Source organism: Nelumbo nucifera, chromosome 6 (genome assembly GCF_055504915.1).
Source record: "Nelumbo nucifera cultivar China Antique chromosome 6, China Antique-T2T, whole genome shotgun sequence".
In the NCBI taxonomy this organism is placed as follows: Eukaryota; Viridiplantae; Streptophyta; class Magnoliopsida; order Proteales; family Nelumbonaceae; genus Nelumbo; species Nelumbo nucifera.
Window position 1 is genome coordinate 7,729,305 of NC_142654.1, and position 71,187 is coordinate 7,800,491.

Consider the following 71,187-nt stretch of genomic DNA (forward strand, 5'->3'; position numbering starts at 1 on the left):
ATTGGAATGGGAATGGATTATTGTTAGAGTCTGTTTGGTTCAGACAGGAATGGAATAGGAATTGGAATTAGAATTAGCTGGAATGGGATTTCATTCCTAGGGGAGGGGAGTTGGGAAGCGAATGACCATTCTCTTAAATGGGGAAATGTCATTCCACCAGAAATGAGAATGGGATTTTGATTCTGACCAACCAAACAGTTGGAATCAAATGATGCATTCTAATTTCAATTCCAAATCCCCTATTCCTGTAAATGAAACGGACCCTAAATTATGGTTAGGCCTTAACTTTACAACTTAAGGCAAAGAGATGGAAGATTGGTTATCAACCCAAATTGGAATCATGGAAATCACGATTACTTTCTAAGCTGGTAAAGCAACCCTAATTATAATTATGCAGTTGATCAAGCTATTCATTTATACTCTATGTCAACAAAATTGTTTCCCAAATAACCTGTTCCTGAAGTTTGATAGAATGAATAAGAACTTTTAGACTGTGTTTCGTTGCTGTGCAAATTTATTTGCATTAGTACAAATGCATGGGAGTGCAAATGTAAAAAATGCAAATTTTTGTTTAATTTTATTTTGGGTTTTATTTTATTATGTTTCATGTTTTAATTTATTTTATTTGTACTGTAATCAAACAAAATAAGCTAAAATTTGAAACAAAAATAGGTCAGAATTTACACTCAAATCATTTGCACTGTCATGGTTTTGCATCAGTGCAAATTTATTTGCATTGCAACCAAACACAACCTTCGTGACATGAAAGCAATGACCCAAAGCCAAAAGAATAGCAACGGGGCAGGGTGGGGCCGGGTTTTGCCTGCCCCGTACCCAACCCTAAATTCAAATTCCCTGCCCCATCCCTGCTTCGAACCCTGACAGGGCTAAAAATCCTAACCCCATCCCCAACTTTGCCCCACCCCACCCTGACCATTCTTACTTATATTTTATATAATGAATAAATACCATCCCAAACCCCGATTGGTGGTCAAAAAACCCCACGGGGACGGATGAAATTGCTATCTCTACAAAGTCATTACATACTATAGCTTGGGCCAAGTTTTGCATGCCAAAAGCTAAGGGTGGACTGGGTTTTAGTGATAGTCATTTGATAAACAAAGTAATGTTTGCTAAACAAATCTAGAGGTTTCTACCTCAACCAACTTCTCTTTTGGCCAGTCCTACAAGACAAATATTTTCCCATATCTAGTCCTTTCATTTATAAACCCAAGAAGAGTGATTCTTTATGGTGAAAAAAGACTCTCAAATGGATGGTCATATGGAATACCAAAATACCCTACAGATATCAAGTTTTTACTTAGAAAGCTTTGTAGGGTAGTATTGTCTATGCAAGGCAAATTTAAACCATGGAGAAGTGCTCTAGAAATGTATCATATGCAGTCATGTTAAAAAATGAAAATCTATTCAGAGACCTCATTTAACCGCTTGAGTTTTTAGGTTGAGTGGTTTTTTGAGATGGTATCGGAGCCTATTTGATCAAGTGGTCTGGTTTTGGATCCTCACCATCTCAATTATAATTAAGGGTAAATTTTTTAAACTATCTGTATGGTTTAGTTAATTGACTAAGTGTACCTTTACTGTTTTAAAATTGATTAACACTATCCCTACTATTTCTGACAATTGACTAATACTTCCCGTCATAAACCATTCAAATATGTATCACATGACTGTTATAACTTCTAAAATTACCCAATTTACCCTTATTATAACTACCAACAAAAAATCTCAAACAAGCTTCCACAAAATACAATTTCGTATTTCCTATTATTTTTCCTTCTCTCTCCCTCTGAAACCTCTTATTCTCGGTCGATGAAGTTGCCCTCTGAAACCTCCTATTCTCGGTCGATGAAGTTGCCAGCAACTGATTATACAAAAGCTTTTTCAGTAAGTGATGAAGACGAGTAAAGTTCCTGGTTTCTGAAGCATGAAGCTCTTTAAGCACAAGACTCCATTATCGAACAAGATTGCAACCTAAACCTTAAGAAAAATAGTCCTTAAATTAAAGCTCATTGTCAACCTCGGTTCCAACAAATAAACTCACGCTTGTAACGGCACGAAATCTCTTTAGCGATATATACAAAATGCAAGAAGCTTTAATTATGCTCAACAAACTTCGGCTTAAATATTAAAAGACTAAATATAATGGAAAACACAGAGGGAGTGTGTGCCCTCAGAGCTCTGCCTCCGAGTTTGAAACAAGAATGGCGGATCCGAAATGACTTATTAATCATATTTAAAGACCAAAGATTCAAATCGAAGGGAGTGCGTGCTCCCTGTGAGTGGAAAATAAATAGGCCTGTAGTTACAAAAATGTCTCTCGTCTTTCAATAAATTGATGAAGAAAGTATCATCTTTGAGGCTTTGATGAGTAGAGAGGGACTTTGGTTTTCTGAACACCGAGATAAGGTAGGGATTCTTGAGCCATTAAATAGTAATCCTTTTCGATTCACCACAGATGGAGCTTCTGGGTTCGAAAGGTTAGGGTTTTGACGAACCAACACTTTTTTCCCCCTTTTTCTGTCTTTTTCGTCTTTCTGTTAACTAACGCGAACGGTAAGGAAAGTACTAGTCAATTGTTAGAAACAGTAGAGGTAGTGTTAGTCAATTTTCAAACAGTAAGGATACACTTAGTCAATTACCTAAACCAGAATGATAGTTTAAGAAATTTATCCTATAATTAATTAAATTTCAGCTCAAGGTATAAGAGGGTCTTTGCTTGTCCACACTTTCAAGTCCAATGGGCTTTTAGGTTAAACAGTTATTTAAGAGGTCAAGACATGAAAACCTTTTACCATCTGTTCTTTAGGCTCAGTTTAGAAGGAGTACAAATACAAATATATATAATACAAATACATACAAAATAATACAAAATATAAGGTTTTGCAATCTACATTGTATTTGTACTCCTTCCAAACTGAGCCTTAATTGTCTATTTGCAAGAACAGTATGTATCATTGTATCAAGCCCAGATGTAGTAAATGTTGATATCATTCAAGGTAAGCATATCCAACAAGTCATTACAAAATGGCTCAGTTCAGTAAACTCTCTCTCCACAATAAGGAAGAGCGTTGTCTTTCTTCTCCAAGCTTCAGATCTTACTATATTTAAACTATACTTCTCAACCCTTCGTATGAATGCAACTGTTGCAGATGAAAATATATGTTTATACTCAGATGGCTCATTTGATCCAAAGGCCGATCTCAGGTTTATCTTCAAACTAGTTCTAACCGCATATTGCAGAAGGAGGTTTATCGTTTATGTACTCCAGAAATTGGAAGCTACGATGCCTAAATCCTTGCAGTAATAAGGGTCTTGAGACAGTGGCGGTTATGACACCCGAACTGGCAACTATCTGAGATTATGACACCCGAACTGGCAACTGGCAGAGGTTATGACACCTGAACTGGCGTCTGGCAGAGATAATGACACCCGATCTGGCGGAGGTGATGATGCCCGATCTGGTAGAGGTATGGGAGTGAGTGTACTAGGGTGATTATAAAAGGCCCCCTTCCCCCAAAGAATGAGATATGTGATTTTCGTGCTTTCTGGTCTTGAAGTCCCTTATTTCCCTTGCCTTCTCTAGAGCACTAACTTGAGCTTCGGAGTGTTCCAACCGGGTTCCTCCCCGGAAATCTCCAACTTCTTTCATGTTTCAGGCACCTTCAACTTAGTCAGAGGCGAGGTAACCGACAACTAGGACCGACCAGATTGCACATCATCATATGCTTTCTCGCTTAGAGAGCATTAACTGATGGATCGGCATTGGGAACAAGTAGCTTAACTAGTTGCCCACTTCCAAAGTTTGAATTTCATCTATATATCAAGAAGCTTGATGGTGCACGATCTGAATGCTCCTAGCTGGAGGGCAGTTCGGATGATGGTCCGCTTTGTTGACCGGTCGAACTGCAAGAGAAGAACACTCAGAGGACCCGATGTGGGTGCTCCGATGCTTAAGTTAGTAACTTGTATGCGAGCTGAAAGCTTGTATGCTAAAAGGCTAGTGAGCAAATAATTGTGCGTACCTTGTAACATTGGGGTTGGTGCCCTTATATAGGTGAGTTGTCATAAGTCTTACGAAACACCTCCGAGATCCTCGGTCCATGCTGCTAGGAATCTGTTCTACACTCGGAGGTGGACTTCGTGGGAGCTGATAAGGCTTATCAAGTCCGTCCGATCCAGGTGGGATAAGGATAAGGCTAACAGATGTGCAGTATGATCCCGGAGGGGTCGAAAACAACTGGCTATCTTTTAGAAGTTGACTACGTGTCACCTCGGCAGGTCGGGCCACCACAAGCTGCTCGGACCTCGGTGTTGGCCGAGGTACCTGAGGTACCCGAGCTGACCTGACTTGCTAAGGTGGCAGGGAATGTTGAATTGTCATCCAGCCAGCAGACCACTTCCACATGTTCGCATCTTAGCATGTTGGGCCAAATTACCCCTCATCAAAGCTTAAATGTAAATGTCCATAAGTTGTTCTTTTTTTGCTTGCAATTCAAGATGAACATATATCTCTAGACATGTTGAAATGTGCCCATGTAATGCGTAAATTTCTATTAATATGAATAAAACTCTAATGTTCTGATTTGTCAAAAAAAACAAAGAAGCATAATGTTATGTTTTTATTATTTTATTTGTAAAGTGAAAATTCAGTATATTTTATATATAAATATGTGTATGATAATATTAAATTTATTCCTGTATAAAAATATAAATATATTTTAAAACTTTGATATATAATTAAAAAGTCTCAAATTTTTCGTTCCATATTTTTGTAAATTATTCGCATTTTTTAACACCAAACATTACTCTTGGTGGAGGGGTGGTCACTGAAAATTTTATTTATATCAATCACAACAAACCTAAGAGGGAGGACATAAAAACCTTGCTCTCAAGAAAAATTATACAATATGCTTTTAAATTATTGCATATTTTATATATTTTTAAATATGCAAAAATTCAGGATTTTTTTTTTCAAAATGCATACAATACACTAATTATACTTTAATTATACCATGAGATGCAAATATGCAACAATATTGTATAGTATATGATGAGAGGTGACATCACAACACGTGGCATCCCTAAATAACTAGATGACATCTCAACACCGAGTAAGTAGATCACCTCGACAGAGCGACTAGTAGCACGTATCTCATCCAGGACTGACCTATAGTACCTCGGCCCTGCCGGCCTAAAGGACCTCAATGTGAGGAGTGACCTCCTTCGAGGACCTGTCAAGCTAACTGAGGTATAAGTAGCGACCTACGAGACGTGCTCTCCGACGTATTCCTTAAACCCATTATCAAGACTGGATTCTCCAGGGTAACAATGCTCAACCGTTAAGCCCGCCTACATGCATCATCTGCATCAGAGTTGATCAAACAGACATTAACCCTTTGCACGGATCACGTATTTGACAAAGATATTCTCTCTGAACTTAGCGGGAACTGCTCCCTGGGAATCTCGAATCTGTTATAAAGGGCCTCCAGGCCCTTACACCTATATAAAGGCATCACTTTTTTTAGGGAAGGTACGCACAATTCAACTCTCGCATACTCTAATCTTCTAGCATTCTAATTCTCTCTAAAACTTCCAACTCGCTGATTTAAACATTGGATTGCCCACCCCGAGTAAAACAACATAAGCACTCTAATATTGTTTCCCTGCAAGTTTCCTAAAAAAACTATACAGTTCGCCGTTAATTTAGCTGGACATCTGAGTTACCTTCTAACTCAGCAACCAAATCACCTTACAGCAAGGAATTCTCTAACTCGACTTCTAAGTGCTAACTACCAGATCGCACATCATCATTATACGTTAAAGGTAGTGCGCATTATTTTAAGTTGGAGCTCGATTGGATTGGGCTAGGGTGGCAAATTTTCAATCCAACCCACCCATTAATTAATTGGTTGGATTGAATCCATTTAATACTGGGTTATTAGCAGGATGATGAACCCAATAAATAGGTATTTAATGGGTTGGGTGAGCCAGATCACGGTTATCCAACCAGAAACCTATTAAATATTAACTTTTGCTATTTAAAGTTTTCTACTTTCCTCTGTCTTCCTTTTTCTCTCTCTGATTCAAAGCCCTAATCTGTCTCAGAATTTGAACATGCAGTCCGAGCTCCTACCATCAGCTCCTTATCTAGAGCTTGCTTTCTATTTGCCCTCTAGGACAGAATTTTCACTCTTCCTTTTTCTTCTATTTCTATTCCTTTTTGCTTGACTTCCGATGGAAGAGTGATCAATGGCAGCCTCTTCATCAAGAGGACAGAGTAGCTTTCTTTTTGATTACCGGAAACCTCAAGCCCAGTAGATTCATCTTGCTCATGCACTTCTTCGACTTGTCATTTTATGGTTATGCAATTATTATTATGTTTTTCATTTCGTATGTATGTTTACAATGTTTGTAATATTTTCTCATAATTTTTGTTATTTTTTGTTTTCTATGTTTGCTTATAATCTTTGTTATATTTTTTTATAATTTTTGTTTTTAAATTTTTTTATGTTTTTATAGTTTTTATATCTTCCTATAATTTTTTTACGTTTTGAATTTTCTATAATTTAAGTTATATTTTTATTTAACTTATGTAATGTATTGGGTAGGTTGGGTTAGGTCAAGGCAGATATGAGTTGAACTCAACTCATTTAATTTTCTCTAAACGGGTTATTAACAGGTTGGTGGGTTAGACGGATTGAGTTGAAACTCAACCCAAACCTGCCTAATTGCCACCCTAGATTGGGTTTGGCTTGGCTTGGGCTACCCTTAGGCATAACCCAAAGCAAACCAGGACCCAAAGTTCAAGGCCAATGGCTAGTTTGAAATTAATTTATGCTTATGCAAAATTATGACTGGCTGCAAGTCAAGCCGGGTTAGGTCAGATTGAGGCCAACCCTAGCTCAACCCTAAGTTATAAACCACCAACCCTAAGCCTAACCCTATCTAAATTCCTCAACCCTAACCCAACCCAACCCAACCTTATTGGCATCCCTTAAAATCTCATAAACTATTTGATATCAAATCTCATATATATTGAGTTAAGACTATAGTTTATTATGAGTTATGACTTATGATAGATTTTTTATGGCCTATAAATATTAGAGAGGAGATAAAGAATAACATATTCAAAAAACATAAAATATGTTTTTAAGGTTTCAGTCTTTTCATTTGGGATTAAGTGAAGTGATTATCTTAAATGAAAGACATGATAGTATATAGTGAGGGCTATACAACTATCATACATCTAAACAAATCAAATGATATATAATATATATAACATATATTTATATATGACATATACTATAGAGACGGATTTGGGTTGGGTTGGATTGACCCCTAACCAACCCGAAATAAAGTTGGATTCATGAATTTCAACCCTAACCTGAGCATCAACTCGACCTAGCCCAACCCGACTTTTTCGGGTTGGGTTTGGGCCAACCCGACCCAAGTTGCAGCCTTAGACAGTGCAAATGATTTGAGTGAAAAATCTGGCTCATTTTTGTTTTAAATTTAAGCTTATACAAATGAAGTAAATTAAGACATGAAGCAAAATAAAGTAAAAGAAAGTCAAACCAAAATTAAGGCATGCACTCCCATGCATTTGTACTAGTGCAAATGAAATAGCACTGCAACCAAACACAGCCTAAGGATTAGTTTGGAAAGAGTACAAATACAAGTATGTGCATTACATACAATACATACAAAATAATATAAAGTACAAGGATTTAGGCTCTTTTGGAAATTGTGCAAATAGATATATATTCACTGCAAAATCTTTCTAAACCTTGTATTTGTATTGTACATATTTGTATTTGCACTCTTTTTGAAGGAAAAAAAAAACTTCGTATTCTAAACTTGGATATGCTATTAAATTGCATTTTTTGAATAAATTTTCAAAATTACACAAATGTAATAAAATTTCTAAAATTTTCATAAAATTACATTTTGGAAAATCAAAGATGATTTAATGTACTTTTAGAAATTTACCATGTGTATATCATTTTGATCAATTTTGTCATCAAATTTAATATTGGACTGATGGGGCTTGGGTGCCTTGCCTTGAACTGGCCTAACACTAGAGATGGGGTGGGGAAAATTCAAGGATTCCCTATCCTTGATGAAGAGTGGGTGCCTTGCCCTGAACTTGTCCGACACTGAGGACAAGGCGGGAAAAATCGAGGATTCCCCACCCCTAACGGGGAGTGGGTGCCTTTCCCTAAACCCGCTTGACCCCGTGGGATGAGGACAAGATGGGGTAGAGTGTATTGACTATGGAGTGGGGACAAGGATGGGGTGCCCCACCCCATTGTCATTCCTATATAATTGTTAATTATTATTGAAATAAATAAAAATGTTAGCTTTTGTAATTATTTTTATTTTTTTAAAGTCAATCAAAATTTCATTTAAAAATAATGAAAATAATAACAGTCATACTACAAATGATTAATAAAATTAAATTTATTAAAAATATTTATTCATATTAAATTAAAAATAATTATTTTTAATTTAAAATGAAAATGTAATTATTAAAATGTTAAATATTAACAATAACCTGGATACTTTTAATTAATTAACAACAAATTTTGATTATTAATTTATCAATTAATCAACAGTATATAAAATTATTCAGTCATCCAAAATTTCCCATACATCACACGGGTTCCCGCTAGTTCAATATATAGTCTTACAATCACATAATCATATTAATCATTTTTTATAAAATTGTTACTGGGGCCAGCTCCAGTCTATTGAAGTTGTGATAGGGTCTATGAGACATTGAGACTATAACAAAATTAATGAATTTGTTCATTCATCTTGAACTTCTTACCAAGCATTCTTCTTGCATTCACAAGACTGTCTCTCCCTTTTATCATGGACCATTCTTCTGTTGATGCAGAGCTTCTCAATGAACCAGGGGCCGCTTCATAACTCCTGATGGCTTGGCTGATGCAGACCTATATTAATGAGTTTAATTTTTAAGGAGGTATAGAGATTCTTTAATGGTTGAATTTGAAATTGAGTTGATTATTATAGTTCTGAATATTTTATTTATTTAATTCTTTTAATAGTTTATAATATCACCTATTTATCTGTGCAGATACTTTTTTTAGTAGAGGTCATAAAAATTAAATTTAATAATATAATATTAACTTTTATCTTTATTGTTTAAGTATGTTAGTACTATATAAAATGAATATTAGTCCTAGATTCCACAGAAATCATAAAATAAAAATTAAATTCAAATACTATAGTTAATACTTACACATATGTGCTCCTACACTAGTAGATAAGAAGACAAAGCATTGTTTAGCCACTTCAGCTGTTATCAAACCACTTCCAAGAGCAAGGCTAACAAATAACGATCAATGCAAACACAAGTAAGTGGGACCCATGAAAAAGAAATAAAAACCCTTTCTGTTTCAGGATCCATTGTTTGGTTTATGCTTTCAGGAATAGTATTATTATTTGTCAAATGAAATATTTAATCTATTAAATTCCTTAATTACTGAGGTGTTAGGAGTGATCATCTTTTAACTGTTTAATCCACCAAAAAATCTTCTAAAAAAGATTTATCAAACAGCACCTTAATTTGGATGTAGGTCATTGGTGAAGCCTCCGCCTCCCCCAGGCCCACTGGCCCGGCCCAAACTAGGGAAAGTCAGGGAACGGGGGTAGTGTGTTGAGGATAGACGTGGATGTAGGTCATTGGTGATTACCTTGGTCCATGTTTTCACAATTGTGCATAAAAAAGGGTACTGATATAGCAAGAGGATGCCCTGTTTTTGACTTGATCACATCCTCCTCTTATCCAGCCGGATTATTAGAAACTGAACCCCCCCCCCCCCCCCACCCCACCCCACCCACCCTCTTCCACTGACATGTTCTCCTCGTAACCTTTCCATGATTCTATCCGAAAGAAAGACGAATGTTTGAAAATCTAATCCACTTTTGTTTCTTTACATGGATTGCCAGGTGTATATTTTTTCTGCCTTCAGATCGGAATCCAAGAGGATGTCATTTTTTCACATTTGAAAACCTAATCCACTGTTGAAGTGCTCCCCTCAGTCTTTAGTGGCAGGGCCTACTCCTGGAAGTGCGTACCTCTCCTTTAAATCCTATTCACTGATCACTATATTTTGCCACATGGGTTGGCACTTTTCAGCCTTGAGATTGGTATCTTATTCATATGCTCCCTTCACCGGTAAAATGCTGCCCATCATGATCATCTGATTGCAATCCATTATGGGCCAATTAAATTAATTGGTGGAACTGAATACTCAGTAGTCAAATTGAGTTTCAGACCGTAAGGAATTCACCAAAGTCGTTATCCAAACACAAAGAACTGAAGTACACTACTTATCCGATTAATCCATTTACAATTGTGTGTTTAATGAACTTCCTCTTTACAAAAAAAAAAAAAAAAGTCTAACCCATCTCATTAAGAGGAGTCTCTACTCTCTACTCTCTACTCTCCGATATTTCCCTTTCTTCAAAGTTTTATCTTCTCTTTTGTGCTATAAATAGCTTTCCCACCCTCAACTCTAACAGAAAAAGAACAAACCCCATAGCTGTTCCTGTAAGGGTTCTAATCTTATAACGACCCCACCGTCTACTGAAAACCCCTTCAATTCCTTGCGATTCTTCGGAGAGAAAGAAAAGAAATGGCATCGGCAGAGATGATCACTGTTAGAGGCCAAGGTGGTGGTTTTCTGCTACATTTGATCCGGGGCCGATGGTTCATGGTGTTCGCCTCCTTCTGGATCATGGCCGGTGCTGGAGCTACTTACCTCTTCGGTATCTACTCCAAAGATATTAAAGCATCTCTTGGGTACGACCAGTCCACCCTTAATTTGCTGGGCTTCTGCAAGGACCTTGGCGCTAATGTTGGCGTCCTCTCTGGCTTGATTGCGGAGGTGACGCCCACATGGTTCGTGCTATTAGTCGGTTCAGCCATGAATTTTGCTGGCTACTTCATGATATGGCTCGCTGTCACCGGCAGGATCGCCAAGCCGCAAGTGTGGCAGATGTGCCTGTACATCTGCATCGGTGCCAATTCACAGAATTTCGCAAACACTGGTTCGCTTGTTACCTGTGTCAAGAACTTCCCTGAGAGCCGAGGCATCATGTTAGGTCTGATGAAGGGGTTCGTCGGCCTCAGCGGAGCCGTCATGACGCAGCTTTACCTTGCCATTTACGGGAACGACTCCAAATCTCTTATCCTCCTCATTGGGTGGCTGCCGGCCCTGATATCATTCATCTTCGTTTACTCGATCCGGGTGATTAAGGTTGTCAGACAGCCCAATGAGGTTAAGGTCTTCTACCACTTCCTCTATGTATCGATCGCACTGGCTTTGTTTCTCATGGTCATGACGATCCTTCAGAAACAATTTGTTTTCTCCCACGCCTTGTACTGTGTGAGTGCTACTATTGTTTGTGTACTGCTTTTTGTGCCCCTTGCCATTGCAGCTAGAGAAGAGTTCGCCCTAAGGAAGCTAAAGAATCAACCTCCAACAGAGGTCACCGTCGAGAAACCTCCGGTCGTGGAGGAATCAAAGCCGGCGGCATTGCCGTCAAATTCTTCCACCCAGTTAGAAGAAAAGCCCAAGGGTTCTTTCCTCTCAAGCATTTTCAAGAGGCCAGAAAGAGGTGAAGATTACACCATCTTGCAAGCGCTCCTGAGCATTGATATGTTGATTCTGTTCATGGCGACGCTGTGTGGGCTCGGTTGCAGTCTGACGGCAGTGGACAACCTGGGTCAGATAGGAGAGTCACTGGGCTACCCCACCCGTGTTATAAGCTCCTTTGTGTCACTGGTGAGCATTTGGAATTACAGTGGCAGAGTGTTTGCAGGTTTCCTCTCCGAATACTTGATTAGGCTGAGATTTCCTCGAACACTTATGTTGACGCTCGTCCTTCTCTTATCTGCTGTTGGTTACCTCATCATCGCCCTCCCTTTCCCCGGCTCCGTCTACATCGCGTCGGTGATCATCGGCTTCTGTTTCGGTGCACAACTGACGCTCCTGTTTGCCATCATATCCGAGCTCTTTGGCCTGAAATACTACTCAACATTGTTCAACTGTGGCCAATTGGCTAGCCCCCTTGGGTCTTACATACTGAACGTAAAGGTGGCCGGACTCTTGTATGACAGGGAGGCATTGAAGCAGCTTGCAGCTAAGGGCCTCACCAGATCATCAGTGAAGGAACTGACTTGCATTGGGAACCAATGCTACAGGTCTACATTTCTTGTACTAACAGGGGCATCACTGGTCGGAGCTCTTATTTCATTTATTTTGGTATTGAGAACACGGGAGTTCTACAAAGGAGACATCTATAAGAAGTACAGGGAGGAGGCCAAATCGGCGGAGACACAGATGGCTGTTTCCTCTGTGAACGGAGAACAAGGCTTAAAGGAGAAAGCTGTAGACAGGTAGACATGAGTTTGGAGGAGAAGAGGGAAGTGGGCACATGGAGTTGCAGTTACAGAGGAGAAAAAAAAAACAAAAAACAAAAAACAAAACTATTTTGGTTTCTTTTAGCTTTTTGACTTATTTTTCTATTGAGAAGAAAGTGATGGAAATTATAATTTGTAGTTGGCCCCAATTTGCAAAGGAAAACAACTTTTTTTTTTCTCTTGTTTGGAATTCAGTCAAGGCCTCACGGGTTGTATGGTTGGACTGACAGATGTTTTTGACTGTTTCTGAGTTTTTTTGGTGGCACACACCAAGGATCATATATCAATTATCATTTTAACTACTAAAATAATCTTCACATGGGATGGAGCATGGACTGTGAGAATGACTCCTTTTCTGATTGGATTGGAGAAGAGAGTCAATTCATCCAAGCAAAGCCACCAAGTAAGACAGAAACTTGATACTGGGAAGGAGAAGATGAACTCAGAGATCTCTTGCTTAGAAAGCAAATCGATGCTTTCCTTCTTCATTTGTATTTGGTAGTATTATTATCCAACTTGTCCGGTAGCACATATAAAGAGGCAATTTTTAATTAATGGATCCTGGTAGATAAATTAATGCTATATTTAAAATTTCAAATAATTCATATTCAAATAAACTAAGGCTCTGTTTTGATATTCTTTTGCTTTTGAGCTTTGAGCTGTAGAAAACAAAATTGAGCCAAACAGCTTGTGTTTTGGTAAGTGTTACTTTTGTAAACACTATAACCCGAAGTCAAGGAAGATACTTTTAAACCCCCAAAGCTTAAAATTAGTGCTTTATGATTTTGGGCTTTAAAAGCACAAACTTTGAAGCTTATCCAAACACAATTTAAATAGTTCATCTTGGGATCTAGTCAGATTTTGTATGCAGGTACTTCCAGTTCATGCTTGGTTAACTCGATATATCAAGATAAACACTGATGCAGGTGCCATTAAAAATGAAAGTTTTTTCCTTTAGTTTCTGGGTGAATTTTTGCTGGCTGCAGTAGGTGGCTTTTTTTCTTTTATTCCAGAAGTGGAATTTTGGAAGATGAATTTAAAGGGATCCATAAAGAACTTCTGCTTGCCTCACAAATGATGATGGAAGAAAGTAATTATTGAAGCAGATTTTCTAAGTGCCATGTCTGTTATAAATCAGAACCGATCTTTTATTCACTGGTTTTGCTGGGATATTTTTAGATTGTATAGCAGAGACTTGGGATCAAATCCGGGACCGGGGGAATGGGGGATGATGGGCTACCCCCGTTGTGTAGCCCCATGAACCAAACAAAGATCGTAACTATTCTCTGTTTCTTTGTTCCAGAAAATGAGTTGTTGTAAGGCCATGTTTGGTTTGAGAACTCTCGCCCCAATTTTTCTGTTCCACTATTATTTTCTATCAAACCGAAGACAGCCTAAATGTGTTGGATTCAAATCGAAATATTTCTCATGGTGCAACACCGACACGTAGAAGAATGATGTAGCGAGTGGAACTGCTAAAATTTAAAAGTTTTAATAGAAAGACAAAAGGCACCAGCTTTAAACACATCACATGGGTCCGGGTAAGCACAATGAGTGAGAACGTAACAGCGGTGTGATACATGTTCTAGTTAGTGTCTTTCATCCAAATATTTTTGTTTGTGTTAGATAGAAATTATCTATTATTTTATTATTTTTGTCAAAATAATTAAAAATAAAAATAATGAAAAGAAAAAAACTAAACATGTTGAGAGTTGGGATTCATTTACATTTTCTTTTTTTATTATTTTTTATTTTTAATTATTTTGACAAAAATAATAAAATAATGAATAATTTTTATCTAACGAAACAAAAACATTTGAATGAAAGACACACTAACTAAACATATATCACACAGCTATTATGTACTTACTCATTGTGCTTACCTAAGGTGCCTACTACATCCAGACCCCAAAAGAGGGTGATGTGGGGGAAGGGGAATAGCGCCACAAAAGTCAACTTAAAAATGAATCAGTCTTTTCGATTCTTTCCTTGTTTTATGGGATTTTGAACAATCGACCATCAAACCATTATGTCAAGTTGACACAAGGAGATAAGCAATATTGCATCTTTACCCAATTATAAAGATGAGTAAGAGTTATAGTTCATATATATCAATTTCACACAACACATGCATAAAATGGTAAAAATTTTGATTTAACAATCAATCAAATTATATATCTAAGAAGAGTTCTCGAATCAAATTAATTACAATGCACTTCCTACTGTTACTACTAACTTTTAAGTAACAAAATTCCGTAGTGTAGACCCTAAGTACTCCATATTGTAGTGACTAATATGACAATTCCTTTTATTTTCTCTACTTCTCTCCAACTTCGTCATCCCTTTTTCAGCCACTTCGAGAATGTTAGCTCTTGCTCGACAGCAATCTCTGATTCTCAAATATCACAATGGAGTGGAGCTCTTCACCTCAGGCTTGAGCCCAAGCCCGGTCCAATCATCGGGCCTAGATTATGAGCCTAGATTTATATAGTCTGAAACACAATTTAGAAATTGGATAAGAAGATTTTTTGTATTTTTTACTCATAAATGACCTCAAAATCCAAAAATGTGGAAGATCTCACTATGGTTTTTACAAAGAGAATAGGAACAAAGAAAAAATAAATTATATATTTGTTTATTATATAAAATATGTTTTTATTATTTAAATATTAAATATTATTAGGTTGGGATAGTAGATAATAAAATTGATTTGTTTATATTAAATGACCCCAAAACCCAAAAATGTGGACGTAAAGAGAATAGAAACAAAGAAAAATATATTATATATTTGTTTATTATATAAAATATATTTTTATTATTTAAAATATTAAGTATTATTAGGTTGGGCTCTGGTCGAGCTTTCTTGAGAAAGCCCAAACCCAAGCCTACGGACCCAATATCATGTCCAAGCCAAGCAAAGGATGCATCAATTCATTGTATTTAAGAACAGGTTCCAAGGGTAGATCCTGGAACCGAATTCAAAACTACCAAGGCTAGAACCAACCATGGAACTAATATTCATTGTGTAGGTTCTAATTCCACCAACCCCTAACTACAAGGTGGGTTCCAGGTTCTACCTTGAAATCGAATCAAACCAAACCGACCCATGCTTATCCCTATGGGCTACCCAGGGCAGATTTTGGTGGACAAAGATCAGTGGATGTGTGAATAGCAGGAAGTATCTGCTCCCAGCTAGACCTGTTCACGGGCCGAGTTTGAGCTTTGGGCCCAGTCCCATTCCAATTTTGACAAAAGCCAAGCCCGAGCCTGACCCATGAACAGGTCTAATCCCAGCCATGTGGGACTGGAACCCCAATTGCAACCATGCCTTCATAGGTAGAAATGCCACCTTGGCATACGCCTTCCTCGTTTGAAACTAGAGCTAGAGTTAAATTTCTTTTTAGTTTGTTTCTGCACTGTGTACAAATTTTTGGTAAAAGGCTTAAACATCCCTTTGAGGTTTTTCATTAATACAAAAGCCTCTCCTCTATTTTCAAATTAGACTAAGACCTCCTCGGTCAGACTAAAGTTTAAGAGAACTATCGGAAAGTCTCTTTTAGCCTTATTAGTTCATCAAATTTTCAAATAGTGGAACACAGCATAGTTTGAGAGAGATACACACTCAAGTAAGACAACAGAGAGATGGCATGCCCACTATTCACCAACTTGTAGCAGATAGGTAGTGAATGGACCCACTCGAAACGGATATTTGATCTTTGGAGAACAGAGATCTCACATAAATTCAAAATCAAAGGATTTCAAGATGAGTTCCTCTAAGATTATGAAGCTCTTCTAGTCCAAGGTGATTATGCTTGCAGGTTGTATGAGTTCTTGCTATTTGCAATCGTTATTACACTGTTTTTTTTTTGAGCTATTTGTGTTGCAGGTTGCAAGAATTTCTCGTGTTCAAATTACATCGAAAATTAAAAAAAAAAATTATAAATTTAAAATAAATTTCTGTTTCTGGGGTTCTGATTTCCAAGCTTTGTGTGAGGTTTCTATTTTCAAGCACTCTGCAGTGCAAGTCTAGAGGTTCTTATTTCAGGGTGCACTTCTACCTTTTTTTTTCTTTCCCTCATCTTCTAACTTTTCCTTCCCCTTTAGTTGAATTGCGACCAGGTGGATAAGATTCCTCGAGTTAAGGGTGTTTGAGGCGATTGCCTGTGTAACCTTCCAAATGAATTAATCGGTCCTAGTTCATTCCTATCTTTTGCTTAACAAATTTGGTTGCAGATCGATCTGATGATATTTCATAACCATTGTCATTTCCCAGAGATATTATAGATATTTCCCACGACAATTAAAATGAATATTGCTGTATATATTATATAATATATGCAGCATACAATCTTAAGTTGCACTATATTAAGAGAAGACACAGAAGGTGCTTGAAAACCAGACCTTTGAATCAAGTAATAGACTCTGTGACTCATTTGGCTCAAAATCAAAGTCATTTAGGCAGTGTTTGGCATTGATGCTGTTTTCTGAGAAAACGAGGTCACATAAGCATTACATCAGAAAATTTCAGAAAACAGCATCTTATTTGGTACCATTTTGCCAGAAAAAAAAAAAAAAAAAAAAAAAAATCTTGCTTCAAACCACATTTTGAAAATTGGGAAGTATGGTCTGAACAAACGTCAAATTCAATATTTTTTCAGAAAACAGCCCGTATCATTGTGGTATCATCTTGGATAATATGACCAATGCTGAAAACTTTTTTACAATACTGGCATCAAATAAATCCAGTGCTGTTTTCCCAAAAGACACCATATGTGACAGCATTATTTCTAAACAAAAAATAAACACTTACAACTCAAACAGACCCTGTTAGGACTTAAACTCTGAATTATCGATTAGTTAGTATGGCAAACAAGAAAATAATTGAGTAATATGTGAATTATAAAGCAAATAATAAGAGCAAAAGAAAGGTAAAGATGGCACCAGATTTACGTGGTTCGGTCAAAGAGACCTACATCCACGGGAGAAGAAATAAAACTTGTTTATTCATGTCTTTGATAAGAGAACTACAAACAGACCACCTTACTAGGGCCGAAATGCCTTTAACAAAGCCTTGAAGCACTCAAAAACATAGATGACTGCTTTGATCTGGTGTGAAAAAACCCTTAATGGCAACAGTGAAAAAGAAGAAAAAATACCGATCCCAAACAGAATAGGAGCAGATCTTGCTAGAAAATGGCGATGGAGTTCTCTCAATCTCTTTAGTTTTCTAATGCTCTCTCTCCATGCACCTACTACCCCCCAGGAGGCACTCCTTTTATAGAAGAAAATAGGAACATGGTCCCTAAAATTCTGGCAAAAAAATGGAGAGGCAGAAGTGGAAGAGTCAAAATAAATGCAGCAGTTTTGGTGGAGTAATGTGACTGTTGAGTCACAGCAGTCATACCAAAAGACAATAGTTATTGTGGCTGTTGAATTCCTTAGCCACACCAAACGTCAACATACCCAGTAGCCAGTACCATTTTTATGATAAAACGGTGCTGAGAACACAGTACCATGCCAAACACCTACTTAGACTCCGAGTTTAGTTTTCAATTTTTCATTGCCTATTATTGTTGATTTATGCGCCATGCGCTGTCTGATGTATTACAATGTTGCATTGTTATTTTGGTAACAAGACATTTTGTGAAAGCTGCGTGGAAGAACCTATATCTATTTTTTCTTTTTTTTACATGGAGGAATCTATGGCTGGTCATCAGATAGGGAGGTATTACTTGTGGTCTCAATTATACTAATTGAGTGGTATTACGTTGTCTTGCGTGAGCCCAACTGCCCAAGGCATCCAAAGTTAGAAATTATGAATTGTGATTGTGAGAAGAGATAAAACGTGTTATGAAAATAAATGTAATATCGCAAATCCCTGTGAACTCCACTCTCAATCTTGAGCGGACCAAATCAGCAAGTTATGTACTTTACTGAAAGGGACCCGTGTGATATACGGGCTGGTGTTAAAATGCCCATATTATATTCAGTTTTTTAATTAAATTGGTTGTGGGTGAGATTAAATAGACCCAAATTTATTTATTTTTTTATTTTTAAAATTAAAAAAAAAAACAAAATTTTAAAAGGATTGGAAAACAACACTAGCAGTATGCGGGCAACTGCATTTAGGATATAGTATAGATAGGTACATGGTGCACCCTTATACTCCAAAATACTCCATGGGATTAGAGGTACAAATCTTTTGAGGGTAAAGGGACTGATATTGATCCAACTCGATCTGGTCCAATATGGATTCATTATAGATGGATCAGGTCTAATCCAATTTGATAAATATCTTGGATTGGACTGCTCTAAATCAATGTCTTATTATACCATCCAACTTGTTCAAATTGGTTTTTAACTCAGGTTACATCCAATCTAAAACATGACCCATTGACACTCCTACTCTTATCTTTTGCCAATGGATCGGATGTTGGTTCAACCCAACCTAGTCCAATATAAATCCATTACAGATGGACTAGGTCTAATCTAATCTTTTAAGTACTTTGGACCATTAAGTCTGGACTGGTCCAATTCAATATGTCTTATTGGATCGTTCAACCTGTTCAACTTGATTTGGTTTGGACGGATCCCGCCCAAACCTGGTCATTAACACCCCTATATACAACTAAGGACTACTCTTAAACAACCCACTGCCGCACAGCAACAAGGAGAACTACGCACAACCAGACTCACAACTGCAAAGAGATAGAAAACATACCACTTTAGACAACATAACCCATCAAGCAAACTAGAAGAAAGACTAACCACAACTAAAACAGTCGGATATTTGATTTGAAGAATTTACATCCATGGGCCCACTCTTTCGAGCTGAGCCCATTCAAATTTTAACAAAATCCCAACCCAGTTCTTCCCAAGTTGCATCCCTACAAAACTTGCCTTGGGAGAGTGAAGGTGGGATTTTATATTATAAATATAATTTATATATTTTATATTTTATATTTATAGACCGAGAAATCGATTTGGCTATAGTCCTTACAATAGGTGCTAAGCATGGGCCAGCCCATTATCACTCCTACTCTAGCCTACTTAAAAAGGCCCATATTAATTTGGGGGTTAGCTAGAGTCTGAATGGTGGTTTGATTGGGGGGAATTGATTTGTCAAGATCATTTACAAAACAAAATATATAATTTTGAGGGTTTGGGGGGAATCACTGATTAGTGATTACTTCAATAAAATTGTTTGGTACAAATACTGTTAATGACGTGATTTAAGAAAAATGTTAACTGCCACCACATTAATGGGCTGTACATAATTGACATCTCATGGAAATTAATTAGGACTAACCCATTCCTCCACTGATTTTTTTGAGGAACCAGTCTTATGAAGTGGGATTTTTCATACCTTTTTAAGGAATTGGTTGATGTGACAATTTTATAAATTGGAATCAACAAATCAATTCCTCCAACCAAACACCCCCGGGAGAGTCTTAAATTTGAGAGGTTTACATGACAAGGCAATCTTCAATGTGGCAGCTTTTACTATCACATTACACAGGATTTCACATGTTCCCCAACTCAGACTTTTTCATTCACTGTGCAGCTTTCAGCCTACCATATAGGCAAAACCAAACACTTTTTATTCATGACACTTGTGAACTTTGAAACTTCAACGGTCTGTGCCCTTTGGGAAAGTTGAAATGAAATGGACAAAACCACCCACAAACGAAAAAGATTGAACTGGACTGTGATGTAAACACATGGCCAGTCGATTCGGTCCAGATGGTCCCTGGCTTGAGTTGTCTGGATTGGTTATGTCATGCCTCCATACGACTCCACTCAAGTAAGATAGCTTCTCTCAACAAGACGACTACATGGTCAAGCCAGAACCCAGAAGGGTTGTCTAACTTGGGTCATGTACTCCAATTTCCACATGACCCATCAGCCCTCTTTGCCACGTTCTACTTGGATCATTATTCAGATGTTTGTCACAGCTTCAACTATGGTCGGCTTGTTCCTGAGATCAGTCCTGTCATAATCAAAGCCTAGCTTCAATTTTGCAGCTCGTGGTCCAAGCTTAAACGAACTCAGCTAATTTTGGGTTCTGGGCCCTTTATAAGCTTGCAAGATTCGGGCCTGAATGAGTCCAACATCTGACAACGAATGTCAGTGAAACAAGCCAAGTTGAATGCGAGTCAGAACTAAGCTAACCGCCTAGGCTCATTAAAAATTTGGGTCCGTGCATCTAATCCAAATTTTCTGAGCACAATCTCAATATTGGCGAAGCTTGGTTATTTCTTGACTTGTTTAATCATTAATGGCCCTAATTAGAATAACCAAACCGAGATGCATATCCAACATATTCCTTTTTAGGTAATCTTTCTTTGCAATATGACCCAAAAAAAAGGGAGAATGACTGATCAGCTCAGTTCAGAATTTTTAATCCCATCATACAGGGGATGAATCCTGAGCATGGATTGATGCCAAATCTATGCGCAGGATGCAGTTCCTAGGGGGGTTATTAGTAGATTATGGGGGTTGTAATTTCAGAATTTTGCATTGGGCTGCAATGTATTTTTCCGAAAAAATTATGGGCTTCTTTATTAAAATAAATTAAGGGTTAAATACTTAAACTACCCCTAAAGTTTAGCAAATAGACAAAATCTTATGTTTGCATAATCACTTAAACTATCCTTATAACTTTTTACAATGGACAACCGTTAGGAACGAATAACGGAAAATTTGAAAAGACAATTTTACCCTTGATTTTTCAAAATGTAATGCCATCTTTGAAAAGCTTCTCCAAATTATGTAGCCTTAACCCAACTTATTTTGGATCAATTCACTCCCACGCCATCTTTGAAGGTTTCTCCCCTCCACTCAACCTGTATTGGCCAACACACCATCTTTGGAGGCTTCTCACCTCCACCCCACTCCCATTCTCTGACCCCTATTTTGTTTATCTTCTTAGTGCACCTCAAGAAACCTCTGTAATTTAGACCTCAGAGAACCAAAACCAGAGCTTCTCAGCTATGGAGAAATAAAAGAGAGACATTTGCTCCTACAGATTTCCTATCTGGTTTATCACAAAACTGTAAATGGAAGCTTCATCACCTCTCTTAGTCCCACAAACCCCACAAGAGAATTCGCAAGCTTCTCCTCATTGAAAAAAAAAAAGGCTTTGTTAGTTCGTTAATGGAGGACACTTCACTTTGCTTTACTTCCTTCAAAGAAGACACTTAGGCCCGTTTAGCATCAATTCTGAGGATTCTCATTCTTAGAATCCTTTCAGAAAAGAATGGATTATGAGAATTTTCATCCTGAGAATCACCAGTTTTATTTGGCACAGTCATTTGATTCCTATTTCTCAAAAATAGAATTACGTTTGGCAACAACAAATTTCTTGAAATCAATTCTTTAACCTATTGATAGATAAAACCATTTCTATTCTAATAAATATAAGTTGAAATAAAATTACATTGCACTCTAATTCGTTTAAAACATTATCAAATACATATAAAAAAAAAGATTTGGAATTTATTTGGAACAGTAAGAACCAAACCAGGAAAAGTTGAGTGCTAACACTTAAGAGAGTTCTTTATTTCTTTGGATAAACACTTAGGATGTCTCCTCACTTTTCTGAGAATTACTATGACCTCCCCTATGTTGACCTAATCCCAAAACCTCCACTGTGAGATGAATTGCATTTGTTTTAACAGAATATATCCAAATGTCTGAAAAGTCATTGTGAGTAACAGGTGAATTACCTTCTTTCTTCAACTCTGGATCAGATAAAATAGTCATTGCAGCTGTTTGTCAAAACCCTCCCTACGAATTTAATTGGGAAACTCTAGCACCCACAGTAAGGTTTGCCCATTATTTGGATACAGCATTGAGATGGTGGTGGACAAGATTGTTGTGCCAAAGATACCCTTTATCTTATATAATGCGATTAAGAACATGGTGAGTGGAAAACTTGGCATAGCCTATGAAAGCATATGGACAACTTGTACAAAGTCTACAAAAGTGAATGCCAACTTAGTTGGGTTGACAATAGGGTGGCATATCTCACTAGATTTATTTCCCAATAAATCTGTCCCGATTTTTTTTTTTGCTTTGCTTTTGAGGTTTTGTATTTGGAAGTTATTCTTGATTTTGAGTATGTATTATTTGAAGGTTTTTGATATTGTTGCAGGTGAATTAATTGAAAACTCTATCAAGTTTATCTTTTTTCTACCCTAAAACATGCTAGAAATTTTGAAACAGGGATTAATTGTTGGGTATCATTCTAGAGGATTTGGTATCATGGTTCTGATGATGATTCTAAGGTCTCTTCATGAGCAACAGTCACTTTATTGGGATCAAGAGGGAACGAAACAAGGAGAAAATAGGGAGTAGAACGAAATCGAGAGAAAAATGACATCTGTAACAGCCCATGCACCTTCAACTTGCAACAATAAAATTTATTGGAATCAAGAGTTCCATACAGTGAGTTGGGAGAGTGACGACAGTGCTAGAGAGGATTGGTGGAGAAAGAACGATTGAAACGATTCCCAGACTGAAAAGCAAAAGAAAAAAAAACAATTGAAACTTGGTTTCAATTTTCAAATGTGGAGAAAACAAACCTGGTTTGAAATATTTACCATGTCGACGGCACTGGAGAGGAGTGGTAGAGAGCCGTTGCAACTTGTAAGAAGATACGAGACAAAATGAGAACGAGAATGAGGATTTAGGTCAAGATGTTTATAACTACCGTAGTACCCTTATTTTCACGTGTGACTCTTGTCACATGTGTTCGTTTTTTAAACAATGACGATGCGAGAATGACTTCAACCGAGAATTCTCATTCTCTGAATCCAGAGAGATTTTTTTACAACAATGAATGGGGCTGGCCGAGGGAGTTTTTCATCCCGTTTCGAAAGAGAAACGGGGGCCAGGGATTTCATCCCTAACGCGATTCTCATTTTCAAAATCGCAAAAATCGCTAGAAACGATTTTTTGGAGTGATGCCAAATAGGGCCTTACTTTATCTCTTAGTCTCTTATCTCAAAGTGAAGGAAGGCTCTGCAGAAACTCAAAGAGAAGTTGTTGACCTCTCAAGGGCTGAATCCATGTGGAATATTCCCCTTTTGGGTGGAGACGAGAAGGCTAATGTAATTCTGTTAAAGTTTCTCCAAGACAGGGATTTCAGGATTTCTGATGCCCTCACCATGTTGGAGAAATGCTTAGCCTAGAGAAAAGACTTCGGTGGAGAGAACATTTGTGATGAGGATTTGGGATTTAAGGAGCTAGAAGGCGTGGTGGCTTAGATGCATGCTTACAACAGAGAAGGCCATCCCATTCGTCATAATTCTTACGGGGTCTTCAAAGATAAGCACCAGTTGGGTTTTGTAATGAAAATTTAAAGAACAATGAAAAGACAAAATTGACTGTAAAAGGGTAGTTTTGAAATTAAGAACAACTATATAACTCACATGACATCACATGCCAACGGATTATAATGGTGCTCACAATTTATTAAAAACTTCCCGAGGCTATAACATTGCACTTAGTTGTATGAAAGTTCTTTTTTTTTTGAAAGTTGTAGTTGTATGAAAGTTCAAAGTTAAATCTAACTATCATATTTCATATATAATTAATACTTATTTACACAGGTGCTTAACATGTGCTCTTACACTAGTCTCTCTCTCAATCTCTTATATACATATATATATATAAAGTTGAATAATTTTTGTCTCTAGGTCATGGGTGAGTGGGTCGACCATTAAATAGAAAAAGTCAATACAAAGGACTGGTATGGGTTTCCTCGAGCACTGTTCGGTTTGTTGCTGTCCTCTAGCCAAAATTGGTGCAATTAGAAGGAATGTGCATACTTGGATAGATACTCCACATTGTATTGAGTGGGATTCCAATTGTACCCAACCAAAGAATTGGAATTGGAATGAGCTGTTTCGATTCCAATCCTAGACTCTTATTCCCTTGAACCAAATGAGCAATTTACCAAAATCAATGGTGAATATTGAACAAAATAGGGAAAAAAGGAGAAAAAAATCCATTTATTGTTTTTTAATCTATTTTCGTATTTCTTAATCAAATAATGAAAAGGTGATAATGGATTCTTCTTCAAGAGACCTTGAAATGGAAAATGACTCAATTGACCCGGATGAATATGGTTAGACTAGGGCTACAAGTCAGGCCAGGTTAGGTTGGGTTGAGGCCAACCCTAAATTCTAAACCCCAATCCTAACCCTAACCCAACCCGACCAACCTAACCCTAACCCTAATCCTAACTAAATTCCTTCAACCCTAACCCAACCCAACCCAACCTGAAGTCAATTTCGGGTTGGGTTGGGCTCGGGTTGGTCCCAACCCAACCTTCTTTCTATCCCTTAAAACCTCATAGAATTTATCGATTTTAGATCTTAACTCAACTTTCACTACATATATTAATACTATGTTTCATTAGTATTTGTTTGTTGATGTTTTTTTTTTTGTTCTTTTAGTACAAAGTTCAGAAAAACAAGTGTTAGAAATGACTATACTTTATTATGATTTATGATCTATGGCTTACGATAAATCTTTCTTGGGCGTCAAACAACATAGAGGAGATAAAGAATAAAATTTTCAAAAAAACATAAAATAATGTTATTAAGGTTTTAGTCTTTCTGATTAGGATTAAGTGAAGTGATTATCTTAAAAGAAATACATGATACTACGTGGTTGGGGGTTGTGCAAATATTTGCATCTAAACAAATCAATGTATGTTATATATTGCATAAAATATATATTAATATATGACATGTACTATAGAGTCAGGTTCGGATTGACTAAGGGGTCAACCCTAACCCAACCAGAAGTAAAGTTGAGTTCATGAATTTCAACTCTAACCCTAACCCGAATATCAACCCAACCCAATTTTTTAGGGTTGGGTTCGGGCCAACCCAGCCCAAGTTGCAGCCTTGGGCCAGACCCATTACCCCGGTTCATTTCCATTGAAGAATGTTTGGACTTTGGACCAAATTTCCATTTTACTTCTTTTTGTGATGCTTGTGTCATTTTCCACCATTACCATGACTTTGTTCAAGACACCAGCTAGCCATATTGAAGGAGACGAAACAGTAAATTCCAAGTCTTTATCTTCCTCTCACAAAATGTCAAAACAATATCCATCATTTTTTTTTCTTCCAAATGGACCCCACAGAGTACCCCACTTTGTTTTATTTTTTCATTTCAGGGGCCGGACTGTAAACTAAACAGAGGATTTGGCCATTTGGGTTAAAAATCAAGAAAAAAACCTTGACCAAGCTTACCGCCAAATTAATCAAAATTTTCTCAACTCCAATCATGATTCCATCCATGAGTCATGACGTGGTGGGTGGTTGAGTGCTTCAAAATTTCAGTCTCTCTTGACCATGTCTTCGTCTTCACTACTATGACCAAATTACCACATTACCCATATCCATTGTTGATTATGAAGTGGGGCCCTCATCCTCTCTGTGTTCATGGATAAATTCGAGGGCCAATTCGTCATTAAAAATAAATAATGTCAATATAAATACAGAGATGTACAGACTTCTCTGTTTTTCTGATGTTCCAAGGAACTCGTAACCCGCGAACACAGGGGCTATATTTATTTTATTTTTCAATTTTCACCCAAAAAAATACAAAATAAGAATTAAGAAACTGGAAAATATTATCTGATCTGATGATATGAATTATGATTATGATATACCTTCATAATTGAAAGCTATTTTGGATTTTGGGTTTTTTTTTCTTACTTTGTTTAGAAATTAGAATTTTCTCATTTTTAACACTCCGCGGTCTTCTCTCTGCTTTGTCTTCCTCCTTTCTCTCGTTGGTTCTCTCGCTCGGTCACTCTGCTCGATTGATCGATCGATCGGTCGTTCGTTACGAATTCATGAATTGAGTGTCGGATTCCCTCCTCGATTGTTCGGTTGGGTTGCATTTCCGGCAATCTGCTACAGATGGTGTCGGTGTTTCCGTTTCTCGGTGGTCGGATTTCTCGTCGTTTTGATTTAAATACGGTACCTCTTGCTTTCTTCCCCCAGTTTATGTTCTTAAGTGCGCGTGTTTTTGATTTCTATAAAATCTTGTTCAGACCTTAGAAGGAGAATGAAAACAACATATTTTGCAGACCGTAGGGTTGTTTTCTTGCCAATGCTTTTCAATTATTAGCGATCTTCGTTCCAATTTCGATCATCTAAGGTTTTGTTTTCTTGTTGAACCAATTGGACGTTATTTATCAGAAGAAGATCTAGGATTAGGGTTTGTAATAATAGAGAGGAGAAATGTTTAACAAAATCATAAAGCGTGGCCATCGAAAGGTCCCCAAGTCTGATACCAATGAGGTATTTGGTCGGAAGTCTGGATCGAACATTACCGTAAATCATGCTTCTCGAACTACCGTTGCGTCTTCTGTTGCCAATTCTCAGCAACCGGCAGGAGGTGCTGCAAATACTGGTGCCGGGCCAGAGCGGAGCAATCTCCACGCCGCAGTCATGGAGATACTTCCGGTCTTCAAAGATGTTCCCGTATCTGAACGCCAGAATTTGTTTATACGCAAGCTGAAGATTTGTTGCATCCTCTTTGATTTCTCTGATACTTTAAAATCAGTTCGGGAGAAGGAGATGAAGCGTCAGACACTAATTGAGCTTGTAGAATTCATGCAATCAGGTTCTGGCAAGATTACTGAGGCGGTTCAGGAAGAATTGATTAGGATGGTTTCCGTCAATATTTTTCGTTGCCTACCTCCAGCTGCATATGAGAACACCGGAGCTGAAAATCAAGATCCAGAAGAAGAGGAACCTTATCTCGAGCCTTCGTGGCCTCACTTGCAGATTGTGTACGAGCTGCTTCTTAGGTATGTTGTGTCGTCCGAAACTGATACTAAGATTGCAAAGCGATACATAGATCATTCCTTTGTTTTGAAACTCTTGGATCTGTTTGATTCTGAGGATCCCCGTGAGCGGGAGTACTTGAAAACCATTCTTCATCGAATTTATGGGAAGTTCATGGTGCACCGCCCATTTATAAGGAAAGCAATAAACAATATCTTTTACCGCTTTATTTTCGAGACAGAGAGACATAGTGGAATTGGCGAGCTATTGGAGATTCTTGGAAGCATAATAAATGGATTTGCCCTGCCAATGAAGGAGGAACATAAGCTGTTCCTTGTTCGGGCCCTTATCCCACTCCACAAGCCTAAACAAGTTTCCTTGTATCACCAGCAGCTGTCATACTGCATTACACAGTTTGTTGAAAAGGATTACAAACTAGCAGATACCGTTATAAGGGGTCTGCTGAAGTACTGGCCGGTCACCAACTGCCAAAAGGAGGTCCTCTTTCTTGGAGAACTAGAAGAGGTGTTGGAGTTTACACAACTTGCAGAGTTCCAGCGTTGCATGGTTCCTCTTTTTAGACAGATTGGACGCTGCCTCAATAGCTCTCATTTCCAGGTTTGAGTTGCATATATTTTTATTTTATTTATCAAATCCCATGGTTTACAATTCATTGAAATAGTAGATTACTAGAGTTCATCATTTGGTAACACAAGAAAAGATTCTGGTTGTTTAGATGAGATGCCTAGAAAATCAGGATTAGTTTGTTACTAACAAGGTAATACCTTGATATGGATGTACTATATTAAATTGCTTGGTTTAGCAGTTGCTGTGGAGCCTGAGGTACCAAATTCTTTGGTTAAACAATCATTATGAACATTCAAAAGATGATTTTATGCCTTTTGTTTTCTACCTCCAAATGACTTGGGTTATCTTCATCATGATTTATGTGCTCTCTTCCATATTTCATTTATTTATGCCCTTACCGTGCTGATTTTCATTTCCCTTTTCTGTTATTATATTGCGTGCTTTTTATTCCAATGTCAAGTTATTTTTATTAGCAAGGATATATACTGCTAAGGAAGAACATTTAGCTCTTCCCTTTAAAGCAATTGAACCTTGAAATACTTTAACTTTGTTTTCACATGTATGAGATGGTATGATATATTGATGGGCTTTGCCATAGAGTTATGCAGCTCTGTTGGTAATTGGTAGTATAAGTTGAATCATAAATTTAACTACTTTATAAAATATCTACTACAATTATATGTGTTAGTTGGCAACATCTAGATATAGGTTTTTGCAGTAGTTTTTTCACCCCTCCTGTTCATGACCTCACAATTGGTAAATGTGACACCTTTGTTTGAATATGGTGTACATGGTGCTTCCTTGGATTGTTTCTATTGTGCAGATAAGTTCATATGGATACTTCTCTGTGTTTGTTCTGGTATGACTTGGTTTTCAGAAATTTCCAATCTAAAGATTGATGGATTAAGATTAACTGAAAAAGAAAAATGAAAACAAAATGTCTCCTTTTTCCTATTGGTGTATTGGGACATTCAAACAGATTTAAGTTATTGGTATATGCCACTTGCTAGTCAGATATATTACAACTGGATCAATTAGGTATAAAATGCTGGTTAGGTTCGAATAAGGTGTTGAATTCCCTGGTCAAGTTTTCAAATGATCATCTACATAATGGGCATGGTTTGGTGTTTTTGTTTCCAAAACGGATATGTATATATGTATTCAGTGCCTTATCTAAAACAAAAGTCATTAACTTTACAACCTGTAGTTAACGATCACAACACAGATAGGGCGTACTTATGCATGGATTTTTTTTATCTCTAAATTTCAGGGGTGATCATGGGCCAAGCTGGGCTTATGGGCCTACAATTTTAAATATTTGATATATATGTTAACTATATAATAATATATTACAATGTGATATACATAATATATATTATATTTATATTATACTATATATTTATGTAATATAAATGTTATACTATATATATGATAATATATACTAATTATATATACATATATAATTCTGGGCCTGGACAGAACACCTAGGACCAAACCAACTGACCAAGTCCAACATTTGTGGGCTGGTCTGGGCTAGGAATGATCACCCTACCAAATTCCCAACTGTATTTGTCAAAAACTACTTTACCATTTTTTTTGTGTTTTCTGCTGCTATTATTATCATGATGATGCTGATTTTTGTACTTTATTTATCCATGAAAGTGTTTTTTTGATTGAACATAATTGTGCAAGTATGGGAATAATTATATCTAAACTGTATCTCAGTTGCGAATGTCAATTCTCTAGCCACTACCTACTAGAGTTGGGAAAAATTAGGTTAAGGGATTGTTCTTGGGAGACAAACAAGGATCAAATTCTCATTGCCAATGAATGTGTCAAGTATAGGAGGCAAAAGGAAAAGGGGTTGGTTTGTAAATTGGACTTGGAAAAAGCTTATGACATGGTGGATTGGGACTTTCTTCTAGAAATTCTCAATTGTAGGTGCTTTGGAGAAAGGTGGTGTAGATGGGTAAAGGGTTGTATCTTCTTGTGTTACTTTCCCATTTTGGTGAATGAAGTAGCTTTTCCTGCTAAAAGGGGCCTAAGACAAAGAGATCCTTTCTCACCCTTACTCTTACTCTAGTAGTTGGTGTTCTGGGTGATCTGATCTCAAGGGTGGATGCTGATAATCTGATTAGAGGTTGGAGAGATGGGAGGGAGGAAGTGGTCACACATGACACATCTTCAGTTTGCAGATGATATTATATTGTTTTGTGAAGGGGAAGATGAAAGCTATCTTTTTTTTTGGTCAGTAACAAAAAACTTTCATTAATTAAGAAAAAGGTTTCAATACAAAGGTGGGGGAGGACTCTCTTACCTCAAGAGCTCATGAATCTTAAGAGATTAGTGCACCACTCTAAAAGAATATCCAGCCTTAAAAGTAAACTGGGGCAAGAGTTGTGTGGAAGGAGTGAATTTAGGGAGGGGAGAGGTGGATAGGCTAGGAAGAGTTTTGGGATGTGGAGTAGGGGAATGGCCATTGCAATATTTGGGACTACCATTGGGAGGAAATACTAATGCAAATAGCTTCTGGTACCTAGTGATTGAAAGATTTACTAAGAGGCTGGCAAATTGGAAAAGAAACTATATTTTTTTGGGGGGTAGGATAACTCTGATCAAATTTACGTTGGCCAATTTACCAGTTTATTTCCTATCTACCTCCAAAATACTAGTAAAAGTAGCAAACCAACTGGGGGACACCAAGAAGGATCATCTAGTGAAGTGGGAGATAGTTTCCAAGACTAGAGATGATGGAGGCCTAGGTTAGTATAGGTAATATCAGATTGAGAAATACAACCTTGTTGGGGAAATGGTTGTGGAGGCTGCCATTGGAACAAGATAGACTACGGTATAGAGTGATTGTTGGCAGACAATGGTTGGGATGCAGGTCCCGACCCTAGGGCTTCTCATTGCTCTCCTTGAAAGCTATTCATGGTATATTGCCCACTATGCTTCCTTTTATCAAATATGATGCATGTGTTGATAAGGTGATAACAAAGTGTTGTTCTAGGAAGATGCTTGGGTCAGAGAGAGTTCTCTTAGGCTATGTTTGGTTTGAAGGAAAAGGTAGGGAAAGGAAGGGAAAGGTAGGGAAACCCATACAAGATCTGTAAAGGTTTCCCTACCTTTCCTTTCCTTTCCCTACTTTTTCCTTCAAACCAAACACAGCCTTAGAGATAGGTTCCCTTCCATTTACTCTATCTCAGAAAACAAAAGAAAAGTGATCTCCTTGGTTTTTCACTATAAAGGTTATTCACTGGTTGAAAACAATGGATGTGTTTAAAGACTTCTTAGTTGAAGATATATATAGGAACTAGGGTGTTGTGGCAAATACAAATTCTCTTAAACATGTGACACAAGAACTTTGGTCCCCACCAATACAAAATAGGGTGAAGTTGAGCTTTGATGATAGTTCTATACACAACCTAGGACCCTTGGGTATAGGGGGTGTTTTCAAAGATGGAGAAGGCAAAATTTTAGCATTATTCTTGGGCCCAATAGGAGAGACTCTTTGAGAGCAAAAATTGTGTCATAGCCATTACTACAAGGTGTAAGATACGCTAAGCAGTTGGGACTACAACAAATCGAAATAGAAGGGGATTCGAAGTTGGTAATGGATGGTTGCAGTTGGGTAGTTTTGGAGCATGGACATAGAGACAATGTTTAGAGAACCAGACCAGGCATAGAACTGGAAAAGGGAGAAGTTCATAGGTCAGAGGTTTAATTGGGATTGGTCAATGAATCCACTCTAAAATTATACATATATAAATGTATTTATGCAAATATATACATATATTTATGTATATATGTAAATATGTATGCAACATTTGCATATATACTCATATGTATGTATAAATATATATAGTTGGCCTGGGCTCGAGCTACCTAAGGGCTAGGCCCAAGCCCGGCTCGAAAAATAAAAAGCCCGACTTCTTGGGCCCGAGCCCAGCCCGAGGATTGAAAATCCAAGCCCAATCGGTGTAAAATTTCAGGTTGGGCCAGTTCAGGCTCAAGCTGGGCCCACCCAAGTTGCACCCCTAGATCCAACCTGCAAACCCAACCAGGCCCAACCCAAAAAAAGCGGATTAGGTCTCCTATCTATTTACTCAAGCTAGAAGGCAAAATGACCCAACTCGAGGTCACAGTCACCTATTTTCAAACTGGCATTGACCTGGATGGTCAAACCATTCAACCATTTGAACCAGATGTCTAAACCCGTATTTTTGGTAAAAAAACATTGAGTTGGTAAAAAACCAACTGACATGGGTGGTTGAACCATCACCCTAACCTGAATATTTAGTTGGAATATATACAAAAAGATGAAACAGGCTGATTCTTGAAGTTAGAAAGGGCATAAAGTGAGGGAAATTGGTGTTTCAAAGGGGAATCCCTGAGCAACAAAGTTAGAAACAACATATTTGGATGTGTGTCTTTTCCTACCTTTGAAGTTTGAAGCCACCCATTACAGAAATTTACACCAAGAAATTTCCACAATCATTTGTTTTGATGCTTGAAAGTCCAAACCATCCTTCTGCCTTGAATTTAGACGTTGGCATTCCCATTGCTCATCATAAGGGTAAGAGATCTTGCACTGACCATCCTATTAGCTACTTTGTATCCCATGGATCATTATCTCCTACGTATGCTTGGGAAAATCTATGATACCAGAAAGACATGGTATCGGAAAAGATTTGATCAATCAAAGCACCCCTGTGAATTTAATATATACCACCTGATTGATCACCTCTTTAATGATACCGGTTGATTGGCTGTAAGTTTTTCTAGTATGATGTCTCTCTGGTGTCATAGTCAAACCCCTTATACTTTTATCTCATTCTTGCCAACCATTTCTCTTCCAAAGTTTTTATAGGAAGCCATATTTGATTAGGTGGAGGATGGCCATGGAAGAAGAAATGTTGGCTTTGTACCAAAATGAGGAAAGGAATTTGGTTTCTCTTAGGGCTGAGATTCTCGCAGCCCTAGAAGGTATCCAAAGAGCAAGGGAGTTGAACATCAGATGTTTGGTTCTTGAAGGTGACTCGGAGGTGGTAATTAGGTGGCTAAAGGGGGGAGGCAGCGGATTATGGAGTTATAACAATGAGAAGAATAAATTTAACTGGCTGAGTAGGGATATTGTGGTTCATTACAACTGGGTGAAAAGGACTGCTAATTCTTTTGCTGATGGGTTAGCAAAGCAAGGGGTGGATAGGGTTTCGACTTTTTGGGCTAATTTTTGAATTTTCCTTGTATTCTTTGGTGGGGAGTTAAGTCTTTTTTCCTCCCCTTTGTATCTAAGCCTCACATAGTTTCATATCTTTAATAAAGTTTCTTGTTATTGATAAAAAAAAAATTCAGTTTCTCTTCTAGCAAGAAATTAGTGGGATGTTGTTAGGTGTAAATTGTGAAATTCAAACCTGTTGGTATTGTGGAAGGTCTTAAAGCAAGACTTGTTGCTAAAGGTTTCAGATAAACCAATGGCATAGACTTTGGCGAAACCTATTCTCCAATTTCTAAGATCACTTTGTTTTGGATTGTTATCTCTTTAGCTGCTACTTAGCATTGGCCGTTGCATCATTTAGAGGTTAAAAAAGCATTTCTTCATGGTGACTTCACAAAGGAAGTATATATGGACCAACCAACTAGGTTCGTTGCTCAGGGGAAATTGAATAATGGTTTGTAGCTTGAATAAAGTATTCTATAAGCTTAAGTAGTCACCACAAACCTAGTTTGGGAATCTTAATGATGCAATTACTAAGTTTGGTGTTATTTATCAAAAAAAAAAAATTGAGTTTGGCCTACATAGGTTTCATTCAGATTATTCATTTTAATGATGCAATTAAAATCTCTAATGCGGGCAATATCTTTCTAGTTGTTTATGTGGATGATATTGTGATAAGGAGTGATTCAAAGCATTAATGATTCGAAGCTGTCCTTACAAGAGAAATTCCTTACTAAAGATTTGGGCAAGCTACAATATTTCTTGGGGATGGAAATCATGAGGCTAGTTATAGAGGTATCTATGTCACAATGCAAATACATGCTGGATTTGCTTGGGGAGATAAATATGATTGGTGTAAACTAGTAGCTATGCCTATCGATCCAAATTCTAAGCTTGCATCAAATCAGGGGGAATGAGTATATGATCTGGGCCAATATAGGATACCTGTTGGAAGGCTCAATTAGCTAACTATTACTCGTCTTAACATATTTTTTTATGATATTTGAAAAGGTCACCAAGTCTGGAAGTTATTTATAGAAATCATGGTTTGTGGACGCTTAATTGTGTTGTTTTTCATGGATGCAAACTAGGATGGCTCACTTGTAGATCATCAGTCTATGGCAGAATATTGCACATTCCTAGGTAGGGATCTAATCTCTTGGGAGAGCAAGGAGCAGAATGTAGTGGCCAAATTTAGTGCTGAAACAAAGTATAGGGCTACGAGTCATATTATAGGGAAGCTCTTATGGCTTAAGAGTCTATTTGAAGAGATAGAGATCACAGTGAAAATTCCTATGCATCTTCATAGTGGCAATTAGGCCTTGACGGACCAGTTTCCCTCCTTGTATGCCCTGTCTGATCTGAAGAATGAACCCATATCTAGGGGTGATCATGGGTCGGGCCCGGGCCAGGTTTAGCACCTATGTTAAGTGCTTTAACCTAGGTTTGGGCCCGGCCCAGCTTGCACCCCAGGCCTAGTTTCAAGCCCAATCCTGGCCCTGCATGGGCCCGGGCCGGGCTTACGAGCTTTTTGGGCCTACGATATCCAATAATAAAAATTTAATTATTTAAAAATTTAAATTAAATTAAATTAAATGTAATATATGTAAAAAATATGGCACAAGCCCAAGGTAAATTGGGCTTGGCTAAGCTTTGGGCCTATGCACAAAAAAGGCATAGGCCTCATTTAATTATTAGAGTTGGTTTGGCTTGGCTTATCTATCCTTTTATAGATGAAGGCAAGGCCTCCATTCCCGTTCTTAAGCAATGTGGGACTTGGAACAACACTAAATTATGAGTGCTACCATTGAGTGTTTTTCCAAGTCCCACATTGCTTAGGCAATGAGAATGAAGGCCTTGTCAACTAATTAATATTTATTTATATGTTAAAACTTAAAACTTTTATATCTTATACAAAATAATAAATATGTAGTACAAATTAAAATTTACTTGTATATATATATAACATATATAATATAATGTTATAATAAATATTTAAAAATATATTATATTATATTATATTGTGGGCTGGGCTGGGCTTAAAGTGTTGGGCCCAATCTCGGCCCAAAATTTTTTGGGCTCGATGCAGTCTCGAGCTGAGTTGGGCTTGCACACAAAAACTTGGGCCCAGGCTTGGAAATTTGCGGGCTAGGCCGGGCTGAGCCAAGAATGATCACCCTTACCCATCTCTTCTTTCCTTGTGCCTTCATATTCATCTTTCGGGTTTGGGTGAAACTTGGGCTTGAGAAGGGCTGTTAAGGACACAGAACTCGGATGTACTTTGAACTTGTTAACCATTCTTGAAAATGCATTCTTTGAAACCTTATCTCAACCTCTTGTCTCTAGTGGTATGTCCTTCCCTATTAAAGAGGTTTGGAGCAAGTCCATTCCTCCTCGGGTTGGTATTTTTTTGTTGGGAGACATTCCTAGAAAGAATTAATACAGGTGACATTCTTCAAAGAAAGAGACCCAATTCTTATTTATCCCCGCATAGGTGTACTCTCTACAAAGTTGATGGGGAAACTGGTTAGCACCTTGTTAAAATAATGTTAAAATAATTTAGTTGCTGATGTTAGGGCTTGTTTGGATAATTAAAGTGTTTTTTTATTTCGTTTTTTCTTTCTGTTATGTCTGCTTTTGTACTCAGGGGCACAAGGGTCTTTTCCCTTGTTATTTCTGCCGCCCTATATATATTAAAATAAAGGTTGGCGCCACCAGCACTGTTACATTGCAAAACCCTTCTTTCTTCCCTCCTCTCTTCTCTTCTCTTCTTCTCCTCTTCTCTTCCTCTTATTTCTGGCCGGTCATACTGTCAAGATGGTATCAGAGCGGGAATACTGATTAAAGAGAGCAGATCGAACAACTGTACTAAGAGAATAGATCGAACAGACTAGCAGAACCTGGGCGGATCAGAAATCTGATTTGGGATTGAAAAAACAGCTACAACTGGTACAATTCTCCCTGTTTTTCTCTTCTTTACCCTCCTTGGTCATGTGTCGAGTGGAAACCCTATGAGTCTGGGCGGTTGAATGCTGTCGAATCAGTGTACCCCCTATTTTTTTGGATCGTGTGATCCTGTTCATGTGTTAAGACAACTATAGGTCAAGGATGACCTATCTTCTCAATGGTTTGATTTGACTATAAGTAAGAAGGATCTCTCCTGCTGATTAGTGGCTGTTAGACATTCTGGAATTCTGGTAGGTTGGGACTGTTAAAACTATACAGGTCTAAAATCTACCGAATAGTACCTCTGTTTTGTCCGGAATTTGGTACTGTTTGTGCTCAACCTGGTTGTTAAACCCAAGTGTGTGGGTGTGAACTGAGTGGAGCATTGTTTTGTGGAGTAAGGAGGGGTCCTAAGTCCGGTGTTTGGGACTGATTTACTGTTTGACCACGTCGACTGAGAATTCTGCTACTTTAGAGATTTCAGGGAGCCACAATGGAGTGAGTGGGGGAATGGATATGAGCTTTCCCATGGCTGTTATTCCCTTTGATGGTCTGAAATACCTTGAGTGGTCTAGGGGAATAAAACTCTACATCATTGCTAGGGGGAAAATATGATACATCAATGGGAGAGTGAAGGAACCGAAGTATGGAAGTGTTGAGCATGATAGGTGGAACCAAGAGAATAGTATGGTGATGTCTTGGCTCTTGGTTTCAATACTGCCACAAGTAAGGAAGACTTTTATGTGGGCTGAAACTGCTTGTGAGATATGGGAACAAGCGAAGTTCACCTATTCAGAGCAGAGACACTATGCCAAAATATATCGACTACAAGCTGAATCTTCTACTTGCAAGCAGGGGGAGAGGAGTCTCTCGATGTACTATTCTGATTTGACATCAATATGGAAAGAACTTGATTACTATCAGAATGTGAATTGGAAGTGTGATGAAGATGCAAAGGCCTATAAGTCACTTGTATCTCAGCAACGAGTGTTTGCCTTCCTCCTAGGGCTGAATCAGTCATATGAGTCCATCAGGGTGCAGATCTTGGGTAGTAAAGACTTGCCATCAGTTCAGGAGGTGTATGCCTTGGTGCAGTCAGAAGAAAGCAGAAGAAGTGTGATGAATGGTGTAGAAGGGAAGTCAGTTGCCCTAGCTGTCCGGGGAAATTCAGATACAAATGTCGGAGGTGGTTTTAAAAAGGATGACACTCAGAAAAAATCAGATGATAAGAGCAAGCTTTGGTGCACTCACTGCCAGAAGACACGACACACAAAAGATACATGTTGGGTCCTCCATGGGCACAGGATTTGGGTAAGAAGTCAGCACCTGATCAGGGCAAGAAACCAGGCCAGCAGAATAAAAAAAGGTATAACTCAGCTAATATGGCATCGACAGAGACTAGTCCTTCAATAACTCAGGAGAGACATCCCAGTTCTGACCCTAAGGAAGATATTATCAACTCCTTCCATGAACATTTGGAATTGTATGGTAGGACTCTCCGCCAGATGGATTCTGGGCCTACTCCTATCTTGTTTGCGTCTACATCAGGTAATGCTACAACCTTCCATGTGTCATCTCATACTACTGATTCTCCTTGGATTATTGACTCCGGAGCCTCAAATCACATGACCGATAAGTCTACTTTGTTTCAGACATATAACCTTCTCTTTGGGAGAGATAAGGTAAGACTGGTTGATGGTTCTTTTTCTACCATAGCTGGTCGAGGCACCATACTATCCCACTTGGCCTTACTCTTCCTAATGTACTGCACGTTCCGAAATTACCTATTAATTTGCTGTCTATTAGTAGTCTGACTCACTCCTTGAACTTCTCAATCACTTTTTTTCCGTCTTCATGTGTGTTTTAGGATTTGACCTCGGGGAAGACAATTGGTAGAGGAAGCACGGTGGATGGTCTCTACGTGTTGGAGAATAATGCTGGTCTAGTGGCAACAGAGTCCACGAGTTCGTTAAGTGAGAGTCAAGTCTATTTATGGCATAGTCGTTTAGGTCATCTTTCTTTTGAGTCGTTAAAAGTTATGTTCCCAAAGTTGTTTGAGTCCTTGTCAGTGAGTCAGTTACAGTGTCAAACTTGTCAGTTGAGTAAGCATTGTAGAAGTTCTTTACCTTTATGAAATAAAAGATATGAATTTCCATTTTATATTGTTTATTCTGATGTTTGGGGCCCTGTTACTCTACCTACTGCAGCTGGCTATAAGTACTTTATTACTTTGATTGATGATTATTCTAGATACACTTTGGTTTACCCTATGCGATCTTGAGATGAAGTGCCACAAATTGTGAAAGATTTTCAACGCATGGTGTTCACTCAGTTCCAAAAGGAAATCCCTTCCAGTCGGACAATGCAAAGGAATATTTTCATAGTGATCTCACGAAGTTTTTTGCTTCGAGTGGGTCACTTCAGCGAAGCTCTTGTGCCAGGACACCCCAACAAAATGGCGTGGCTGAACGGAAGAACCGTCACCTTCTCGAAGTTGCTTGTGGCTTGTTGATTCATATGAATGTGCCAAAACAATTCTAGATGGATGCAGTCTTGTGTGCGACATATATCATCAATTGCATGCCCTCTCGGCTACTAGAGTATAAGGCCCCACATCAGCTCTTGTTCCCTATAGCCCCGCTATCCACCATTCTGATGCGTGTTTTTGGGTGTCGTTGTTTTGTCCATAACCTGTCCCCTACTCGTGGTAAGCTTGATCCTCGAGCTATTCCTTGTGTTTTTCTTGGTTACCCTTTATCTCAAAAGGGGTATCGTTGCTATGATCCCATTGCTCACAAGTACTATGTTTCCATTGATGTCTCATTCTTTGAGAATCAACATTTTTTCTCGGTTTCTCCTCAGGGGGAGAGTAGGGTTGAGGAGAAACAGGCGACGACTCAAATTCAACTACCTCCTTTACTCGATCCTCCTCCATTCCGAGTTTTTCATCGTCGCCATAAGAGCCAGCAAAGTTCAAGAGTCGTGGAGCCTGACACTATGCAAGCAACATCATTGGATTCACCCGAGGCAGATCCGTCTCATCAGTCAGGTACACTTGCTCCCATTGATATATTTGCTCCTTTAAATGTTGATTCACCTGTCACCACTGATCTTAATATTCCTATTGCTAAGAGAAAGGGTGTTAGATCTTGTACCACTAATCATCCTATCTCTAATTTTGTGTCCTATGAGCTTGTTTCGTCTTCGTACCGTGCCTTTCTCTCTTCTGTGGATAGTGTCCCCGTTCCTAAGACTGTGGCAGAAGCTTTGTCAAAACCTGAATGGACAGATGCAATGCAGGAAGAAATTGATGCCTTGCACAAAAATGGCACTTGGGAGTTGGTAGACCTTCTTGAAGGGAAGGAACCAGTGGGGTGCAAGTGGGTGTTCACAGTGAAACACAAGGCTGATGGAACTGTTGAAAGGTACAAGGCTAGACTGGTAGCAAGAGGCTTCACACATGTATATGGAGTGGATTATGTAGAGATTTTTGCTCCAGTAGCCAAGATGAACTCTATCAGGATTCTTCTTTCCTTGGCAGCAAATATTGACTGGGATCTTCACCAATTGGACATCAAAAATGCCTTCTTGAATGGTGGTTTGGAAGAGGAAGTGTACATGACCCAATCCCCAGGGTTCTGTGCCAAAGGCAATGAACAAAAGGTGTGCAGGTTAAAAAAATCCCTATATGGGTTGAAACAATCACCTCGGGCTTGGTTTAGTAAGTTCCATTTAGCAGTTCAACAGATGGGATTCAAACAATGCCAGTCATATCATACTCTGTTTGTGAAAAGAGGTGAAGGTAAAATTGTAGCTCTTATTGTGTATGTGGATGACATAGTGATCACAGGAGATTGGGAGGTTGAAATCCAAAGACTGAAAAAATTCTTAGCCACTAAATTTGAGGTGAAGGATCTAGGCTCCTTACGATACTTCTTGGAATTGAAGTTGCCTGCTCTCACAAGGGCATCTTTATTTCCCAACGGAAGTATGTATTAGATCTACTAGAAGATACAGGCAAGTTGGGGGTAAAACCATTTGATTCACCTATTGAACCTAATCACCATCTGGGAGACAATCAGGGAGAGTTTTTGAAAGATGTAAAGATGTTCCAAAGACTCGTGGGGAGACTTTTGTATTTGTCTATGACCAGGCCTGATATTGCCTATGCAGTGGGTGTCCTTAGTCAATTCATGCACAACCCTAGGACAACTCACTTTGAGGCTGCAAAGAGGATCTTGAGATATCTCAAGAAGTTTCCTGGAGCTGGTTTGTTGTTCCAGAAACACAGTCACTTAAAAGTGGAAGCATATACTGATGCAGATTGGACTGGAGCAGTCAATGACCGAAAGTCTACCAGTGGGTATTGTGCCTTTGTAGGAGGAAACCTTGTCACTTGGAGAAGCAAAAAACAAAGTGTGGTGGCTAGATCCAGTGCTGAAGCAGAGTATAGAGCGATGGCTCATGGGGTTGCGGAAATCATGTGGATAAGAAATCTGTTAGGTGAACTGGGTTTCGCAGTAAGCAATCCTATGTCACTCTATTGTGACAATAAAGCTGCCATCAATATTGCTGCTAATCCAGTTCTGCATGACAGGACGAAACACATTGAAGTGGACAAGCATTTTATTAGAGAGAAACTTGAAAGTGGATAAGTGTGTACACCATATGTCAACTCAGAAGAACAACTTGCAGATATCTTCACCAAAGGTCTCCATCATGTGCGGCACAAAGATTTGTGTGACAAATTGGGCATGATTGAAATCTATGCTCCAACTTGAGGGGGAGTGTTAAAATAATGTTAAAATAATTTAGTTGCTGATGTTAGGGCCTGTTTGGATAATTAAAGTGTTTTTTTATTTCGTTTTTTCTTTCTGTTATGTCTGTTATTGTACTCAGGGGCACAAGGGTCTTTTCCCTTGTTATTTCTGCCGCCCTATATATATTAAAATAAAGGCTGGCGCCGCCAGCACTGTTACATTGCAAAACCCTTCTTTCTTCCCTCTCTTCTCTTCTCTTCTTCTCCTCTTCTCTTCCTCTTATTTCTGGCCGGCCATACTATCAAGACACCTATTGGTTTCTTGCTTGTTTGCTAGAACTATTTGGGAATGGGTATTTTCCCTTTTTGGGTGTACTTGGACCCCCCCCCCCCCAATATGCAAAGTCTATTCTCCCCTTCTCCTTCTTATTTTAGCTGGCCAATGAAAAGAGAACCATTGGCTTAAATCCCTGAACCTATTCACAGATTTCTCCATGGATGAGTTGATGAGAAATTGGAAAGAAATAGCTAACTATACCTAGGTTAAAAGGGTTCCTAGTCCCTCTTGGACCTCTCCGCTTAAGGAACCTAGGACTATCTGGTATAGGGGGAGTGTTCAGGAATGAGAAAGGGCTTATTCTAGCCATGTTCTGGCCCTATTGGGGAAGGAGGCTCTCTTAGGGCTGAGATCCTTGCAGCTCTGGAAGGTGCCCAAAGAGCAAGGGAGTTGAACATCAGAAGTTTGGTTATTGAAGGTGACTCAAAGGTGGTGGTGAGATGGCTAAAGGAAGACAACAATGGTATATTGAATTACAGCAATGAAAGGAAAAAAATTAAGTCGGTGACTAGGGACATTGATGTGAAAGTGAAACACAGTTGAGTAAAGAGAACTGCTAACTCACTCGCTGATGGATTAGCCAAGCAAGGGGTGAATAGGGGTTCTTTATTTTGGGCTCATTTCTAATCTTGTATCCTTGGTATTTTGCTGGTGGGGGAGTTAAGACAGTTTACCTTCCCCCCTCTCTTGTAATTAAAGTTTCATAGGCTTAATAAAATTTGTTGTTACTGATCTATCTATCTATCTATCTATCTATCTATCTATCTATCTATCTATCTATATATATATAGATATCAAGGTTCAAAATATCGTTACGTATTGGCCCGTATCAGAGCTTTCCTGATACGCCCCTAGGGGGTGTATTGGGTCAGGCCATGGTTCAGAGGGTAGCCGGGACTTAAATCGACCCCTCTGAACCAGTTTTAAAAAGAAAAATAAATAAAACATAAAAAAAGCACCAATATATCGATATTTATAACCTCGACATATATATATATATATATATATATATATTATAGTGACAATTAGGCCTCTATGCATATTGCATCAAATCCTATGTTTCTTGAGAGAACAAAACACATCAAAGTTGATTAATTTTTGTTTGAGAAAATATTCAAAACTATGATATAAATACACTACTTGTGAAGATGGATGATTAGCTGGTAGATTTGTTTGTTAAGGCATTACATTGACTCCATATTAATTTCATTATTAGCTCTGGGTCTATATGACATATATACACTAGCTTGAGGGGGAGTGTTGAGAGACATGTAAAAATTATGCTAGTTACATGGTTATAGGTGGCAGGATAGTTTAGACATTTCTCCTCTATTAATAATGACACTCTGAGTCTTTATTTTTTACTTGACAAGTGTGGGATAGTGGATATATATTCAAGGGCAAAGAGGTAAAACCCCACTAATATGTACAATGAGACTTATGATAAGTGGCAAAACTGATGCCTCACGGCACATTAAGTAGAGCGATACGCCCTTGTGAGGCCAAAGAGAGATTCATGGGAACTCGCAATAGTAATCAAACCTTGTGTGGCTAAATTAATTTAACCTTGCGAGTCAAGTCCCATGAGGAACCTCACAAGGCAAGATTAATTTGACCTCATGAGGCAAGACTAATCCGACCTTGCAAACCAAGCCTCATGAGGCAAGCCTGATCAAAACTCGTGAGACTATATCAGGAGTACAAAGTGCAAAGGTAGTTCTGAGGGTGTGAGACACATGATTAGTGCCCTAGGGAAACCACGACTAGTTGTACCTGAGTGTTGTACTGACACATGTCACCCTTAGAGAAAGCCTGAGATTGTGCTCTAAGGCTCTAATGACCTTGTGATCCTCAAGAACACACGTCCTATGGGGATTAATAGATAGGATTTGTTTCCAGACATTGCTTGAGCTGGAGAATATTCCAGAATTCTTGCTTCATGCAATGTAACCCTTTCCCTCGCTTCTATAAATAGGCAAACCATCCTCTGTGAAGGGGATCCAATCTTTGCTTTTCAAAAAAAATCTGTATGAAAACAAGGCAAAAAAAATCATTTATCAAAAAAAAACAAGGCAAAATTCAAGATTGATAGAGAAGAGAAAGCCCCCATTTGTTAAAATCATCCATAATGAGTGGGAAATTGAAATAAATATTTCTTGTACAGGGTGGGTGTATATAATGAAGATGTACTTTTGGAGTGTTGAAGTGGCAGAAAAACTGTTGGAAAATTTTTATAAATGGCTATAAGATCAGAATGTATTGTCAAACAGGATGTTCTGCAATTAAAATACTATACATGCATAGATTGAGCAAATGGTTAAATTTGAAGAAAAATCCATGGAATGATCACGGCCAGGATGTGTATATTGAGATGGATGAGTAGATTTTGAGGCTGTCATACTCCAAAGCCTTGTTTCAAATAGTTGGTGTTGCATTCCTAATCGATGACAGCCTGAGAAACTAGTGGTAACACCAGGAATTGGAAGGTTAGAACTAAATACATATATGTAGGAACCTGGAAGCCGCCCCCAATATGTGACAAGGATGTTTGCCCCTACCCCCTAGACATGTAGTTAAGATGAATGGGTATGAGTTTTGTCTTCACCAAAAAAAAGGGAATTCATGAGTTTTTGTCGATGTTATTGGTTATCCATTTGCAGTTTTTGTTAACTAGGTACTGAGTTTGATTATTACTGTTGTGTCCGTCTGTTTTGTTAACTAGGTACTGACTTTTGAGTGTTACTTTTATGTCTGTTCTGTTCCTTGTTTTTTGTGGTTATTACATTTTACTGGTAGAATAAAATTAACACCAACCGAAGATTCAAAACCAGCACCAGTGTGTGGTAAATGTTTACCATTTAATTACGGACTTTATATTAATAAACTATGAACAGTGAGTGTTTGAGGAAAATGAGGTTTCTTTTGTTTTAGTGCTTGTATTATTTGGCCAAGAAACGGTTAAAACTATGTCTCCAGTATAGACAAAAGCCACTTCTGTTCCTTTTTTTTTGTCATTGCAATTGACTGAATGTACAAAGTAGACTAAGCAAGAATTTGGTAGGCCATTGCTGCAATGGTTGCCTTCTGGTATTCCTCTTTTTTTGGACATTAACTTGAAGTTCCTCTAATCCTTTTTGATCATTTAGTGTTGAAAGCTTGTGGCACAACATTTTTCTACGAGTTCAGTTTCCCATCTCATATTGTTTTACTGATTATCAGATGTAATGGTTGCAAATTTGCAGAAAACTTAAATGTCAGTCTGCGAGTTTCTTTTTGTTCCTTTTCCTTATTTCTTAGGGTATTCCTCGTACTTATGTGTACATACCAGTACCAACTATGCTTTAAGAGTGTTTGATAAAATAAAAGTTCGCACAACAGGTGGCAGAAAGAGCCCTCTTCTTGTGGAACAATGAGCACATTGTGAGCTTGATTGCCCAGAACCGGAGTGCGATATTCCCAATTATCTTTGAGGCGCTAGAGAAGAACATGGAGAGCCATTGGAACCCGGCAGTCCATGGGCTTACAGCAAACGTGAAGAAGATGTTTCTGGAGATGGACAACGAGCTGTTTGAACAATGCGAGAGGCAGTACATTGAGAAATCGGCAAATGCCAAAGGCTTGGAAGAGCAGCGAGAATTGTTATGGAAGAGACTAGAAGCTGTTGCAGCAAAGTCTGGGGGAGAGGATATGGTTTTGGTTAGCTGATTAACTTTAGTAGGGTGAACTGAATCCCCATCCATCTAGTAGGTGATTGATGGACGGATAATGTTCACCTCATTCCATTCTAGTCGGGTTTTTAATTTTTATTCTCTTTTTGGGGGTCTCGCTTTGGAATATCAAGAAAGTGGGAGTTAGTGTAATTTAAAATTGTATCAAAATATGTGGATAATGTGCTGGAGGATTATGAATGCTTGTGAAGATTTCCACTAAATTTTTCTCCAAATGGAAGTATCAAAATTATATTCTTTTTAGTTCTCTGTGGCACTACTTTCCTCAGACTACTCTCAACTCATCAATCCCCAACCATATAAGCCAAGTGAAGCGTGAAACTGAATCAGAATTTACATTACTCGGTTTATATTTCATGCACTTACACTAGTATAAATGAAATTTGCATTAGAGACAAATAGAGCCTTGGGATATATTTAAATTATCAGTACCGTTATGTGAAAGATAATTGATAACTTATTTATTTTCTACATCTTTTTAATCAAATAATTCGAAATTTTAATGTATATTCTTATTTATTGGTTATATATAATAGTGAATAACTTATGGATTCTGAATCTAATAAATTCTTTTTATCCTAAAATGCGGGGAGGGTTTTCCATTTTTATATGTCAAGAAGGTTTGGATTCTAGAAATCCAACCTTTTCTGCTGCAGGTAGGGGAATTCGGAGGGACACCCCACAGAACATCTCCCTGGCCTCTTCGTTCATTGGAAATATCTCCCTGTGACAAGTACTTCACAATGCACAAAGGATGTGTTGTGCTCCTTGTGGAGCATGTCTTGCGGGGAGCATATTGGTTGGAGATAAAATCATGCACACACCAGGTTGGGTTATCAGTATTCACTATTTAGCATATAGGATCCACAATGAATACTGATATGTTAGATTCTATTTGTTTGAAATACAAATGTCGAACTGGAGTATTTATGTACTGTGTTTTGCGTTCGTGAGCATTTGTTTGACATATAAAAAAGCAATGATTATTAGATCAAAAATGTATTTTCTGACATTTTTGTATTCTAAAAAGAGAGCATTAATGTACCTATTTTTTTATACAACTTTGTATTCCTTTGATAATCAACTTTTTAACCAAAGTTAAGGCATTGAAGAACAAGGTAGTTGGAGAATTTAATGATGGGACCCACACTTAGCACTAATTTCAAACAAACAATATAAGTGCAAAAATGGTTTAAAATCTGAACTGTATTTGCATTCATGAACTGAAAAGAAGATAAATATGTAGTCTATTGTATACATGTTTGCGTTTGCATTGCAACCAAACGCAGCCTTAAGGGATTAGATTTGGTGCTTACAAAATTGTACTCACGCCTTTTCAGTCTTTTTCAATGGTGCAGTGCATTGGAAATGGTGTGAGCACAATTTTGTGAGGATTGAATCCTTGTGTGTTCAATTGTCATAAGTAGCCCAGTTCATTGTGCATGAATTTGTCTTAGGCTCATCCGATTTCCGCCCTATGACCTATGGGAGCCCTCCGACGTCTGATGTTATACGATAGCATGGAGCCATGGAACGAGATATTGGGTGATCACATGGGCTCCCCACTGAGTGCATCCCACATTATGTAGGCATTTATTTGAAAAGATGTCGTCATATTAACGCCTAATAGGCATTGGCGTTTATTGTAGATGAAGCAAAATGAAACAACTGTTTGATTTCATCGTTTATCAAATAAACAGTAAAACACTTTAACACTTAAATTTTTGTGTATGAGACATTTAGAGAAATGTCAAATTCTTGTTTCCCCTAATGCCCCAACGTTTCTTGAGACCAAATACTGATATGACACACCTTAATGGGTATTAACCTGAAGTAAAAAATAAAAAAACATTTAAAGTGAACCCCAACCAAACAACAAAAACAGAAACGTTTAAATAAATGTTTGAAAAAAATAAATAAAGTAAAAATAAACGGCCTGTCAATAAACGCCCCTTGCAATCTTGCATTGGGGATATCTCCCATTAAAGGATGTGAAGGCCGTTGGAACGGGCTTTTCTCTGACTGAAGCCGCACTCCATACGATGTCAATGCATGCTGAGCGCGGGTGGGGAGCCAATCCGGCTCAGGTAATGGATTTCGTGATTACTCATCGAACCCGCGAGATTCTGTGCCTTGTCTCTTTCTCCGTGGAAAATGGATAATTGAATATGCTGTTTCTATCTCAGCTGCTTATTTGCAGTCTACGGGCACTAACAAGCGTTCTTGGTTCTTACCATACATTTCTCGCTTTCTCAATTCTCACCCTTTTAGCTATGCCTATTATCATAGTGAAAGAATCGTCGTGAATACTATTCTGTTTTGTGTATTGAAGTAATTGTTGCATTTGAAAAGATAAGGCAAATAATTTGATCATTGCTTTACTTATATTTCTCGTTGGTTGTTAGGCAATTGGAGAAAGAGAGGAATCAAAAGGCAAGGAAGAAGGAGCAGAAAAGAAGAATGACCAGCAGCAGCGTCGGCGGAAAAATGGCAGCAGCGGCACTGCAGAAGGACGTTCCGTGGAGGGCGTCCCCAACTGGGAAGCCAGTCCCCAAGATACACCACTCTCCCATTCTACGTCTACCCCAAAACTCCACCTCCAATTACGCCCTTGCTGTCATGAAGGTTTCTGTCTTACATTCCACCTTCCTCTGTTTCCACTATGCATGTGCCCTGGTTTGCGTTTCTCTTATCTAACGTTTTCCCAACTTTGTTTTTGGGTTTTAATCATGTTCTCTGTTTTTCTCTTTGTGGGGATTAAAAATTTTGAGTGCAGCACCCTGATCCAATAGGAGGAGGATTCGCATTGGAAGCCAAAATGGAAGCGGCTGGACCTGAATGCATTGTCCCCGGTCAGATTACGCCCATTCGCTTACTGAGTCTGAAGGTTCTCTGATTCTCTCTCTTACACAACCTACGAATACTTGTTTGGTTCACCTATTATTGCAGTTGTTATTTTTCTTTTGTAGAACTTAAGTTATTAGTATCCAACTTAAGCTCAAATTGATAAACAAATTCCTTTTGGCTCTGGATTAAACGGTTTGTATTGAAGAAGGATTTCCATTATGCAAGCAATCTTTTGGACTTTTGTGGTCGTTAAAACAATAAATGTAATCAATTAAGGATGAATAAAGATAATGATGCTAAGTAGAGACCAGTGAAAGGAGTTCACCGTGTTACCTAGGCAATGCTTTCTATTTTTCTATATAAAAATTATGGTTAAGTTTACCTTTTTCCTTATTTTTCTTGAACTAACTTGTTTGCCTAGTTGGTATTGTAGCAATTAGAAAACATTAAAAGTAGAATTGAAACTACATTATATGGCATATTAGAAAGGGAATGGGTTCATATTTCTGTTAATGCAATAGCAAGATATAGAGAGAATGTATGTCTTATCTGTTAAACCAAAGATAGGAAACACAAACACATGAATGGAAGGAGTCTTTGTTATGTTGAGTGTGACAGAGATATAAAGGAGAGAGAGGATGGGCGTGCTTGTGTTAATTGCAAAGAAAAGGAAAATGAATGGCCCAACAAACCCTTGTTCCAATCACAGTTAGAAAGACAAATAAGAGTGAATACAGAGACTTTTTTAAAGAAAAGAACAAATGAAGAATTTACCATAGGTGGAGATGATGCCTTGTTTTGCTCATGGATATTGAGAGAGAAATAGAAGAAGAGGCCCTTACAAAGAATACATGATGACAGCTACCAGTTGAAGCTCTACTCAATGAACATATTTACTTTCTCACTGATATGTTTACACTGTAAGCCCACGTTATGGCTCTCTAAACTGAAAACTGATCTTTTATTATACCTTTTACACTACCCATACTTACAATATAATATGGTTCAGCTGTGCTACACCCAAAATTTGTAGATTTCTCATATAAAAAACAATAAGGTGAGGCACAAGGCTATCCTGAAAAGACACATTATCACATAGTCTCACCTTGATAACTACACTTCAGCATTCGATTGAAAAGTAAGAGAAAACTATTTTATGATAGTTTGACAAGAAGAAAGATAAACCTGACACTCCAATGATTTGAGGTTATGCTGCATTATTTATTAGAATTCAGAAATACAGGAATGCGACTGTAGGATATACATAACTATACAAGTGAAGACCTTGTCTTATTTGGCCATCCTTTTCTAGAGTGCATCATGTTTATCATAGTTATTTCTAGAATTATTATTATTATTAAGCCCAATCTTCTCTCTATGAAGAATCTCACATTTTCCTTTTTTCCTTCACAGGTCTGGCCTATTAATGTCAACATGAAATTTATGGAACCTGTTGAACGGGAACTTAGGACTATTGGAAAGGTAATATCCTGAGTTTATTGTTTGTGTTTTGAGGTTTGTGTTCTGTAATGACAGTACATGAATCAGCATGGATAAAGCAAATACAATAAGCATTACACTTCATATGTGCACATTAGATGCAATCTTTAAGAAACTGTGTTCTGGATGAGGAAGACTAGCAAAACAACTTCAAGAACTTCTGTCTCTCATATCATCATATGCTTTTCTATAGGAATACAAGACAATGTCAGGAGTGTACCATCATCATCATCCATGCCTTATCCCAATTATATGGGGTTGACTACATAAATCCTGTTTTTCCAATTATCCACTGTTAAATGATTAGAGCTTCAATAATTTCTTACTACTCCTACATGTTTTTTTTTTTTTTTTTTTTTTTTTTATCTACCCCTAGCTGTTCTAGCCCCTTCCACCTGTCACAAATCACTTCTTCTAACTGGAGATATTAGTGATCTTCCATGCACGTGACCAAACCATCTCAGTCTACTCTCTCTCATTTTATCACCTATTGGAGCTACTCCCAGATTCCTACGGATGACTTCATTCCTGACCCTATTCTTTCTAGCTTTCCACTCATCCATCTTAGCTTTCACATTTTCGCCACACACTTTTTGGACATGTTTCTTGACTGCCCAACACTCTTCTCCATACAACATAGCTGGCCTTACTGTCTTATGGAATTTTCCTTTTAATCAAAGCGGTAATCACCTATCACACAAAAATCCAGATGTACCCCTCCATTTTGCCCAACTTGCTCTAATTCTTCGGGTGATGTCCTCTTCAATCTCTCCCTTGTTATGAATTATTGAACCAAGGTACTGGAAATGGTCACATTGAGTTATCTCTTAGTCTCCAATATTAAGTGTACCCTGATTTACACTCTTATTATTACACTCCTCCTTTATCCGGGCTTGGGATCGACAGTGTAAGACAAGCTCACACTGTTTAATAACATCCCTTAGTAACTCATGCCTAGTATAAGACTGACTTATTTCAATCCTTGAAATTGAAGTTTAATGTCAGTTAAACAAAAACTTTGCAAACCATATTTTGTGACAAACAGTTTAAAACTCAAAAATAGAAATCTCATTATTGGCTTTCCTCTGTAAATTTGATGATAATTTTCTTGAAACATATTCAAACAGAGTAGCTTGGGTTGTTAGTTGGATGATTGGATAGATCTGTTTAATTATTAAAATCTGTGTGCACTGTATATGAGACAATCACCTTACAATCCTTGTACTGACGGTGCATTTATTCTGTACTTTATTGAGATCTTCATTTTAATCAGCACATCATCATTGTACATTGGAACTTGCTTCAAGGATGATTTACATGGTTATATTTGTTTTTAGCTCTTACTGATATGGAAGTACTTGGAAAGTGGGGTTCTTTCTAATTTATAGGATTCTTCCCTTGTTATTTATTATATATCCATTAAAAGTATTTGTTTTACTACTTTTTCCTCTAAAACGTTGTGGAAATTCACTGAACAAACAAGCAACGTAGCAGGGATAGAATGGTTAAGAAAACATCTATTTTGCTTCATCTGTAATTCATAATTTCAGTTTTTCAATGTATGTTTGAATCTGATTCTAGTTTTAGGGGAAGCTGCATCTGAATACATTGACCTCTTCTGTTATAAAGAAAAAAAAAAACACTATTGAGACACTAGTTTCATATCATCTTCATGGGTTTATGTAAGAAGTTTGATCAAGTTCAAGGGTTGATATGACTCTTCTTTCTACAGTTTATGGATTCAGCTTTCAACCTTATGAATGCCTCGTTTACAGATCGTTAAGGCCTTGGTCTCTGATCAAATAGGCAAGGGCTACAGGCTCGGTTTGCATGTCAAATGATTTTGTAGAATGACCTGCAAATTTTTCATGTAGCTCCATCATGTGGTTCTTAACATCTCCATTTCTACCAAGTATATAGTTAAGAAGATATACTTGGTTTACTATTCTTGATCATGTGACTCAAATTTTAATGTCTACACTGAGACTGGTATATTTGATAAGCTGAATAAATTGGTTTTGTAAATTTTGCATGCCTTTAATGAAGATTTCATGTTCTTTTCTTCCTAGGGGAGTGATTTGGCCACATCCTTGAAGAAAAACAAGGAATATACACATCCCGTCCTTTAATGACAACATGCAAGAGATTTTATTCAAAAATAGTAATAATAGGAAAAAATATCTTTTAGCTTTTAGTTTGGAGGTAAAAGTAACAATTTCAACCTCTTATATGAATTCCTTTTGCAAGGCAATCAGCTTCCTCATTAGCTGAAACAACATAAATAGTCAATTTAGCCTTCAGACTTCAGTACGAAATACCAATGGTATAGTCTCTTGTATCTGGATTAAGGGATTCATAGTAAGCATTGCTTCCTAGTATTATTTGTAAGATTTCCCTCACTTTTTTATGTTCTTCACTATCCCATACTGGTAATTTGCTTGAAACTGTCATAAAAGAATATTGACTGTAAATGAGTTTCAAATTGAGTTGATGGAGTGGAGAGATTTGTTTCTCCATTCCCACTTCTAAAAACGTATAATAAGAAAAGCTTTTTCTTTCTGTCAAATACCATAGATATCAATAACAAGCAACCAAACAAACAAGTTTGTACAGGTTTCTCTACCTTTCCCTACCGTTTCTTTCAAATCAAACACAGCATTAATGAAAATATCAAAAAAAAAAAAAACAAAAACAAATAAGTTGGTTTAAATATTATATTTTCAATAATGCTGGGTTTTGTTTGAAAGAAAAGGTAGGGAAAGGTAGAGAAACCCGTACAAACTTTGTATAGATTTCCCTAACTTTTTCTTTCAAACGAAACACAGCCTAAAGGTTTGTAAGTTCAAATTTTGTGGAAGTTATTTCCAATTCATTTTGCCCCGTTACAACTTGCAACCACTGGGCTAGAAAGTCGAGATTACCACTGGAGAGGCTTCAATTCTGAAACTGCTTTATTTGTTTGCAGTCCAATTTCATTTGCAGTGGTGCACAAGTTATGGTTTACCTTGTTTTGCATGTTTGCAGTGTAAATGAGAAGTATAATTGAAGCAAAGTTGAACTAGAATTTGCAGCCTTCTCATTTGCAACCTTGTACATCTCTGCCAATGCAATAAAAACAAACGGAGTCTAATTGCTTGAATGTTGTCTCTTTTGATCTTTTTTTCTTCTGCCCCATTTACATTAGAACAAATGCTCCCCCCCCCCCCCCAAAAAAAAAAAATATATATATATATATAATAATAAAAAAGAAAAAATATACAGAAGGCAGAAGTCAAGTTTTTGCTAACCTCTGCCTTCCCACGCATCATGTGAAAAATAAAAAATAAAAAAAAAGGAAAAAAAACAAGACAAGACAGAAATAAGGAAAAAATATTAAAGTAAAGATATTTGGATAAAAAAGGAGCATCAATCAATCTATAGAAACTGCAGTTCAATGAATTTGCAGTTTTCCATTGAAGAGTTATATGAAGAAATTGGAAACGGTTTGAAGTACAAGCTGTAATGATAGATTCCATTGCCCAAATACGCAACACAAATTTTTATAAGCTGACGTTATAAAACACTCATGACATATCTATACATATGACCCCGATCGCGATCGTTTTCTCTGACGTTCAGATCTCTCTTTCTTAGCAACATTTTTTAGACTAAATGTCGATCATAATTTTAATTAAATAAAAAATATACATAAATAATGAATAGGGTTGAGGGTTGAGCATTCTTTTTTTCTTTTTCTTTTTCTTTTCCTGGGTTTGAGAATCAACCAGCAACCCATCATGGCTTTACCCTTTAAGGTACATGTTTGTACATGGTTGCTAGTTTCTATTTATTGTAATAGCTTCTTTACAGAGATAAGGTGTCTAGGACTCCTCCCCACTTCACTCCATCAGGTTTAATGTAGAGAGTTTTATTGTTAGAGTCTTTCCAAACTTTTATTTATTAAATCTAAAGAGATATTGGTATTTTGAAATTTCAACTACTGTATAAACAATTAAGCAAGTTCTCTACTAGAACAAATGTTTAAATAAACAGTCCAACCGTCTGGTTTGAACAGACAACCCATTTTGGGGTGAAACGGAACCGATCATAAAGAAGTGATTATGTGGTGAGAAAGCAGATCTAGTAATAAAAGGTGTACCTAAAGATAAGAGACCCCAGATACAGAATTAAGAAAAGGACAAAGTGGGGGGTGGGGGGAGCATGGGCACATGATGCACAGATCAAAATTCCTACCAAAAAGTCAATAATGGCGGAGCAAAACTGCTGGCACAGACAAACCATAGTTGGCATAAATAAAAAACATCAATCTTACATCTTAGTAGCACCCACACTCCCCAGCTGTTGCAATATCAGTGGAGTTGGAGCGGCTTCTGGGCTTGGGCCTCAAACCCAAACTACATGGTTGAGCCCACCACCAACGGTAAAGATGAAATTTTTTTTTATTTTTTCCTTCACACAAAATATATGTAATGAATTATTAAACAACACGATTCATGATTGGCATTGCTCTGCCTGAAAGCCAATCACAGGACACAGATTTTATCATTATATCATTCGAATTGGAACAAAAGTCGGGGCTAAAAAATGGTAAAAAACAGCCCACGTATATCGTAGGGCCCCCCACACACGTTCCAGAACGGACTCTACCATAAAACAGTAGTACAAGTTAAGTTAAACCCAACATTGATAATAGTGGGTCCCCCATTCCCAACATATCGGTCAAAACACAAACTCAAAAGTACCGATCGAAGAGCTTTAATCCTAAAGGAGGACAATACACGCTGTCCATCGTCACACAGGGGATTCCGACCACATACTAGTAGTCTCGAAAGCGAAAAGCGCATGAATGAAACTGGCTGGCAGAGTGGGGAGGGTATCCAAAGAAAAAACAATCAGCGCCAGCTTGGCCGCACGATCATAAGTCCGTCAGATCCATGTGGACCCCGCATCAAAAACTCCCTCCACTGCGGATGAGAATGAAATGGATAACTAAACTAACTGATCAAAGCTTCAACACTCAAGAGTCAAGACAGGAGAGGGGATATGTAATTTTTTTTCTTTCACTAATAATTTTTTTTGAAGGCCTTCCACTAATAATTTACTACTACCCTATAACTTTGTCCTTATAATGAGGTGGTGGCGGAAATCAGATACAGAAATAATAGCAAAGAAGAAAGATAACACAATAACAATATGGATGGTGGCGGTGGCGCGCCGCTCCCGCTCCCGCTCCGCCCACCCCCGAAGATCATCCCGAATATGTCTGCATCACCACCACCGGCAGAACCCGATCCCACAGCCACGCCGCTGCCGCTGCCGGACCCACCACCGTTGAAACCCGGGTACGTCATACCGCCGGTGTCGTCCCTGTCAAATCCAAAACGATCACCCCCACGTCAGCAATCCTTTTTAATACGAATGAATTATGAACCCCACCCCACCCCACTCCACAAAAAACTTCATGTTAATACCCCCCCCCCCCCCCCCCCCGCTAATTATCCACATTTTCTTTCATTTCATATTTGCGCAACTTCTAATTGTAAGCACACAACCCGACCGAGCAGCTTTTAGCTCTTTTACTAGTGAAATTGAAGGGTACTGTAGTACACTGGAGCTGTCTCTCTCTCGCTCTCTCACTCTGAAATCACGCCTAGTTGCGTTTAGCGATCGAGACATGTCAAAAAAAGAAGGAATATATATATATATATATATATATATATATATATATATATATATATATATATATATATATATATATATATTTTCCTTTTATCAATGGCTCGGGCTTCCATGGTAAATATGACCCAACGTTCAACTCCAAACCGGGCTAGTTGGTAGAGTAGTTTTGATTCTGTTGGAATTTGGATTGAATTCTTCCATCTAGGACATCGAAAAGCTGCAGACTCTAACACCCCAAATGGGGGTATGTCATGGAGGTGGCGTCGTGAACAATATAATAAAGTTTAATTGACGAAAATGCCCTTCGTCTATGACAGTTAAACCGGTAGTTAACTTAGTTGTGGATAGAGAATTGGATATGAGATACCGGAAAGTGAATAACCCAAGAAGAGAGAAAAAGGCATACCTGCTTCCCCCAAAGGCACCGGCATTCATGGTTAACTGGTCAATGAGCCCAGCCGATTTGGGCTCCACACTCGACGCCTTGGCGTACTTCACCCCTAGACCCTCCCCGGATGGCACGAAGAACGCTCCATTTACCATTATGTCGCCCTCCGTCCTCCAGTTCCAACTCGTCCACTCGCCCTCTCCCGTATCCACCCGCTTTGTCACCTGCTCCGATCCGGACCCACACCACAAAGTGCACGTTAGCAAAAACACGGCAACAGGAGCGCATGGTATCGATAAACCCCTAATATTGGAGTCTCACTGTAGTACTGTTACTACTGTACCTCCTTGGCATCCGGGTTCGACGGCGCAATGTAGCGGTTGCCCTGACTGTTGATGGTGGGATTGGCACTACCGCCGATTGCGTACATCTGCCACTGAGTGAAATCGTTGTTAACGATGTGGATGTAGCCACGCCTACACCTGGGCATCCTCTGTACGAGCCCCTCACCGAAGTGATTGAACGCAATGGTCACTTGCATCCCGATATCCAGCGGATACTCGTCGTTGTGTCCAAGCAGCATTACATCATTGTGATGGGAAAAATAGTTGTTGGATATGGTAATCCCGGTGGACCCCATTATGGCATCAATCAGACCATCCGTGCAGTAGGACAGCGAGCAATGATCGATCCATATCTTCCTCGACCCGAAGATGGAGATACCGTCGCCGTCCGATTTCGTGCGCCAGCCGTAATGTGTCGGGCTAGAGCGCACGTTAGCCTCACCGGAGGGGACGCAGTGGTGAATGTGGATGTTGTGGATGATGATGTTGCTAACGTACTGGATGGTGATGCATCCGCCGCCCACGATGTGGACGTTGGCGCCGCGGCCGTCGATGGTCTTGAAGCTGTTCACGATGAGCTCCTGCTTCAGCCTTATCATCATGTTGCCCGAGAACACAATCCAGAGGGGTTCGTTTTGGATCACTGCGTATCGTAGCGTTCCCGGCGTAGGGTTGACTGGGTCACGGTCGGACGAATCCGTGACCACATAGATCTGACCGCCCTTCCCGCCCAGTGCGTCTCGGCCGAACCCGATCCCGCAATCGGCTAACCGTTGGCGGTTCGCCTGCCAGTTCGGGTCGCACCTCCAGCAGTCGTCGATAGGGTTTCCAGTGAGACAAGACGACTGGCCTTTCTCCCAAACCCCCAGCATTTGCCGCCTCGACACGGACACATTGACTCTCCTGCAAAAGTAGGGAAAACAGAGTAACCCAGATTGAAATGATAGAGAAGAAGCAGGACAGAAAAGAAACCCTATTAAGAAGAAGAAGAAGAAGAAGAAGAAGAAGAAGAGCCCAGATGCAGATTTGTTTTGGGCTTACCGTTGTACATCTTGAACAACCGCTTCGGGATCGGGATGTTGATGGGGAAGGGTGAGATTGAGGGTAGCTCTGATAAGGGGTGGAAAGGCGCTTAATAAGCAAATTAGGAGAATGCAGGTATTAAGCGGCATATTGGATGATGATATGAGGAGAATGTGTGATACAAAACCAACGCTTCCTTGTTAAATGAAGTGGAGATTTTGGGAAAATGGGGTTGTGCTAATACATGTAAACCATGAAATGGTGCTGACAGTAATGTATTATTTTTCTAGGTAGGATGGGGTTTTCGGTTTTTGGTTATCGGAAGAGAAAGAAGGGAAGAGAGGAGAGGGCGGGGAAGGAAGGTGATGCAGACATCCAGAGATGGAGAGCGGAGAACAGAACCACCTCTCCCCAGGTCCCTCCTGTCTAAGTGATAGGTTCTCGCTCGCTCGCTCACACTCCTGGTTAATGATTCTTTAAGTTTTTTTTTTTTTTTAATCAAAAAATGGGCAAAAAATCATTCCAAAAAGTTGAGAACAGGGAAAAAAAAAAGGAAAAACAAAAGAAAACAGGGGAACAAAGTGGAAAAAAAAAGGGAGCGTGATAAACTGCACAGAGAGATTAGATAAGAAAGCTCATATCATGGTAATATTAAACTAGAATAGAGTACTAGACACTTTTTTTCTGTAATCCCATTATTTTATGCATGATGGGGGGCCATGTCAATATGTCATATGTATCTGTGTTGTTCTTGTTCCAGTAACAAGCCCAGAAGCCCTCAAATGAATCTCGATTCTCGACAAAAGTCAGTCTCCGTTTCGTTTGGCGAGCGGCGAGGGATGGCTCGATGCCTCGATGGAAATGTGTGCGTGTGTCTGCAAGAGAGATGAGAGAACATGAAGAAAATCGACGACTGATGCTTGCCGCACAAAATCCAAAAGACGGTACTACTGCTAAAAGCACTCTGATTGTTCAGCACCAGTGACAGACCGACTGTCAGTGAAGGGTTTAGAGGGAGTTGAGGACAGTTTGGTCAATTTACTCCCTGCAACACTTAACCTTTAACCTTTAATTCCCTCGGGGCTCGGGTATACCGGCGATGAAATATAATTAAGTTAATGACAGAGTTAAAAGTTAACGACTTTGGTTAATTATTTATCAGAGCGTGAGTCTATGACCCAAATAAAAAAGGCCTCTGCTCGAATTGAAGGGTGAAGCTCTGAGACCCAGCCAGGTAAATTCCATTCCTGGCATCTGTTCTCTTCGTGGTCTGGCAGAAATGTTGAAGACATTTCAAATTTCATTGACAAATCACTATAGTTAATATGATTTGGTTATTTGGGTTTTCTTCTATTCATTCTCTAATTAATAAAGGTAATGGACGAAAGAAGGTTATGATTTTTTCTATTCTCCTTCTAACGAGCATGAATGTGCAAGTGCCACACAAGATGATGATTATGAATAATTCTATAGTTGGAGAATGAAGATCCATTACTATGGAGTCTTATCGTCTCATCAGATAAACTGATTTGTAGTAAGAGTGGCAACAAAAATAGTAAAAGCTGCATTTGTTTTAGGTGTAAATTTAGTTTTACATGATGAAAATTGAAATCCATAGATTTTGAAAATTTATACTGATAATGTTTAGTTGTTAAGGTGTAAATTCAATGAGATGGGGTTTATTATAGTCGACACAATAATTAAAGATGGTATTACATTGCATTCAACGGGAGCATCGATACAGAATAAGTTGAAGACGAAACCTAAGATGGGAACTACTTTAATCGGCACAGAATAGGGAGTGCTGACAGCATCGCCACGTCGTCCCCAGTTTTGCTCGAATATAGGTCAATGAGTTTGATAGATCATTGACAAATCTGTCTTAGAAAATTATAAATAAAGTATTTATCTAATATTTGGATTTTCCTAAAAATTTAAAAAAAAAATCATCTTTAACACAAAATATTATTAGGTCATTGAGTTTAATATATCATTGATTGATAGATCCATACTATAGTCCTCTCTCACAATCAAAATCACTTAAAACCTATAATTTTTAGTAATTCTTGTATTCTTTTCAATTTTTGGAAGATCTATAAATATAACAAACTTGGACACATTTAGTAGCACTTATGACTGCTCCTTTTAATTTTTTCTGTTTTATTCATACTGCTCCTTTTAACTTTGAGTGGTAGTCATGAACTCTGTACTGTTTCACCTATGTCACATGCCCATGGCTTTTTAGATATTAATTTAATACCCCTTCATATCAAGAATATTGTGTTGATATTCTGAACCTTAACCATATTGGGGTTGTTTTGTATTGGATTTGGGCTAAACCCAACATGTTGACATCCTAGAATAGGGAATCTAGGTTGTCTTGAAGCCTAGGAGGCTAGGATGTTTTTTTCCCCTTATATTTTTTGTTTTTTTGTATTAAATTATTTATACCTCTTATGGGATTTCAATTAAATAACTCATACTCCCTTCTAACTACCAAATTACAAGGGGTATTATGAAGAAAATAGCTATTTACTTGAACATTGAAATTTAAGATAAATTAGATAATTATGATATGAACAAAGTATATGTATTGAAATGATGAAAGTACCTTCAATTTCTAAAATGCAATTTTTTCATTTCAAATTTTTATTTTAGTTTACTTTATATTTTATAAATTTTTAACTGTTTTTTGATGCAATTGTTTTTAACTGTATATTCCTACCATAATTGATAACTATGATAAAAGATGCCTCACTGACTTGAATGAGAAACTAGCAGATGAAGCCCGACTCTTATATAAAGCTCAAAGCCCGTCTGCATATGAATAAGCAAATTTCATTATATTATTTATATAATAATAAATTATTATTAATACTATATATTATTATATTTTTATTAGATATTATTATCATCTATCACTATATATTTTGTTATATAATTTTATTAGATTGGGCTCAAAGATGGGATGAAAAATAATTTGACCTGATATTTAATTAGAGCCCAAACTGGCGAGGTTACGGCTACCCAGCCCTTGAACAGGCCTACTCGTGATTGATGAAAAGTACTGTTTTTAAAATCAGATCGGACCGGACGGTCGGACCGGAAAAACTGAGAATTGGTCACTTGACCGGTTCCGTTTTTCTCCAAAATCGTTGATTTTGGTCAGCAAACCGGTGAACTGGTCGGCTAACCGTTCGAACTGTTCAAACGGTTTTGACCGTTTTCCAATTTTTTATTTTTTTGTCAAAACGAGCCAATCGTTTGGGTTAAATAATCGGACCATTCGAACCGGTAACTGGGCCCCTGACCGGTTCGTTTTTAAAAACTATGATGAAAAGTGAGAACTGTTTAATATTGCCGGAATATGCTTGACATATTCTAAAGAACTGGGATTTTCTCCTTACAGCCACATCTCACTGTATATTGAAAAACATTTTTTATGAATAATAAGATATCCCGAGAGGTTGGTGTGAGGAGCGGTATGTGTGGAACAGATAAGGACTCTGTTTTAAAGGGGCCCACTGCATCCAGACTTCTAAAAACAGCTGAAGAAAATTTATTCTCAAAATTAAGGTTCAAAGTATGGATACGTATCATATCGATAACTTCCCAATATGCCCTTCTAGAAATTATACCAGATGAGACCATGGTTAAGAGGGTAGTCGGGCCTTAAACCAACCTATCTGAATTGGTTTAAAAAATAAATAAAATTTAAAGTACCGATACAAGCCGTGTCGATACTTGAACTTGCTCAACATAAAATAAAAAAAATGATGATTTTAAGTGATTGAAGATCAATAGTAGTTGGAGTGGGCCCAAGCCCAATAGGTCAATTTAAGAAGACGGCAATAGCCCATCACAAAGGCCAAAGGCCAAAGGCCAAATCTTTTAGATGTTGTGTTGGGACGGAAAACTAGCATATGGCTCCGTGGGCCCTACAACTTGCCAGCTCTCTGATATGGACTTGTGTAGAGAAGACAGGGACCCACTTAAGAAAATTCAGGGCCAATTTTACTAGTTTATTTTGGGGCATGAGGGCTTGTTTAACTGTGGAATTAAGCTGATATTTTTAGAAAGATATTGATTTAGGCTGCATTTGCATTTGGCATTCTTTTATCTTAAAGACTTATCTCCTTTTTTTAGTTAAAAAATAAAATACCTCTGTATAAACACTTACTGAGTATTCAATTGAAAAAGGAGACCAAGTACTTAAAAATAAAGAATACGGCAAATGCAGCCTTAATTGGAGCAACCAAAGATTAGAAAGGGTTCAAAAGTGACATGGCTGTTGGGATTGGGGAGGAATAAAGCAGGTTCTGAGCATTACTAGGGTTACAAGTGGCTGTTATTGGGTTTGAGTAGTATCTACACCTGTAAGGGGACGCCAGTCACAGACAGGATTACAGGAAGAACCACTAGACATCGGGTGACGCTGGTCGCTACTACAGTACCACTTGGCTTAGACTATGGATTTCACTTTGAAATCCTTTGAGGCGCAGGGAGCATAGAATAGAATTGAAGATTCAAAGTTTCCTTTGAAGCGCAGCAAGGAATTGTATTTTTCGTTTTACACAACACTTTGAGTATTCAGTGATGTTTGGTATCATCCTCCTATGACTATGAGATTTTTCATAAATCACCAATTTCTGACATTTTTTATTTCTCAATTGTTTATTTGGTATTATTGATACCATGTTAGTTGATTTTTGAGAAATTGATAATGAATTTGTTTTGATATTAATTATTAGCAGTCATTTTTTATTTTTATGTTTTCTGAATGATTTGCCTATTTCTTAGAAATCGACCAACCACAGTAAATTCATCAGCGATGGCGCTGATTTCTGAAAAATTGGTAACGATGGCAAACGCCTCCATAAAATAACTTTTTCATTTTTGTTATTCAAATAAATTAATTTAGTATTGCTTGTGTTGCTGATGAATCTACCATAGAAAAATTGGCCTGAATGACATTAGGATTTACTTACATCGTGATTGGCTTTAACAACGTAAGAAGGCTAATAGGTCAGTTGTTCAGAAGATGGATATGGCCACACCGGGTTAATTTGGTTTACGGAAGGGTTCAGCATTTCCAAATCAATTATTAATTGGTTCTATAAAATGGATTTAAGAATCGGGTCTAGCCCCGATTAGATCCCATTATACTGATATAATTACTCATAGCTTGAAACTTCATTTAATATAACTATAATAAAAATTAAAAAATACAGTAAATGGTAAACTGTTTATATGTTTGGTAAAACAAGTGTTTTTAACTATGCATTCGCCCTTTTAGATACAAAATATAATAAAGATTATATAAAAAATTAAGAGATCTTTATATATTAATAATTACAAAATGGATTTGGAACAGTAAAACCGGTGTCAGCCCAAATAAACCGGAGATGTCCGATGTAGATTTCTGATTTCCACTGCAGAGTTATAAACATTCAAAAGATCAACAAATCCACATTCTATGCATCAATACCTGCTGTGAATGGGTATCAATTCCGAACTGACACCTACCCTAACAGTACTTTGAGCCTATAACCTGATCAGTTATTATCCCCCCAAAAAAAACCCAAATCCAAAATCAATATAATTAGTGTGGTCCTTCAGTTCTACAAGTAGACCTGACACATTGACAACCCTATGTACAAGGCTCGAGTCCCAAGCTAAACTTAGGAGTTAGGATGGTGATACTTCATCCCGTCATTGTAGTTGTTCCAGTGGTCCCTCAATTGACAAAAGGTGCCACGTGTTAGTTTCTGTGGCCAATGTCTCTGTATCATGTCAGGACATCTCATTGTATTAGCGTCATGAAAAAAGCACACCGAATAAGTAAAGAAAGGGGACTTCCTAAGAACCTTAGCGGGTAAACTCATCCTCACGACTCTGTGGATCTCATTCGACTACAACATAAATGTTTGGTTATATAAAGGCATCTCCCACTCAAGGTAAAGGACTTTTGGCTCTCAACATATTTCTACATCTATTGTATTCACTACAGTTCAGATTAGTTTGTTCTCTTCAGGTCGTCTTAGACGATCACCCATTTCCCTTATTGACTTGAGCGCCAGAATACCTACCCAAAGAATATCTCCTCGGGGATATGATCCTCTTTGTAATTGTAGATTACCTTGGCGTACGTCTTCGTCATTCCACCTCGACCTCATCCATTTGACCAGATTTATCTGATTACATCCTCAGTTCGAAATACCTCGAATTAGATAACATCAATAATATTATTAGAATACCCTTTGTCAGAGTTTATCTTTGGTCCAATCATATGGAGCTCCAAGTCATTTCAGGTGGCCCGTCTGTCTAGGAAAAGGAAATATACAAGAAAGAAAAATAAAACAATTTATTGAAAAAAATGAAAACAAAAGAAAATGTGGTCCATTAGCAACCAAACAGAGATTGAGAATTTTAATAATTTGCTAAGCAACAACACTAATAGCAACGTCTCAACTACCATACTTGAAAATTTGAGCTGATTCCCGAAATGACCTTCACATTAAATTAAAAAAATATATATATTAATAAAAACAATACACTAAAAACATGGATTATTTGAAAACTGCAGAGAATGAAATCATTTTACTTTAAGTTAGGTTTAGCTATTTAATTTGATCCTTGTTTTTTCGCTGAGTTAGGTGGCAGTGGTTTTCATCAAACCAATAGTGGAGAGACAGGTGGCTTAGACAAATAAATTAGTCTTCCATTCTAGAGTTGAAGTTCTCTGCAAATGATATTGTCCATGCAAAGTGTTGAATTTATAAACCCAAAGCTTCCAAAAATGAGGGGACTTGTGTTGGATAATTGGTGTGGGCTTCTGGTTCTGGGGTTAATTAATTGGCCCATCAATATTGTCTGAAGTTAGTTGATTTTCTAATTCCCAGGACCTATTGATTTGTAAAAGGCAGAACAACTCATCTCTGCCCATGATTTCTAGCTTGAAGTTTGTAGACAAAAGCATTAGTTTCTAAATTAAGGTTGTGTTTGGATCAAGTTTAGGATTTGTGCATTCAAAGCTCAAAAGCACAAAGCCCCAATTGAAGTTTTGTGCTCTGAGGCTTAAAAGTGTTTTACCTTCGGACTGTAATGTTTTCAAGTGCAACTCTTACCAAACAGTTGGTTCAATTTTTTTTCTGCAACTATCAAAAATAAAAGTTTATTCAAACAGATCCAGTCTAAGTTTGTGAGTACCAAATATAAGATAATGGATTTATAAAAGGCAAAATATCCAGTTGATCTAACTTGAGCCAAATTGAACTGGCCCATACTAACTCAAAATAACAGGTTAAACCTTCACCGATTGGTCACATATACTAACACTTAAAATTTTAGAAGGATCATCAATAATAAAATAAGGAAATTCTAAAATAATAGTTAATGAAGGGAAAGTATTATAAATAGGGGCCCCATACCTTTATAGGAGCCCAATTCACTTAAGACCCAAATATCCAGGGTCTCTCTCTCTCTCATATTTAATATCAAGTCCCCATCATGTAGGCTATGTTTGGTTTGAAGGAAAAGGTAAAGAAATCTTGTATTGGTTTTCTTACCTTTTCCTTCCTTTCACTACATTTTCCTTCAAACCAAACATAACCTTATTGCTTTGTCCAGTATCCAATGGATAGTTGTTCCTGAAATAATTTTCAGCATCTTTTGGTCCTAGATTCTACCGAATACTCACCAATTGATTATTAATGGCAACAGATGGCCTATTCCAACAACAAGTCTATTGCCAATAAATTATTAAATAAGAAGTCAATGAACATATCTCTTAAGGTCTTAATCACTTTCTCTCTAATCTCTATTTCAATAGATAATATTTGTAACATCTCCTCGCCCCATTAAAATCTCCATTTTCTTTTAAATTTATTGGAATCCCTCTTGATTCTACGGGTGGCAAATGGATGGATTAAGTTACGGGAGGAGGCAAATGGATGGGTTAGGTTGGGTTGGGTAAGGGTTGAATACCAATCCACCCATATTGATCCACCAATCCACCATGACCCATCGTCAATTCTTGTTAAAGGGTCATAACACACCTTGACCCATTTGACCCATCCATATTGACCCTTAATCACCCTCACCCATATTGACCCACTTATCCTTACTTATAAATACAAAAATGGGTTGGGGCAACCCTTATACCCGAAAATAACAATTTTTTGGAGAATAATCTCCCTCAATGATGTCATGTGGAAGAACCGGGCTGGGTTGACCCGTATACCCCAAAAAAATAAAAACATTTTTGACAAATCATCTCTTAAAACTGCCACGTGACAGAAATGGGTCGGGTTAATCCATATATCTGTAAAAAAAAATATTTTTGAAAGAATCATCTCTCTCAAGACTGCCACGTAATAAAAACGAGTCAAGTAAACCCGTATACCAAAAATGCAAAAATTGTAGATAAATGCAAAAAATAGAAGAAAAATTGTAGAAACTACCAAAAATGCAAAAAAAACACTAGAAATTTACAAAAATACAAAAAAAAAGAAAATTACAAAAAATGCATAACTTTTGCAAAAAATCATAAAAAATGCAAAAAAATACAAGAAAATTGCAGGAATAGAATGAAAACATCAGAAAAATGCAGAAATATTGCAAAAAAACACCAAAAATTTGTAAAAAATGTAAAAAATAGCAGAAAATGCAAAAAATGCATAACTTTTATAGAAGTGCTTTCATAAAAGTACTTCCTTAAAAGTACTTTTATAAAAGTGCTTTTATGCTTTCATAAAATTACTTTTATAAAAGTGCTTTTGTGTAAAAGTACTTTTGTAAAACTACTTTCGTAAAAGTGCTTTTATAAAAGTATTTTTGTAAAAGTGCTTTCGTGCAAAAGTACTTTTGCAAAACTGCTTTTGTAAAAGTACTTTTCATAAAGTTATTTTATAAAAATGCTTTTGTATAAAATTGCATGTGAACACAAAAGTTAATAAAATCAAATTTATTTCACCTTTAGTTACAAAATGAAATGTGTCATGGTGGTTTGGATTTGTAATGAAATGTGAATGTGCTACGAGGCTTGAGTTTGAGTCACTTTATTTGCTATTTTTTTGAGATTTGGTGAGTATGGATAGATCTTAACTTTGACCCAACCCACCCTGGCCCTTTTCCACTGACTCAAATGGGTACCCTTGATCCAACCCACTTTGACCCTTTTCCACTGACCCGAATGAGTACCCTTGACCCAACCCACCTTGACCCTTTTCCACTGACCCGAATGGGGTACCCTTGACCCAACCCACCTTGACCCTTTTCCATTTGACCCAAATAGGTACCCTTGACCCAACCCACCTTGACCCTTTTCCATTGACCCTAATGGGTACCCTCGACCCAACCCACCCTAACCCTTTTCCGCTGACCCATTGCTCGACCCAACCCACCCTGACCCTTTTCCATTGACCCTAATGGGCTACTCGACCTATATTGACTCGCCGATAGAATGAGTGGGTTGGGTGGATCAAATGGGTTGGGGTCAAGATTGCTAGCCCTAACTCTTCCTAATAAAACACGATTATAAATTAGATTGGTTGGGTTGGCTTAAGGACCAACCCTAAATATTAGCCTTGGCCTAGGCCTATGCTAATGACAAAACCTAATTTTTCCAACCCAAGCCTTACCATTCTTATTCAATTTCAACCCTATGCATTATAGGAAGGATAATTTATGCTACCGGAAAGACATGATAAGAGAAGGTCTTTGATCAATCAAATCCCCTTGTAAATTTTGATAAATACCAACTGATTAGTTACCACTTTTATGATACCAGTTCATTGGTTATAAGTTTTTTTGATTAAAAACAACTTCGATGCAATTTAAACTTGTTGTGAGCCTTTGAGGCTTAGTTTGGACAGAGTACAAAATACAAATATGTACAGTGTAAATACATACAAAACAATACAAAATTCAAGGTTATTTGTATTCCTTTCAAACTCAGCATAACGAAATTATAATATTTAAACCAACATTATAGTTAAAGTTTCCCCAAATTTTACACATTATTACTCTTCAGTCTTCCCCAACAGCAACCCTGAGCCTGATCCCACTAAGGTTATTTGTATTCCTTTTGTAAGGCTCTGATCCCACCAAACTTGCATTAGAAAATTAATCACAATTAATTAGTCCATTGTTATGACATACATTTATCTTTTTTCTATTTATATTGGGGAATCCAGCATATATATAGGTGTTACTAGGGCCACAGGCCTAAGAGGAGGCCCACGTATATAATATATGCCTAGGGTTCACTATAGGGTGGTGAGTATTTGATAAAATAATTAGTCCAGATAGCATACAGGTAGTATGCTACATATCCTAACAAGCTGGACGGATTGAGACGTTTTTCCACAAAACTCAGGAGGTGAGGGGAGAATGAGAGCCTCTCGCATGCTTACTTAAGTCCAAATCATTAACTAATCTCTGTTATATTGATTAAATTAAAGCAACTTTGGTGGGATTGGATCTCCCTTCCCTTGTTAAACTAAGCCTTGTAGGTCTTGGACTCAGTTAGGTTGCATTTTAATACATTTTGGTTGACCTAGAGTGAAGCCTATATACATAGAGCGTAACTTAATTGGAAACCTAATGGCTAATATAACCATCCAATTATATTGAATGCTCCAAAGTCCAAACGAGTTTAATTAGATTCTTTCCATTTTAAATATATAACATTAAAAAGTATTTATTATCATCCTAATTATCAACAGTACTAGATTATGTTTTATTAATTCCAGAGGCCAATCCATCCTTTTCAATTTTCAGTGCTTAAACTAAAAATTAATTTCTGGATCTTGATGCATGATTGCAATTAGTAAACCCATTTATATATAATCTTGCTATATGTAGACAACATACAAACTTGTGTACAGTAGGGTAGAAATATAATTGATCCATAGAACAATAATTTGATTAATGAAGTAATTAAATGGTGCATCCAGACGGAAGAATGATCCAGTAAGTGATCAAGGAGACAAGACGTAGTTGTTGTATTCAAATCCCTGATTGAGAAAAGCTCCAGCCACCCAGAGCTTCAGTGTCGACAAGTTCATCATCTCCTCCCCACTTTCTCTAACCTGCTGTTTAATTTCATTAACACAGTTAGATAAGACATATGCATCAATAATCAAAATACATGATAAACTAAACAGGAACAAGATTATATTAAATTCTTCGAGATCATATTACGTTGATAGTAAATGTGAGGACGAATCTCTGATCAGAAACCGTGGCACAGTTGGAGCTCTGAAGGTGGAATCCCGTTAGGGACTCAAGTGCTTTGTAAAGAGCCACAGTCACCCCTTCTCCCTTGTTGCATTCTACCCTCACGTAAAACCCTCTTTCCTCTACTTGAAATATATCCATCTGTAAAAGAAACCATTTCATTATCTGCAGCTAGCCTGTTGTATTATATAATTAATTAAATACAGATAAGAATTATTAATATATTATATTCTAATTAATTGTGAACAAAACCTTGAGTATCTGCCTACAAACTGGATGATGCTTCTTCTGTGCAAACGCTTGCTTTGTCTTCTTTGGGCTGTCGACGACCAAACTCTGATATCTTTCTTCTCCTTTGAAGGATGACTCAAGCTCTGCTATTTCTGCTCGTAGCTTATTAGCTTGCGTTTGCAGCTCTTGCACATACAACACTGCATCTCCTACAATGGATGCCTTGTCCATCTGCATTAGTTGAAAACTGGTCAAGAACCATTGTTGGTTTGTTACTACTCATGACTCAGCTCATGAGTACTCAGGTTATATATATGTTAGATTTTGCGAGGAAAACAGAAAATGTATATGTGAGATGTGTTAGACAGAGAGCCAGACCGACGGACCGACCTTAGTGATGTTAGGAACCAAGGAGCGCAATGCGTAGAGCTTCTCCTTCATTCGACTTCTCCTCCTCCGCTCAGAAATCAACGATCTCGAACGGTCGCCTACGCCTTTAGTCTTCTTCGGTTTAGTTGTTGTGGTTGCTGCAGTGGAATCATCATCACCATCACCATCACTTCTCTCCACATCTCCACTGAAAGGTGGTAATGGCAAGAAAATGGAGTTTGGATCTGAATTACTTATGGAGTTGAAAGCAAACATGTCTCCCAAGGTGGTGTGGTCGAATTGCCGGCTGTCTACGAACCCATCATCGAATAGGAGCTCTGCATCATAATTAGAGTTGAAACCAGTGATGGGATCTGCATTTTCTCCTTTGATGAGACTGATAAACTGCTCAAAGTTTCCATCGTCAATGAAATCATGGAAGCCAGAGTCACCAAATTGGGCTTGAGGAATTTGAAATGCTTGACTCTCCATTTCTGGGCTTTTAACTTTTTTATTCTTCCTTTCCTGTTATATATGGATGTCAGGAGATTTAATTTACATGTTATTATTAGGAGGGTATACATTCATGTCTCTCTGTGTGAACGGAATCAAATGGGCTTTCTGTGGCTGTGACAGTTAATATATATTAAATAGTAAAGGGTTTGCAACCTCATTCAACTCCATTGAAATAAAATACAAATCGAAACTATTTAATGTTATCATGTCCATTATCTACCTGAGTATTATGTCATTTGAACTGTAGGATGGAAACCCAATGGTCCCAAATTAACGTTCATGAACTTAGCCACTTGGCTTCAAAAAATAAATAAATAAATAAATAAAAGGTCCCAAACGTTAGATTGAGCTTCTTAATTTAGTATATATTCTTATAGATTAAGTAGAAAACTTCATCAGTTATGTAGACAATTCTAATGTCCTTGTGTCATTTCATTTACTCTACTTCTGAAAAAATATTTCAGTAAGTGCTGATTCTCCCAAACCTTAGAAGGAAGGAATAGTTTATATAAACCAAATCAAAGAATCAGGTTGAGTTCAATGAACCATGCATTAATATTAAAATGAGGATGGGTCTGTTGATCATGTTTTTTTATAGAGCACCAACAAACCCAGGAATCTTCCAGCGCCCATATGGTTCGGGGTAGTCTTAACTAATACAGGATAATTACTGGAATTTTCTTTTCCTCTATCCTGGAAAAGAAAAGAAAAGATTATACATGATTAATGGCGGTCATACTGATAATTGTCATCGAGAAGCTTGTTTGAGCCATAATTAGGGGGTGCATGCAACTAAGGCGGGTTGGGTTGGGTTAAAGGTCTCAGGCCAGGTTTAGTCAAGCTCGAGTGGATTGATTGGGTTTAAAAGAATTTATGTTTGTAGTTTCACTTTGGGATAATAGCTTATATGGGCAACTTTTGGGCCTACTATCAGTAAAAGTAATATTTAAAAAAAAAAATTAAAAATAGGGTAACTTGAAAAATAATATCAATAAAAGGCAGAATCACTGCTCATCTTCTTTCTCTTGCAGTCTATTCACCAGCACCGCCGATCGCCACTGTCGCCTGCCACCACCTCCGGCAATGCCTCTGCCTGTCTCCGCCCACCTCCACCTCCGCTTTTGGCAACGTTGCTGGAGGTGGGCGGAGGCAGAGGCAGCGGCGGCAGCGCTGGTGGTTATTTCTTTGCCCAACCCCACCACCTCCACCCACCAGCGCCGCCGCTACCTCTGTCTCCACCCAGGAGCGCCGCCTCCTCCACCCACCAGCAACGTTGCCGGAGGTGGGTGGAAGTGGTGGCATTGGACAAAGAAATAACCACCAGTGCCACTGTTGCCGTCTCTGCCTCCGCCCACCTCCGGCAACGTTGTCAGAGGCGGAAGTGGAGGTGGGCGGAGACAGGCGGCGGCACCGGTGAATAGACTACAAGAGGAAGAAGATGAACAATGATTGTGCCCTTTATTGATATTATTTTTTAAATGTTACTCTATTTTTGAAAATTTTTTTAAAATATTACTTTTACTGATATTAGGACCCAAAAATTGCCCTTATATGCTATTATCCCATATTTTGCATAATCATCATCTATTCGGCTTCATAGTCTAATTTAAAAGTAGGCTTCATTTCATAATCCAATCTTTGTGTATACTGTGTAGTTAGAAAAAAAAAAGATAATTTCATATAAATAAAATGCACATATGCACAAGCGGGCTCAGGTTGGGTCAGGCCTGGGTTCAGTTGGGAGGCTGTTTAGCTCAGGCCAGCCTTTATTGAAAACTTAAGCCCAACATATACAGCAGTTTGGGTTGGATCAGATTGATCAGCCCAAATTTCAACCTTATTTGGAATGGTTGTCCTTTGTTAAGTAGTATCTCTGATTTTTTTTTTTTTTTCTTTTTGATGGATATCTCTGAGAGTAATTTGGTAAACAAACAAAGACAATTGGGATTGTCCCTCTAATTTATACATCCTTGGGATCAGATCCCACCGTCCTGTGACATAGGCTCATACTGCGAGGTTGAATGGTTGTGGGTTTCATATATTTTAAGACTTGTGTAGACACTGTGGAGTCTTAACATTGGTTTCAGAGCCCGCTGCACAGCTAATCCCATCATGTATTTTGAAAACTACATGATGGAACAGGAACATAATAAATACTTCTTGACAAAGCTTTTAA

The 71,187-nt window shown here is 37.9% G+C and overlaps 5 protein-coding genes across 9 annotated transcripts; 3 read left to right on the forward strand and 2 right to left on the reverse strand.

Annotated features, from left to right (window-relative positions):
- Window positions 1-10,357: 10,357 nt before the first annotated feature.
- LOC104604545 (protein NUCLEAR FUSION DEFECTIVE 4) lies at window positions 10,358-12,659 on the forward strand. The gene has a single exon (XM_010268923.3). The coding sequence runs from the start codon at window positions 10,689-10,691 to the stop codon at window positions 12,456-12,458; it is 1,770 nt and encodes a 589-aa protein (XP_010267225.1). The 5' UTR covers window positions 10,358-10,688; the 3' UTR covers window positions 12,459-12,659.
- A 13,367-nt stretch (window positions 12,660-26,026) lies between these two features.
- Window positions 26,027-45,116, forward strand: LOC104604546 (serine/threonine protein phosphatase 2A 57 kDa regulatory subunit B' beta isoform). 2 transcript variants are annotated; one of them, XM_010268926.3, is made up of 3 exons: window positions 26,257-26,484; window positions 26,707-27,915; window positions 44,524-45,116. In XM_010268926.3, the coding sequence occupies exons 2-3, from the start codon at window positions 26,749-26,751 to the stop codon at window positions 44,848-44,850; spliced, it is 1,494 nt and encodes a 497-aa protein (XP_010267228.1). In that variant the 5' UTR covers window positions 26,257-26,484; window positions 26,707-26,748; the 3' UTR covers window positions 44,851-45,116. The 2 variants fall into 2 exon arrangements, with proteins under 2 accessions (XP_088746247.1, XP_010267228.1); XM_088890121.1 differs by having other exon boundaries at window positions 26,027-27,915.
- A 1,707-nt stretch (window positions 45,117-46,823) lies between these two features.
- LOC104604547 (uncharacterized) lies at window positions 46,824-51,615 on the forward strand. Of its 3 annotated transcripts, none has more exons than XM_088889606.1 (5): window positions 46,824-46,960; window positions 47,279-47,498; window positions 47,650-47,760; window positions 49,134-49,202; window positions 51,290-51,591. In XM_088889606.1, exons 1-5 carry the CDS (start codon window positions 46,926-46,928, stop codon window positions 51,347-51,349), a joined length of 495 nt encoding a protein of 164 aa, XP_088745732.1. In that variant the 5' UTR covers window positions 46,824-46,925; the 3' UTR covers window positions 51,350-51,591. The 3 variants fall into 3 exon arrangements, with proteins under 3 accessions (XP_088745732.1, XP_088745731.1, XP_010267231.2); XM_088889605.1 differs by lacking the exon at window positions 46,824-46,960 and adding an exon at window positions 47,027-47,175 and having other exon boundaries at window positions 51,290-51,615; XM_010268929.3 differs by lacking the exons at window positions 46,824-46,960; window positions 51,290-51,591 and adding exons at window positions 47,155-47,175; window positions 50,953-51,288.
- Window positions 51,616-54,259: 2,644 nt separating this feature from the next.
- LOC104604548 (putative pectate lyase 5) lies at window positions 54,260-57,693 on the reverse strand. The gene is made up of 4 exons (XM_010268932.3): window positions 56,673-57,693; window positions 55,631-56,534; window positions 55,306-55,511; window positions 54,260-54,587 (listed from the first exon to the last, which is right to left on the reverse strand). The coding sequence occupies exons 1-4, from the start codon at window positions 56,801-56,803 to the stop codon at window positions 54,344-54,346; spliced, it is 1,485 nt and encodes a 494-aa protein (XP_010267234.1). The 5' UTR covers window positions 56,804-57,693; the 3' UTR covers window positions 54,260-54,343.
- Window positions 57,694-67,481: 9,788 nt separating this feature from the next.
- On the reverse strand, window positions 67,482-69,014 carry LOC104604549 (transcription factor FER-LIKE IRON DEFICIENCY-INDUCED TRANSCRIPTION FACTOR-like). 2 transcript variants are annotated; one of them, XM_010268933.2, is made up of 4 exons: window positions 68,517-69,014; window positions 68,148-68,357; window positions 67,860-68,036; window positions 67,482-67,747 (listed from the first exon to the last, which is right to left on the reverse strand). In XM_010268933.2, the coding sequence occupies exons 1-4, from the start codon at window positions 68,985-68,987 to the stop codon at window positions 67,637-67,639; spliced, it is 969 nt and encodes a 322-aa protein (XP_010267235.2). In that variant the 5' UTR covers window positions 68,988-69,014; the 3' UTR covers window positions 67,482-67,636. The 2 variants fall into 2 exon arrangements, with proteins under 2 accessions (XP_010267235.2, XP_019054505.2); XM_019198960.2 differs by having other exon boundaries at window positions 67,482-67,750.
- Window positions 69,015-71,187: the final 2,173 nt, after the last annotated feature.

What these genes read in the sequence shown, in the direction of transcription:
- LOC104604548 (XM_010268932.3), bottom strand. Translation starts at nt 56,803, where the DNA reads ATGCCGCTTAATACCTGCATTCTCCTAATTTGCTTATTAAGCGCCTTT. An exon ending in GTTGTTCAAGATGTACAACG is followed by an intron (nt 56,535 to 56,672) that starts GTAAGCCCAAAA and finishes CTACTTTTGCAG; the next exon opens with GAGAGTCAATGTGTCCGTGT. An exon ending in CGAACCCGGATGCCAAGGAG is followed by an intron (nt 55,512 to 55,630) that starts GTACAGTAGTAA and finishes GGATCGGAGCAG; the next exon opens with GTGACAAAGCGGGTGGATAC.
- LOC104604549 (XM_019198960.2), bottom strand. Translation starts at nt 68,987, where the DNA reads ATGGAGAGTCAAGCATTTCAAATTCCTCAAGCCCAATTTGGTGACTCT. An exon ending in TGGTTCCTAACATCACTAAG is followed by an intron (nt 68,358 to 68,516) that starts GTCGGTCCGTCG and finishes CAACTAATGCAG; the next exon opens with ATGGACAAGGCATCCATTGT. An exon ending in TCCTCACATTTACTATCAAC is followed by an intron (nt 67,751 to 67,859) that starts GTAATATGATCT and finishes GAAATTAAACAG; the next exon opens with CAGGTTAGAGAAAGTGGGGA.
- LOC104604545 (XM_010268923.3), top strand. Translation starts at nt 10,689, where the DNA reads ATGGCATCGGCAGAGATGATCACTGTTAGAGGCCAAGGTGGTGGTTTT.
- LOC104604546 (XM_088890121.1), top strand. Translation starts at nt 26,749, where the DNA reads ATGTTTAACAAAATCATAAAGCGTGGCCATCGAAAGGTCCCCAAGTCT. An exon ending in TCAATAGCTCTCATTTCCAG is followed by an intron (nt 27,916 to 44,523) that starts GTTTGAGTTGCA and finishes TTCGCACAACAG; the next exon opens with GTGGCAGAAAGAGCCCTCTT.
- LOC104604547 (XM_088889605.1), top strand. Translation starts at nt 47,042, where the DNA reads ATGCTGTTTCTATCTCAGCTGCTTATTTGCAGTCTACGGGCACTAACA. An exon ending in ATCATAGTGAAAGAATCGTC is followed by an intron (nt 47,176 to 47,278) that starts GTGAATACTATT and finishes GTTGGTTGTTAG; the next exon opens with GCAATTGGAGAAAGAGAGGA. An exon ending in TTCGCTTACTGAGTCTGAAG is followed by an intron (nt 47,761 to 49,133) that starts GTTCTCTGATTC and finishes TTTCCTTCACAG; the next exon opens with GTCTGGCCTATTAATGTCAA.